Source organism: Papio anubis, chromosome 13 (genome assembly GCF_008728515.1).
Source record: "Papio anubis isolate 15944 chromosome 13, Panubis1.0, whole genome shotgun sequence".
NCBI classification, from domain to species: Eukaryota; Metazoa; Chordata; class Mammalia; order Primates; family Cercopithecidae; genus Papio; species Papio anubis.
Genome location: NC_044988.1, coordinates 52,608,540 through 52,680,628, shown reverse-complemented (window position 1 = coordinate 52,680,628; position 72,089 = coordinate 52,608,540). Strand labels below are relative to the sequence as shown.

The following is a 72,089-nucleotide window of genomic DNA, read 5'->3' as shown; positions in this document are numbered from 1 at the left end:
AGCCTGTCTCTACTAATAATACAAAAATTAGCTGGGGTGGTGGTACACACCTGTAATCCCAGCTACTCGGAAGGCTGAGGCAGGAGAATCACTCAAACCTGGAACACGGAGGTTGCAGTGAGTCAAGATTGTACCACTGCACTCCAGCCTGGGTGGCAGAGTGAAACTCTGTCTCAAATAACAACAACAACAACAACAACAAAATTCAAGAAAAGGGAACACTTCCAAACTCATTTTAAAAGGCCAGCATTATCCTGATATCAAAGCCAGGCAAAAATACAAGAAAAGAAAAATACAGGACAATACCCTTAATTAACATATATGCAAAACTTCTCAACAAAATGCTAGCAAACCAAGTTCAAAAGCATATTAAAAGTATCATTCACCATGATCAATGGAGATGTATTCCCTGGGATGTAAGGATGGATGAAAATATCCAATCCTATAAATGTAAGACACTATGTTGACAGAAGGAAAGATAAAAATCATATGATCATCTCAACAGATGCAGAAAAGGCATTTGATGAAATTCATCACGCTTTCATGATAAAAACTCTCAATAAAGTAGGTATAGAAAAAAATGTACCTGAACACAATAAAAGCCATATATGACCAACCCACAGCAAACATAATATTCAACATAGTCGAAATATTGTCCTCTAAGATCAGGAACAATACAATAATGACCGCTCTTGCCACTTTTATTCAATATAATACTAAAAGTTCTAGCCAGAGCAATTAGACAAAAGAAAATAAAAGATATTCAAATTGGAAAGAAAGAAGTTAAATTAGCTCTGTTTACAAACAGCATGATCTTACATATGGAAACTCTAAAGACTCCACCAAAAAACTGTTAGAACTATTAAACAAATTCAGGGAAGTTTCAACATACAAAATCCATATACAAAAATTAGTAGCATTTCTATATGCTAACAGAGAATCACCTGAAAAAGAAATTAAGAAAACATTGCCATTTATAATAGCTATAAAAAATACTTAGAAATAAGTTTAACCAAGGACATGAAAGATTTGTGTACTGGAAACTATAAAATACCAATGAAATAAATTGAAAACAAACACAAATAAATTGAAATCTGGGGTTTATAAATTGAAATAATATTGCTAAAATTTTTATTCTGGCCCAGAGTGACCTACAGATTTAATACAATCTTTATCAAAATTTCAGTGACATTTTCCACAGAAATAGAAAAAATCTATCTAAAATTCATATGGAACTACAAAAGATCCCAAATAGGCAAAGCAATGTTGAGCAGAAAGGAAAAAGCTGTAGACATCACACTACCTGACCTCAAATATAATACAAAGCTATTACAATCAAAAAAGCATAAAGAGTGCTGGAATCAGAACAGACACATAGACCAATGGAATGGAATAGAAAGTCCAGACATATTTACAGTCAATTGATTTTCAAAAAAAAGTACCAAGAATAAACAATGGAGAAAAGACAATCTCTTCAATAAATGGTGTGGGGACAACTGGATATTCACATGCATATACAAAAATCAACTCAAAATAGATTAAAGATTTTTAGACCTGAAACTATAACTACTAGAAGAAAATATAAGGGAAAACCTCCATGACATTGGTCTAACCATATACAAAATCTTATACAAAATGATATACACCACATACAAAATACACACCATATACAAAAATCACACCATATACAAAAATCAACTCAAAATAGATTAAAGATTTTAAGACCTGAAACTGGAACTACTAGAAGAAAATATAAGGGAAAATCTCCATGACATTGTTCTGAGCAATGATTTTTTGGCTATGACCCTAAAAGCACAGGCAACAAAAGCAAAACAGACAAACAGGATTGCATCAAACTTAAATGCTTCTGCACAGCAAAGGAAACAGAGTAAGGAGATGACCTAGAATGGGAGAAAAAAATTTTCAAACCATACATCTGATAAGGGGTTAATAACTAAGATACATAAGGAACTTAATTCAATAGCAAGAAAACAAATAACCTGATTTAACAATGGGTAAATAAATTTTATAGACATTTCTCAAAAGGAAACATATGACCAACCAGTATACGCTCAACATCACTAACCGTCAGGGAAACACAAATCAAAACCACAATGGGATATCATCTCACATCTGTTAGAATGGCTGTTATCAAAAAGACAAATAATAACAAGAGTTGGCAAGAATGTGTATAAAAGAGAACCCTTGCACACCGTTGGTGGGAATATATATTGGTAGAGACTTTATGGGAAATAGTATGATGGTTCCTCAAAAAATTAAAAATAAAACTATCATGTGATCCAACAATCAGCTTCTGGGTATACATCTAAAGAAAATGAAATCAATATGTCAAACAGATATCTGCATTACCTTGTTCATTGCAGCATCATTCACAATAGCCAAGACACAGAAGCAACCTAAATGTTCATTGATCGATGAGTAGATAAATAAAATGTGGTATGTACAGACAATGGAGTATTATTCAGCCATTAAAAAGAAGGAAATTCTGTCAGTTGTGACAACATAGATAACCTGGAAGGCATTATGTTAAGCCAAATAAGCCAGGCACAGAAAGACAAATACCACATGATCTCACTTATGTGGAATTTGTAAAAGTTGAATTAAAAAAAGCAAGAGTAGAATGATGGTTAACAGGGACAGAGGGTGAGGGTGGGGGTAGGGGGTTGGATAGATGATGGTCAAAGGGCACAAAATTTCAGCTAAATCAAAGGAATAATTTCAAGTGATCTACTGTACCCTATGGTGACTATCATTAATAACAATGTATTGTATTCTTAAAAATCATTAAGAGTAAATATGAAGTGTTTTCACCACAAAAAGTATAGAAAGTAATGAATGTTAATTACCTCAATTTACCATTTTACAATGTATACACATATTTCAAAACATCATATGGTACACAATAAATATATATATAATTTTTGTCAATTAATTTTCAAAACTAAAAATAAATATTTTAAAAACTAAGACAAACTAAATGTAGCTTGTAATTAAAACCTTTTTCACAGATGACCATTACCTACTCTATTAGTCTGTTTTCACACTGCTATAAAGAACTGCCCAAGACTGGGCAATTTATAAAGGAAAGAGGTTTAACTGACTCACAGTTCAGCATGGCTGGGTAGGAGCTGGCTCAGGAAACTTACAGTCATGATGGAAGGCGAAGGGGAATCAAGGCGCCTTCTTCACTAGGCTGCAGGAAGAATGAACACAGGAAGAACTACCAAACACTTATAAAATCATCAGATCCTGTGAGAATGCACTCACTATCACGAGAACAGCACGGGGGAAAACCACGCGGTGATTCAATTACCTCCACCTGATCTCTCTCAACACGTGGAGATTATAAAGATTACAACTCAAGATGAGATTTTCGGTGGGGACAGAGCCAAACCATATCACTTACCTTCCACTTTAATCAGCCAATTAAAGAACATAATATTTGGAACAAGTGTTTTTTTTTAGACAGAGCCTCGCTCTGTCGCCCAGGCTGGAGCGCGGTGGTGGCGCGATCTCGGCTCACTGCAAGCTCCGCCTCCCGGGTTCCCGCCATTCTCCGGCCTCAGCCTCCCGAGTAGTTGGGACTACAGGCGCCCGCTGCCACGCCCGGCTAATTTTTTGTATTTTTAGTAGGGACGGAGTTTCACCGTGTTAGCCAGGATGGTCTCGATCTCCTGACCTCGTGATCCACCCGCCTCGGCCTCCCAAAGTGCTGGGATTACAGGCGTGAGCCACCGTGCCCGGCTGGAACAAGTGTTTTTAAGACTATTCAAAAATGAAACTTGACAGGAGGCCTGACATCAAAACATTTGTTTTGTACGGGGAGATACAAAACAAATGGGATGAGCCCCACTCTTGCTCCAGCTTACTACCTTTAGAGAGCTTCCAGGCAGCAGTTCAGAGAGGGGAAATCCTGGCAGAGCCCAGGGGACTCCTGGAGTTGAGGAGACCGTGCTGAAAGTCTGGGAATACCAAGGCAACTGGAGTTTTCTAGTAAGAGTACCAGAGTGTAGAAAGCAACAGAGAAAGAAATTCAGAGAACTTCAGAGTACTCAGCTGAGTCTGATCAGCAAATTCATTGAGGAAATTGCCTGAGGCCAAGGAGAAAAGCTGAAAGGGTTAGAGATAACAATGTCAGATGCTTACATAGAACCAGGAATAGTGTCTCTTTTCTCCAAGAAAACTGGAAAAAATAATGATTCATGGGGCAGTGAGTAGAGTACACTCAAGTGTTTTATTTCAGTAGTGAGAAATAATTAACCCTGAATGAGTATGGTTCTGGTCCACACTAACAAATCTTGAAAGTAATAGCCAAAAGAACCAAACTGTTTCCAGGTAATTTAACTGCATCTGGGACAAAAGCTCAAGAGTATTTACAACAGCAACATAGTACCAATAAAGGAATAATTGCAATATATGACATCCAATGAAAGATAACCAGTTATGCTAAAAAGCAGGGTAATATAATCCATAACAAAGAACAAAGCAATCAATGGAAACCAAAAAACAATCAATTGAAACCAAACTAAAACTGTTAAAATTAACAGATGAAATTCAAACATTAAGGATAACTGTATTCCCTATGTTCAAAGAGTTAGAGATACAGAAATATAAAAAAGAACCAAATTGAAACTTCCAGAGATGAAAATCATCATTTTATAGAATTTTTAAAAATGCAATAGATGAAATTATGAGCAGGTTTTAAAATATAGCAATAGAAAATACCAAAAATGAAACAGAAAGAATAGAGGATTTTTAAGAAAATGAACAGAGAGAATCAGCAAACTCCTTTACAACTTTCAGCAGCATACTATATGTACAATGAGCAGAAAAGTCACAGACTAGCAGGAAAAAAAAACAGCAAATTAAATAGATACATACGTACGTACGTAAGTATGACAAAGGTTAAAGAGCACATGACAAGATTCTTAACATCATTAGACACTGGGGAAACACAAAATCAGGATGAGATATTATAACATAACTATTAGAAGGGCTAAAACTTAAAAGACTGATCATAACAGGTGTTGAGAAGGATGTGGAAGAACTGAAACTCTTATATACAGCTGGTAAGAATATAAAATGGCACATTTTCAGAAAACAGTGTAGACTTTCTTAAAGTTTATATATACATCAACCATTTGATCTAATCATTCTCACCCAAGAAAAAAATGAAAGCAAATGACCATACAAATACTTGTACATGAATATTCATAGCAGATTTATTTGTAATAGGCAAAAACTGGAGTCAACCCAAAAAGAGGTAAATAGGTAACAGTGTTTGAAGAAACAATGCAAAGGAGGTAAATAGATAATCTGTGTTATACCTATACAATGGAATACTACTCATTGGCAAAAACGAACAAACTACTGATATTGATACACATAACCTGAATGAACATTTAAATGGTTATGTTTGATGAAAGAAGCCAGGAATAAAGAGTATGTACTACTGTGTGATTTCACTTACAAAAAATTATAAAGATGCATACTAATATATAGTGACAGAATAAATGTCTTTACTGAAATCAGAGAAGCGGAGGGAGGAATTTCAAAGGGGATGGATATGTTCATTATCTGGATTGTAGTGATAGTTCCACGAGTATGTATGTATCTCAAAACTTACAAAATTGTTTTGTAATTTCTGTAATGTATTAAATGTCAATTATACCTCAATAAAGCTTTTTAAAAATTCTCACAAAGAATACTCCAAGCCCAGATGGCCTCCATAGTAAATTCTATCAAACATTTAAGGAAAAAAAATACAAATTTGACACACACTTTTCCAAAGAATACAAAAAGAGAAAATACTTCCCACTGCTCGTAATCTCAATATATCTCTGATATAAAAATCTGGAAACAACATTACATAAAAGGAAAATCACAAGCCAATACCTCTTAAAAACATAATGTAAAACCCTAAACAGATATTTATGAGTTGAATTCAACAACATATAAAGTATATATCATTACCAAGAAGGAGTGCAAGGTTGAATTAACATGTAAAAATCAATCAGTGTAATTCATTATTTTAACAGAATTTTTAAGTTTATCATCTCGATCTATGCACAAAATCATTTCATAAACTCTAAAATCTGTTCATGATAAAAGCTCTTAGCATACTAGTAATGGAAACGAACTATCTAAATCTGATAAAGTTTAGCCACAAAAATTTTACAATTAGCACCTTACTGATAAGAAGAAAATATTCTACTTTATCATAGAAAACATAGATTATCAAAAACATAATCTATGTTTTTAAGATGTATTGGCTTGTGATTTTCCTTTTAGGTTTGAAAATAGAAAAGAAAGAAATATGATGGTATACATAAAAAATCTTTAAAAACCTACAATAAGGATTAATAAGTAAGCTAATAGACACAGTGAATTAATGGATTATGAAAACTAAACATACAAAAATATTTGTATACACTAGCATGAAAAAAATGGAAACTATAATTTTAAAAAAGAATGGTAATTACCTAGCATCAAAAATATCAAATATAAGAGTACATCTAATAAAATCTATATGAAGCCTCTACAAATGAAAGCAATAAAATATTATTGAAAGAAATTTTAAGAGGCTTAAGTAAATGCAGATATATGCAATATTTGTGGACAAAAATATTGGATGTTATTAAAATGTCAATTCTCTTCAAGCTGATCCACAGTGTCAGTGCAATCCTAATCAAAATATAAGCATGTTTATTGTGTGAGAGCAAAATGACAAGTTGATTCTAAAATTGATATAAAAATTAAAAGGATTAAAATAGCCAAGGTAATCCTGAAAGAATAGAAACTGAGATCTTACATTAGCAGAATTCAAGACTTATAAGTGGCTGTAATTAAGATAATATGGTATTTTCAAAAGGATATACAAATACACCAATTAAACAGATTAAAGTCCAGAAACAGATTCACATATAATTGGTTATCTGATTTACTTTAAAGATACCTGTATGTTTTAATAAAGAAAGGACAGTCTTTTAAATAAATGATTTTGGAACAATTGGATATATAAATTAAAAAGCAAGAACCACTGCTACTTCATACCATACACAGAAATTAATTTTATATGGATCATAGACCTAAACGTTAAATAATAAATTTTCTAAAAGAAAACAGGAAACTATCTTCATGACCATGGGAATGATTAAGAGGCTGGTGTCGTGGCTCACACCTATAATCCCAGCACTTTGAGAGGCCAAGGCAGGTGAGTCACCTGAGCTCAAGAGTTTGAGACCAGCCTGGCTAACATGGCAAAACCCTATCTGTACTAAAAATACAATAATTAGCTAGGCATTGTCGCGGGTGCCTGTAATCCCAGCTACTCCGAAGACTGAGGCAGGAGAAGCTCTTGAGCCAGGGAGGCAGAGGCTGCAATGAGACAAGATCACACCATTGCACTCCAGCCTGCGCCTTGTCTCAAAAAAAAAAAAAAAAAAAAAGTATATATATATTTTTTTTAATGAGAAATTCAGTTTCATTAAAGTTAAGAAAGTTAAGGCATTCTGGCCATCCAAAACATAATTAAGAGTAAAAATGCAAGGCATGCAAAGAAAGAAAACTGATAAAAGAGTTCACATCAGGAGAACATAAAAAACTACTACAAATCATGAAAAGACAGGCACCCCAATTTTTTAATGAGCACAAGTTGTAAAGTGATACTGTGTGTGTGTATATTTGTGTGTGATATGGTTTGGCTCTGTGTCCCCACCCAAATCTCACCTCAAATTATAATCCCCACATGTCGAGGGAGGGACCTGTAATCTCCACGGGTGAATGGAGGAAGGTAATTGGATCATGGGAGCAGTTTCTCCCATGCTGTTCTCCTGATAGTGAGTGAATTCTTACTAGATCTAATGGTTTTAAAAGTGGCAGGTTTTGGAGTTTTGTTGTGTGTGTGTGTGTGTGTGTGTGTGTGTGTGTGTGTGTGTGTTTTTTCCTGTGCTCTACCTTCTCCCTCCTGCCACCTTGTGAGGAAGGTGCCTGCTTCCCCTTTGCCTTCCGCCATGAGTATAAGTTTCCTGAGGTCTTTCCAGCCATGCAGGACTGTGAGTCAAACCTCTTTCCTTTAAAATTACCCACTCTTGGGTATTTCTTTACAGCAGTGTGAAAATGGACTAATACAGTGTGATAAAAACATCAATGTTATCTAAAGAAATGAAGTTAAACAAGATCCTTCCTGCACATCAATCACAATAGCTAACATGAAAAATTATTTAACCTAATAAATGTTGGGAAAAATATAGAGCAACTGAAATTTTTATATATTGCAAATTGTAGTGTAGTTTGATAAAACTACCTTGTAAACCTACAGTACTGACTAAAGTTAAACATATGCTATTTTATGACCCAGGAATTCCAATTCTAGGTCCAGTCAAGAAAAACTAATGTATTTGTACACCAAAACAAACGGTCAGGAATGTTCAAAACTACTTTACTTATTACAACCAAAAGCTATAAACAACAAAAATAACTATGAGCAGTAAAATGAAAACATAAATTGTGATATGTTAAGACATGGGATAATACATATAAATAATTTTTAAAAGAACTGTCACTACATGCAACAAGCCAGACACAAAAGAGGTGATAATGCATGATTCTATAGAAAGTTCAAGAATAGAAAAATTAATTAATGGTGATAGATGCTAAAACAGTGGTTACCTCTGTTTTAGTAGGTATGAGTGGGGATGTTATTGACTAGAAAAATGTCCTAGGGAGCTATATGTGATGCTGTAAGTGTTCTATATCCTGGTATGGAAGACAGTTAGTTATATTTGTTTATACATATGCAAAACGTCATTGTTACATCCTTAAAGTTTATAACTTTATATGCGTTATACCTGAATAAAAATTAATTAACTAAAATAATAATTTTAATAATGTCAATAATTTTATTTTTTTAAGTTAAAAATTAAAACAAGGTTGAGAAGGTTCCATCTCTGTTAAGCTAAAAGGTGTACTAAGTAAAAGTCTGTAAAATCTTGGCACAGAAACAACCACATCAGCTCGAACCCTGATAATCTGAGAAGGCAATTTCTTCAGCAGCCAGATGGAGCTCCAAGAGCAGCTGACAAGTTCCCTACCCCTTTGCCAGCAAATACTAGATGAGAATAGGCTATCTCATCACCTAAAGATCAATAAACAAAAGAAAGTGGAAAAGAAAATTGCAAAAATACTGCACTATATAAAGGTAACCTCACCCAAGAATGTCAGAGGAAAGGCATGTTACTATTTGATTTATTATAGGAAACTTCCTTTGGGCCGCATGTAAGAAGATACAACTTTCATAAATATAAGAGAAAGCTATGAAATTAGAATAGGTTAAATGATTAAGCAGGATGAGATAAAGGAAGATTTGTTCTCGATTCAAAAATACGCCCTGGGCAGCGTGCAGTGGCTCACTCCTGTAATCCCGACACTTTCGGAGGCTGAGGTGGGAGGATCACTTGAGGCCAGGAGTTCAAGACCAGCCTGGGCAACACGAAAAGACTCTGTCTCTATAAAAGGATTTTAAAATGAGTTGGGCATGGTGGTTCATGCCTGTAGTCTCAGCTACTCAGGACGCTGAGGGAGAAGGATCTCTTGAGCCCAGGAGTTGGAGGCTGCAATGAGTTATGATGTCACCATGGTACTCCACACTACATGACAGAGTGAGAACCTCTTTCTATGTGTGTGTGTATATGTGTATCTCTGTGTGTGTGTGTGTGTGTGTGTGTGTGTGAGATAAGCATAGGAAGTTCCAAAATTATTTATACAAAAATAGTATCAACTGGGTTTTTATTGGGTTAGAAAGGATAGTTGAACTAGAGAAATAATAGATTATACGGAAGAGTGCAAATAATTGGAGACGTCTGAAAACAAAATTTTGAAAACTATGTAAGGTTATGAGCAAAGACAGGACATGATCAGAAAATATTAAAGTTAATTCAGTCACCAACCATTATTATCCCTCTAGTTTAAGTAACAATGGAAATGATTCTGGGTCCTGGAGACTGCCCAGGACTTCCAGGACAGGGGCAATTATTCCAGGAATTTTCCACTTAGTTGCTGCCCTTTTGTCAGCTTTACCAGGAAGATTGGGACAAGAGAATTCTAAATCTTGTGGGGAATCATCCCCTGTTCTCCCACTACCCTAAATATGTTGCCTGAAGCTTGCCCTCTTGACCTACAAACACCACCCCCACCCCTACCCCCATCTGGGAAGATATGACTTTGCCCCATACTCATTGATAGAGTAGGTGGAGGGCTGTGGGGAAGATGGTAGGCAATCAACAACTCTGTTACATCTGGATTTGCATTATAAAGGATGACATAAACCACTTAACTGTGCCTCTGTAGTACTTTAGGCCTAAACCAGTATTGTTTCTGTAGAAATAGCTTGGAAATAGATCATATGAAGGTTATAAGGAAAAGTATGTGAGTAGAGAAACAAGATAGCAAAAAGAATGGGAGAGAGAGCTAAATAGAAGAAAAATAAAGGCGGACTTAAGAGATTTAAGAAAAAAAGGGCATGTGTGAAAAGGGAAATGGTCTGAAAGAGATGAGAAAGAAAATTAAAAGGAAAAGTGAGGAAACAGGGAAGGAAGGAAGGAAGGAAGGCAGGAAGGCAGGCAGGCAAGCAAATATAAAGAGGGAGAGGAAAAGAAATATGGAGGGAGAGAGAAAGGAGGAAGGAAGAAAAAGGAAAGGAGATTAGGAGGGGAGGAGGGAGAGCGAAGGGAGGAAGAAGAAAAGGAGAAAGGAAGCAACAGAGAAAGGGAAGGAGGGGAAACTTTACAGCATTATTCTACATTCTACAGGAATTTTTACTGAATAAAAGAAGCAGACATCTTAATTTCATGTTAGAGCACTTACCAAATAATGTTTCTCAAGTATCTTCTTTTAAAATACTGTCCCCATTCTCCAACGTACTATGAGTAAAATCAGGAAAATACTAGGAGTGGTCTTTTCAAGTTTCCTTCTTTTCATTGTCTGATAATACAGAACAAAATATTCTCTCCTTCAGTAAAAAGAAAGTCATGGGATTTCATTGTGTCTTTTTTCCTCATTGGAAAAAATTGCCTGTGTCCTCAACAGGATCAGATAAAGAACCCGCTGAGTATTATAATATGAAGGTTCAGAGATATATACTCATAGCAAAAGGCAAAGATTAAGAGGTGAATACTGAGAGACTTAAAAAAATGCCAGATATCAAGCAAATGTTTAAGGTTAACAGGGTCCACAAGAGTACATTGAGATGACAATGTAAATAAACTTATCCTAAAAGCAATTTAAAATACATTTGGTTACATGAAAGATACTTATGGAAGAAACTGCCAATTGTTTACAATCTAAAATTTCTTGAAAATTATTCAAGTAGAACACTTGGATGGCAGAGAGTTGAAGGAAGAAAAACAAAGTGGTTTTCTTTTAAAAAGCATTAGTTTTTTTTATTTATAAAGCATTATTGGAAATAAAGCATAACCAGAAATTAGATGTTAGTGCCTAAGCAATATGTGGTGGACCATTAGCTATATTTGGCATTCACGAAGACAGGAGTCGCAGCAGAACGGAAAGAACCAATTTGTGAACATCTTTATCGTTCTTTTTTCTTTCCTAAGAAAACGATCCATGTTTCTTAACAGCAGTTAAAAACTTTATCATATCTGCTCCTAATGACGAATATTTTGTATCCAAAGGCAATTGTAGAAATATGCTAAACAAAATAATAATAATTTGCCACATAAGAAAATTGTTGATCCCTCTGGAGACCAAAGCAAGCTATGGCACTGAACATTTAACAATGTAAGGATGCAATCATAACTGCTATTTTTCTGGACACTATCCAAAGTATCCACAAGATTTCAAACACCCCAGGCACTGGATGTTCCACAGGGCAGCTGGTCATCTTACTCCAACTTCTACCTGTCACTATGAAGTCCCTATAAATTGGAGATTAATAAGAAAATGACATTGTGCAAGCTGATATAGTAGGAAAGAAAACATAAGATTTTTATGATGAAGTTATATATTTTTTAAGTAATAAAGTATTACAGAAACAAATGAACTCCTGTCTATCGTTTTCCATTGTTGCTGTAACGGATTATCTAAAACTTCATGGCCCAAAATAACACAGAGATCAAACAAGCATCTAACTAGCCTAAAATCAAGGTCTCAATGGGGCTGTGTTCCTTCTGGAGACTCTAGGGGATAATCTGTTTTCTTACCTTATCCAGCTTCCAGAGACTGCCTGCATTCCTTGGCTCAAGGCCCCTTTCCTTTTCAAAGCCAGCAATGGCTAGTCAAGTCTTTTTCACATTGTGTCACTCTGGTTGATGCTGACTCTTCTGCCTCCCCCTTTCACTTTTAAGGACCTTTGGAATTATGTTACGCCTACTCAAATACTCCAGGATAATCTCTTCATCTTATGGTCAGTTAATTAGCAAACTTAATTTCATTTGTCAACTTTATTTCCCTTTGCTGTGTAACATGACATCTACAGGTTCTGGGGGTTAGAATGGGGACACAGTTAATATTTGGGAGCCTATTTTTCTCCCTGCCACAACTGGGTGTTCATCCATGATTCAAATTCCCTCACCTCTTTCATCTCAGGATGTAAATAGTACCTTGATCTTAGTATTTGCAAAAGTATGCAGATTTTGAGCTATTCTACATACCTGTAGAAATAACAATAGAGAAAGTAATATATTTTTAATTTTTTTTTAATACAGTCTTGCTCTTGTCACCCAGGCTAGAGTGCAGTGGTGCAATCATGACTCACTGCAGTCTCAACCTCCCAGGCTCAAGCTATCCTCCAACCTCAGCCTCCCAGGTAGCCAGGGCTACAGGTGTACACCACCATGTCTGGCTAAATTTTTTTTTTTTTAATTTTTACTGCAGGCGAAGTCTTGCTATATTGCCCAGGCTGGTCTTGAACTCCTGGGCTCAAGCAACCCTCGTGCTTTGGCCTCCCAAAGTGCCAGCATTACAGGCATGAACCACTGTGCCTGGTCATGTTTTAAAATTTGCTATATGGATATTATAATATGTTTATAACATTGCAACTTACCTTTTCAGTTAGCATTATGTTTTTGTATAAAAGCTTTGTTTTTGTTGAGTGATGTAGTATATTCCTCCATCTTAATGAACATTCTTATACATATTAACTTGTGTCCATGTGCAAAACTTTTTATAAATATCTAAAACTAGAATTACTGGATGAAAGATAAATACATCATTAAATTTACATATTATTTTCAAATTGCTCTCCAACATTGCTTTGCCAGTTAGCATTTCTAATGACCCCTGTACTAAAAGTTCCCATTTCTCTGTATCCTCACAGCATTTTAAATATTTCCCAAGTTGTTATAGGCTGAATTGTGTCTCCCAAAAATTCATGTTAAAATCCATGTCCCTAGTACCTAAGAACTATATTTGGAGATAGGGAGAGTTTTTACAGTAGTAATGAAGTTAAAGCAAGGTCGTTAGGGTGACCCTAATCCAATATGACACGTGTTTGTACAGCATTTTTTCAAACTTTCCACTACTTGTTTTTCTCCTGAATTCTGAATGTTTTCCTCAGTACCACTTTGAATTCTATATATATATATACACACACACACACACATATATATACACGCATATATATACACACACATATATATACACATATATATACATATATATACACATATATATACACACACACACACTCAAGGCCATTCTTGAATTTATACCATCTATTAAATTTTTAATTAATATTTCACTGATTTTTTAATGTCCAAGATTTGTCATTTTTTAAAAAAAAATTCACTTATTTTTGTTTTATTTCTACATTTTACTTTATAATTTAGTGCCCTTTTAAAATGGGACATGTTTTTAGCTCATTGTTGTTTGAGGTCTATTTTAAAATTTTCCTCAGACTGTTCTATAAAATTAATTTCATGTAGAACAAATTCAACATTTAATTCTGATTGTGTGATAGCATTAGCCATCTTCATGTGATTTGGACTATTGTGGGAGACTTGTGAATGCATTCTCAATAATCTATCCATCTATCTCTTCCTTTGCCCTCTGTGTTCACCCCTTCCTCTCTAGTAACTTTGTGATTGCTTCTTCCGGGCCCCAACCTCATGTCTGAAACCAGGTCTTATAATGGCATTTAACAACATCTGTCCCTGGTGAGCTGAGAATATCACAGATTCAGTCATCCACCATTGCAATTGTTTTTAGTTTCTCATCTTGAAGTGATATGTACATAAATCCTCCCTACTGGAAAAACAGCTTGCTGAATGCTGTAGCTGCAAGCAACGATCTGACATGAGCTTTGCTTTGTTTTAGTTTCCTTTACCTGAAAGAAATTCCCATCCCAAGCCTTAATTTCAAGCAGTAAACTTATTTCTCATGTGCCTCTTTTCTTCCTTCCTTCCTGTGTAGAGAACTTTTAGTCCCCTTTACCAAATTATCACACTCCCGGCTGCCACTGTCTATATGGGATCAAGAGACCAGAATCTCTATGGCTTTAGCCCCATTCATGTCGTAACCCTTCTATTTTTTTTTTTTTTTCTTATTCTCAGCAATATTTATCTTATGCTTGAAATCTTCTAGGTCCACTTGGTTTTCCATTGTTATTCATTATTTTCATGGCTACAGTTTTGAGCTGGAAGGAATATATGATAACTTGAATTTATGCATCTATTTTATATTCACACACAAAAATTCTAATAAAAGTTCTCCATGTTCTCATTATATAAAAGCATTCAAGAATTAAATATAAAACATAAAAGATCTCATTATCCTGTGTAAAATGCAACGAGATTTTTTTCCTTAAGAAAAAATAATCCATTTAAATCAGTGGTTTTTAAAATTTCTGAGTTTTTTTTTTTTTTTTTTAAATAAACTCAGGATCATGTTAAAAATCCTGGGCCCTAATTTTCAAAGATTCTGATTTTGTAAGTCTAGCATTAAACCATTGAGGGAGGAAACAATTTAAGTGCACTTTAGCTGATATAGACTAAAAAGATGATTTCAAAATGACTGTAAGTTGAACTTCATCTGTAACAACTGTTTTTTAAAAGCCAACCTGTTCCAAACCTAAATGTCTTATGGCAACATGAGAGCAAAAGATCATTTCTATTGGAAGAATCTTTTTTTTTTAATTTCCTCTCAGAGTTTTTATTTTTCCTTTTAGTTTGCTTGACCATCTCCCCAAAAAGTTTGGTTTAATAATAAATTATATCTAACAAAATGCATAATAAATGAGTTTATTACTCTCACCTGGATCATAAATGGCACACTTGATTTCTTAAGTTAAACAAGGCACACATTTTGTCACAATGACTACTTCTTGACATTTCAGTAAAGTTAAAAACAGTCCCTCTTTCATGGATGGGTGTCTTCCACACTTTGAGTCACTTAATTTAAAAAAAAAAATTATGTATAATAATCATAGAACAGGTAGGGGTTATACCAGGCTCATGAAATGTATTTCATTTTAAAGGTCATTGATTTAGGTCAGAGCAATGAGAGAAACAGTAATAAATGCTAAACTATGTGAAAAAAAAAGTCAAAGTGACTAATTACTGCATACCCTTCTCATTCCAGCCTCACATTTAGTGAGGCTATGTAGTTTAGTATCTCAGTACCACAAAAGTCAATTACCAAAGCTAATTTCATGCATGGACAGCACTGAGTTTTACCCTCTTTTCTTCCTCCTCCCTGTTTAAGCCAGAGAAAATATATTCCTAATTTAAATTTATAAAGGAGTATAAATACTAGGCTCCATTTTTAGCATGTTTTGCTGTAACTGTGACTCATGTTTCACCAAGCCAACATGAATATTAGGTATGTTTGCTTACTGTGGGCATCTCACATTGAGGACAGAGAGATTTTATAAAGGAAATTTAAAATTTCCCCCTCCTAATAAAAAAGCCTGTATTAGGAAAAAGGATGAGATAATAATGCAAATGTCAAAAAGCATTTGCAACTAAGATAACTTTATAAAAAAGAAACTGGGAGAACCTCCTTTAATGTATTTATTACATCCTGATTACATATAACTATGCAGGATTAATAAGGCAGAAAATAATTATTTCTCTAGTCCCCAGCAAAATATATGATCATCTCTTAATAATACAGGAGACATTAAAAAATAGAGAGGTTCTCACTACAAAAATTTGACAGCTTTATGAATTTTTTTAATTACCTTTATTCCTTTCCAAGATTAAGGCAACTACTTGGCAATTTTTTACCACAGAAGATATATTATTGTCTTCTATAAAGAAGGTAATGATGTTTCTAGCTTTTCTAAACAGAAAGCAAGATGATTACTAAATCAAACTTAGATATAAAAGTTTTTACACTGTTTTTAAAAACACTATATGATACTCAGAGTTTATAGGTTCTTCCCTCTAAAGATTCTCATTGATTTTAGATGTAAAGAAATAATGTGGAACGATAGAATTAAATGATGGTGATTTAAGACGTGTTCCTAAAATCTGAGTCAAATAATGACTCCCAGCCAGTTAGTGACACCAAGACTTTGGCAAGGCATCTTTCTGATTCTGAAGTATATCCTTTATTATTCCACTATGCTGTCTAGAATATCCTGCCCTCCATCCCTCATATCCAATTTTTAAATTTTTCAACACCAGGTAAAATGCTGCTTTTCTGATAAAGTTGTCTCTTATGCATGTAGCTGGAAGTAATCTCTCCTTCATGTAAAAGACAATAGCAGCTTTTCTATATCTTTATGTCTTTTCATAGACTCAAAACTTATTAATCTGCTATTATCTGTATTTTGAGTGAGGTATAGTAGCTCTTGCTAGAAAGTAATTTTGTTTAGGATAGACTGTTTCTCATATCTTTAAAGCATTCAAGGACTTAAAGATTCTATTTTGTCCCTACCAGGTGCCTAATTAATATTTTTGAAAACCTGAAGAGATTAATGAGATTCAAATTTTCTATAAAACAGTGGAATGAATAATACACTGATCTAAACACTATAAAGTTTACTAGGTATATTGAGAAATAGACTCACAATTCTGGCCCTTACATTAAACAATTTTGTAGACTGATAAAATTTTTGTAATTTTTTAGTTACAATGTTGCCATGCTAGTTCTCATGAAAAATCAGGATTATGTTTATTGCCATTACATTTAAGGCTGTCATTTTCATCCAATCATGACAAACCATTGTTATATTTCTTTATCTTGATTCAATGATTCAGTGCATTAATTAACGTCCTTGTTTGAGCAATCTATATCTGGTAAAATTTTATATATAAGTGACCTTAAACACCCCTCCATGAGAAATGGATGGATCCGGCAGGAAGAAAATCAGTTACAACATAGTTGAAATTAACAACATTATAAATCAACTGCGTATAATGGACACGTATAGACTACTTTATACAACGATAGAATACATATTTTTCTCAAGCTTACATGGAACATTCACCAAAATAAACCATGTTCTGGGTCTTAAAACACACTTTAAGAAATTAAGAAGAATAGAAATCATAAATGCCTGCTCTCAGATTACAATGGAATTAACTAGAAATCAATAACAGAATGATAGCTGAAAAATCCCAAAATACTCAGAGATAAAACAACATGCTTCTAAGTAACATATGGACCAAAAAAGAAATAACAAGGGAGAATTTTCAATGCACCTAACTGAAAACAAAAAAACAAAACAAATACAGCTTATCGAAATTTCTAGTATACAAGAAAAGCAGTGATTAGATGGAATCTTTTTTTTTTTTTTTTTTTTCTTTTCTTGAGATGGTCTTACTCTGTCAGCCAAGGTAGGTTGCAGTGGCCTGATCATAGCTCACTGCAACATCAAACTCCTGGGCTCAAGAGATCCTCCCATCTCACCCTCCTGAGTAGCGGGAACACTACAGATGTGCACCACCATGCCATGACTGGATAATTTTTTTTTTTTTTTTTTTTTTGTAGAGGTAGTGTATTGCTTTGTTGCCAAGGCTGCTCTTGAATTCCTGTCTTCAAGTAATCCTCCTGCCTCAGCCTCTCAAAATGCTAGGATTACAGGCATGAGCCACCAGTGCCTGGTTAGAGAGAAATGTATAGCACTGAATGCATATAATAGGAAGAATATAAAACCAGTCATCTGAGCTTCCACTTTAGAAACTAGAAAGAGAAGAGCAAATTAAATCCAAAAAAAAAAAAAAAACACAGAATAAGAGAAATAATGAAAATTAGAACAGAAATAAATAGAATTAAAAACAGAAAATTTAAAAAATCAACAAAACTCAAAAGTTTTGTCTTTTTAAAAATTGATAAAATGGATAAGCCTCTACCTAGGCTAACTAACAAAAGAGAGGACAAAAAAAAGAGAGGACAAAAAGAGAGGACAAAAATTACTATTATAATAATGTCAGAAATGAAAGAGGAGACATCATTACACATCCCATGGACATCAAAAGGATAAAAAAGGAATACTATGAAAAATTCTACACCCACAGATTTGATAATCTAGATGAAATGAATCAATTTTTTGAAAGAGACAATCTGCCAAAACTCCCACAAGAAGAAATAGGCAATCTGAATAGGTCTATCTTTATAAAGAAAATTCGGCCAGGCACAGTGGCTCACACTTGTAATCCCAGAACTTTGGGAGGCCGAGGTGGGGAGATCACTTGAGGCCAGGAGTTCTAGACCAGCCTGGCCATCATAGCGAAACCCCATCTCTACTAAAAAAAAATAAAAATAAAAAAAAAAATACAAAAATTAGCTAGGCATGGTGGCGGGCACCTGTAGTCCCAGCTACTCTGGAGGCTAAGGCAGGAGAATCACTTAAACCTGGGAGGCAGAGGTTGCAGTGAGCAGAGATTGCGCCATTGCACTCCAGCCTGGGCTACAAGAGCGAAACTCCATCTCAAAAAAAAAAAAAAAAGAAAGAAAGAAAGAAGGAAATTAAATCAATAATTAATATCCTCCCAATAGATAGCCCCCAACCCAGATGGGTTCACTGGTGAATTCAGTCAAGCATTTAAGGAAAGAATTATGTCAATTCTCTACAATCTTTTCAGAAGCTAGAACCAGAGAGAATACTTTCTAACTCATACCATTAAGCCAATATTACCCTAATACCAGATGAAGACAGTACAAGAAAACTATAGACCACGATCTTTCATGAAAATAGATGCAAAAATTCTCAACAAAATATTACAAATGTAATCCAACAATGTACAAAAATAATTCATACTACTACCAATTTGCAGGTATTCAAGACTGCTTATGTTTGCAAATCAATTAATATAATCTGTCACATCAACAGGTTAAAAAAGAAAAATCACATGATCAAATTAACAGATACAGAAAAAGCATTTGACACCTATTTCTACATTACACACTAACATCACATTTAACAGTGAGAAACTCCTTTCTCACTAACATCAGAGATAAGGCAAGGATTTCCCCTCTCATCACCACTTTTCAGCAAGGTAATGGAAATCCTATCTAATGCAATAAGACAGGAAAAGGAAATAAAAGGTACACAGATTGAAAAAAAGAAATAAAACTGTCTTTGTTCATAGATAACATAACCATCTATGTAGAAAAATTGAAAGAATTCAGGAAAAAAAATACTGGAACTGATAAAGTGACTATAGCAAGGTTGCAGGATAAACAGATTAATACATAAAGGCCAAGCATTTTTCTATATACTAGCAATGAGCAAGTGGAATTTGAAATAAAAAACTGAATACTACTTACATTATCATCCCATAAAATAAAATACCTAGGAATAAATCGACAAGATATTTATAAGATCGATATGAGGAAAACTACAAATTCTCATTAAAGAAATCAAGGAATTAAATAAATGAAGAGAAATTCCATGTCCAGTGACAGAAAGACTCAATATTGTGAAGATATCAACTCGATCTTATCTATAGATTCAATACAATTCAAATCAAAATCACAGAAAGTCATTTTAGTATATTGACAAACTGGTTCTATAGTTTCTGTGGAAAGACAAAATGCCCAAAATAGCCAATAAGTTTAAAGACTAAGACTACCTGACTTCAAGATGCACTAGAAAGCTTCAATAATCAAAAAAGTATGATAATGGCAAAAGAACAGATAAACAGATTCACGGAATAGTATAGTGTCCAGAAGTGGACCCACATAAAGATAGTCAAATGATCTTTGACAAAGGAGGAAAGCCAATACAATGGATTATCATTCAACAAATGGTGCTGGAACAACTGGACGTCCACAAGTAAAAACAATAAAACTAGGCAGAAACTTTACACCTTTCATATAAATTAAGTCAAAATAGATCACAGACCTAAATGTAAATTGAAAAACTATAAAACTTCCAGAACATAGGAGAAAATGTAGATGACCTTGGGTTTGGCATTGATTTCTTTTAGTTGCAGCACTAAAGGCATGATCTATGAAAACAACTGATAAGCTGAACTTCATTAAAGTATAAATTTGTGAAAGACACTGTAAAGGGAATGGAAAGATAAGCCATTGACTGGGAGAAATATCTGCAAAACACTTATCAAAGGATTGTTATGCAAAATATACAAATAATCTTAACACTTAACAATAAGAACACAAACAACCTGATTTTAAAATGTGCCAAAAACCTTAGCAGACACCTCACTAAAATAAGATATACAGATGACAAATAAGCATATAAAAGGATGTTCCACATCATATGTCATCAGGAAAATGAAAATTAAAGCAACAATGATGGTCGGATTCTTTTAATTTCTCCATAGATGGGTGAACATTGCTATATTTCTTGATTATTATAGCTGAAGTAACACTTTTACTGGAAGCAGAGAGACAACTAGAGTTCTAAAAATTTGAATTAAATATATAGATAATCTGAAATTTTGTATACTTTAAATCAATTTGCAGAATCTACATTCTGAGGAATTTCTATAAGCATACATTTTTGAAAAGATTTGGTTTCATTTAAGACAGAAAAAGTGGACATTTGAAAATAATAAAGACCTATGACATGGAAAATAATTATGACTTTAGCGAAAAACCACGGCAAATGCTTTATTGCAATCTGAAGAAAAAGGTGAGGCAATTACATAAAGTAATGTGACTACACAGGATGCCCTCTCAGATAGCTCATATTATCGAAGGATATGAAGGAAAGCAGGACAAATAAGTGAGAATGAACTTGAGAGAATAGTACCATGGCCAAGTGGTATTTCATCATGGATAAAAAATGGTTTAATACCAAAATGTCTGTCAATACAATAAGCATTCCAGTATACCTAAAGTTCCACTTAGTTTTGTATATCTATTTGATTACATTAATGTAGAAACTGCATCAGTGTCATAATCGGATAGTTCAGTCATAACAATTAGAGAATACCCTACTTATAATTATTATATCAAGAAAAATGAAAAGAAACATGTATCTGATAACATATGGAATTCACTCATGGATTCAAATTAAATTATTTTTATAATTTCTAAAGTATAAATGCTAATTTTTATAATTATATAAAAAATTATTTATAGAATCTAGCTTAATCTTCTACTATCATGACCTTCCAGAGAGGACTAGTCTCCAATTAATCTTTCAAAGCACTACTCATAACTAGAATAAAGAATCATCCAACGTTTATACTGCACTGAAACTCACAGAATGACTCATACCTTTTCTCTCTGAATCCTTTCTCTTTTTTGTCCACCTGATGCACTATAAAGAATAATTCCACAAGACTCAAATATCCACTGGCCACAGATTTTCAGTCAACTTGAGCAAAGAGTAAGCTTTCGCATATTTTATAGAAAATAGACTCCATGGTTACACACTCTGGCACTAAATGACCTAATGTATTCTGTTGAAAAGCAATACTACTGAAAAAATGATCCACATGGCATTGAACACAAAATAGATACTCAAATATTTACTGTTTTATATTTATATTAGCACCTGTTCTTTTCGGTAATGAAATTTCAAAACCATCTTTCTCAGACATTGCTAAGAGCATTGCTTTTTTTATCTGAACTACTCAGATCCAAAGATAACAGCCATCATGTACCGTCAGGCATTTCTACTATATTAGGATAGTTTATGGGAAAATACAAGCCACTCCTGATAGGCCCAACATTACTTGCAAATGACTGGGCAATGTTCACTCTAACCAGTACTTTACCATAAATAAAGGAAAAGAAGCAAAACCTTATTAGCCCATCTTAGCATCTTGTTATCTGTGAAATTTGGTCGTAATTATAGATCTTGAATTGAGTCATAAAACCATCAGAGAGAAATTCCTAGGTGATAAAAATCTTAGAATGTAATATTGCAAAAAAGAAAACACATAAAATAAGTTCAGTAGTGGGGAGAAACCAGTAAATTGACCCCAGCAAGAAGGAAATGAGCTGAGTCAATTTTAGATGTGTGTTTATATCCAAGAGGCAGAATTTTAAGTAAGCCAAAGCTAGCATAGGATATTGTCAGTTGAGGTTAATGTAATACAATCGTAACTCAGGGCAAATGCATAGGTTTGCATAATTTTTCTAATCACTTGGATAAAAAAATAGTGATCTGGATAGAAATTCATATGTTTTCTTTTTATTATTTTTAATCACAGTCTCTTCTGAGGCCTCAATGTTAACAGAATTTTCTAAAGCTTTTTCACATATTTCCATGGGGAAAGCTAAATATTGTTTTCTTCTAAATGAAATCTAATTTTCTTCTCTGCTTTACTAGTTTATTAACTAGCCATATGCAATTTATTGAACCATCTCTATGAATATAAATTATTTTAATGCACATTACAGAGCAAAAAAAATGTGAGAGTACAGCAGTCCAACTTCTGACACCTTGGTGGCTCGGGAGAGTAAGCATTAATGAAGCATCTCACCCTAGGTCACTAATTTGCATCACAAGCAAGTTAGTTCATAACTTCAGAAGTTCTTTGCCATCTGGAGATGGTTTGATGACCTGGAAGAGGTGAATTTCTCTGGCCTGTTTCCAGGCACAGGTGCCCAATCAGCCCTGATTGACACTTGGCTGGTTCTTTAGGGCAGGCCAAAGGTTAAATGGACGCAGAAAGCAGAGTAGCCTTTCACACTTCAACAGTGGCTTCTTCCAACAGGGTAGAAATCTTTGATCCCTGAAGAGTTGAATGAAAGGGAGAAGAATGACTGTCAATTTGTAAATTCAACAGAGGGAAATTAGAGTTCATGTTAAATGGGCGTATAGGTCTCATCACTTTCACCACTTTTAAAGTAGCCTCTTTCAATTAGTCAATTTTGATCTTCATGTGAAATTGTAAAATGCTTATCTACTATAATTATGAGCTTACCGGAATTCTTCAAACAGTGCAGTTTGCTCTAGAGAAAGTAGAATGATGGTCACATACCATAACTCATCTAATCCTTTTATTTAGTCAAAGGTTATTATTATAAACCATAATTCCTTCTTCCAAACAACGCTTTACATAGGCTATCATTTCATTGTGTGACTAAACATACACAGGACACATAAATATATGGAAATTGAGATACACAGTCCAGGATATATATTTTTCCCAGAAAGTTCTAATGCTATTCCATAAACAAATGATGAAAATTTAATATGAGTATATAGTTCCTGTATAAACTGAGAGAGAACTATACGGCATCACTTTAAAAATGTACTTAATTTTTAAAAATTTTGTTCCAAGATAATCAGAATAGGCTTTTAAGAGCTTTCACTAAATAAACAGAAAGATCCACATCAAATGAAACTAACGTAATATTTTTTGCTGTCCAGAAAGAATATTTTTATTGTGTTTTGAAACTTAATTTTTAAATAACAAAAGATTTTAGGCTCTATTCCAGATATCCCTGAATTTCAGAAAGGCAGCAGGAGGAATCCTGTTGCTTACTTAAAGTATACAAACAGACTAGGACCTTTATTCTAATATTGATGTTACAAGACAAGGTAACAATTGTATTATAGAGTTTCTAGCTTAGAAACATGCATTAAAAATCACAGTACATAAGGTGAATGTAACTGGTCCTCAAAACATCCAATTCATTCATACAATAGGGTGTATTACCAGACGATTTTATTTTACAGATATAGATCCACAATAGGAATCCAAAATCACTGATTTTTTTTTTTTTTTTTTTTTTTATGTTTTACAAAATTTCCACTGTCTAATCAAAAGGCGATTTTATAAAATTCTGCTAAGAGTACCCTTGTCCAATCTGGATTCATATGGATTGAATCTTCTCTTTAGTTTTACATTTTTCTCCATAAAATATATAAACCCGATTACAAATCACTGCTGAGTGACATTCAGAAGATATTGCAAGGGCGTCTAGTCTACCTCTCTTGTCAAGTGTGTTTCAGTGGAAGGATTATTGATGGAAGCCTGAGACACAGATGAAGAAAAATTAAAGCTGTGAGGTATAGAATTGCAGAAATTGCATCTATACAAACAGCTGAAAGCAAGATGATATTCTGTTCAAATGTTTCCTATTTCAAAGAACTCTCTAGAGTCCCATTTACTCCTGACAAGTACTAACAGTGCTTACAAGTTTTCTTCAACCTGGCGAATTGCTCAAATTAAGAAAATAGTTTTAGTTAAGAAGAAAGCTGCATCAGGACTTGGAAACTGTAGAACAAAACTTGAAAAGGATTTCGTCAGACAGTAAGATTTATCTCCTGTGCCTTAATGTGCAAAATAAAACTATGAAATAACTGGTTCTTGCTTAATGTGATAGTAAAAAAACTTTTTTTCAGCTAGTTGTAAGCTAGAACCGAAAGCTTCCACTAGATCCTTCAAAGCATAAGGTGTACATTTTAGGAGATATAAAATTATAAATGTTCATCTCCCCAAAACAGCTCACTGTATATTACCATATGTTTAATTTTATATTTTTTTCCTGGCTGCCAAATTCAGGATTTTTCAAATTTTACTTTCTAGGTCACTAGCTCAAAAGGATGTTTGTAAAACTTTCTTGACAAAGGGATACACTGTTACAATTAGGAAATCATCAAACTTTTATAAAAGGCCAGGCCCGATGGCTCACACTTATAATACCAGCATTTTGGGAGGCTAAGGTGGAAGGATTCTTCAGGGCCAGGAGTTCAAGACCAGCCGACCTGGGCAATATGGTAAGATCCCCATCTCTACAATTAAAAAATTATCCATGCATGGTGGTGTGCACCTGTAATCTTGACTACTCAGGAGGCTAAGGTGGGAGGATTACATTAGACCGGGAGGTCAAGACTGCAGTGAGCCATGATTGTGCCACTATTCACCAGCCAGGGCAACAGAGCTAGACCCTGTCTCAGAAGAAAAAAAAAATGAAAAACTATTCGCTAATTAGTTCCTTTCTATGGCAGGACTTCTCAGAGTGTTTAATATGGCAACATGTAGTGTGATGAGACATAATATTCAGCATTTCCAAACTTATTGGCAATGGGAGCCCCTTTTATTCATGGAATGACTTTGACTGCTGTTCCAAGGACTACATACAATTTTGTAAGCCTGAGGTTGGGACTGTTGGCTTAGAAAGTCACTGGTTCTTTTTCCAGAGTCCAATATCACCGGTTATTTGCCTTTGTGGAAACGTACAGCATGATAAAAACATATTGTCTCAGAGGCTGCATTTTCATCCCCCACTTTTCCACACCAGCACTCTCCACTTCCGTCAACTGTATTATCAGGCTTACTATCAGTCAGGTAATCACAGTATACTCATATAATCACAGATATTCATGCTGAACACTCATACCAACATGTTCCCCTAAAAACATGCTCTAGACATGAAAAGTAACATCCGTTTCCATTTTTGTAATGGCTTATCTTATTTGTGTTTGTAACATACTATTACTCTTCTGAAAGATTGCTATTTATGTCTCCTAAATCTCCCTGCCTTCTCTTAGTAGTTACCTTTCATATAACAACCGAAAACTTTTGCCACATTCTGTTTTACTGAAAAAAAAAATCCTTTCACAGATTTTTTTTTCTAAAAAAGTCAAGTTTTGCTCTATTTTTACTGTCAATTTAACAAACAGGATTGAGAGTTGAAATGCCACCCATTTGGAAATGAGAATTTGACTCCCCAGAAAGTATGCTACACTCATTTGCTCGGGAAACAGAACCTTCACTGATGTTACTGGAACTTTGTGTGTGACATTTTGCTCCAACTTTTTTATTTTTTTGATAGCTTCCATTTAATGAGCACCTACTTTGTGTAAGAGATACTGTTGAGCTGTTTACACACACATATTATCTCAATGTATCTTCACAACATCCTGCCCTGAGGTTATTATTAGTCTCATCATATTGACGGGAAAACCAAGTATGAGAGAAAGTAATCTTATCACCCAAAGTCACAGCTATTGAGTGACAAGCTGAGCTTTAAACCTAAATCTGTCCAATTTTTAATTTCCCAATCTTCCTAGGATATCAATCAGACATCTATATCATCATTTCTAACAATCCCTTAATAAAGTAAGAATCATATGTCATCAAATAAAATGGAAGGGTCCTTCCCCATGCCAGCCAGAGGTGTCCTTTCTTGTATCTGTTACTGAAGAGTGAAGGATTTTAAGCTTTTGTGAAACTGAGCCTGAATTGATGGATAAAGAGAATGAAACAAAAGCAGAAAAGCCCTAGGATGTATTGAGTGTGGTGGAGCGACATATACCTTAGATCATACAGACTCTGCACTCCGCTTGTTTAGAGCCACCTGAGCTGTACTGCCTCTTGTAATATTATTTATAGTACTATATTTTATAAATGTAGTACAGTATGTCCTTATAAAAGCATTGAAGTCTTCATATGAGACTCATCCCTACAGACCCTGGTTAATAAATCTTGGGCTGTGAAGTGAAATGCAAAAAAAAAAAAAAAAAAAAAAAAAGTGTAAGAAATGCCCCTTTATCAGCAAATGTGCTGACTAGTCAGGTAGCACTGTGTCAGTGCTAATAATTAGGCAGAATTGAAAGGTCATGAAAGAGAGAAAAGCAGCTGAGGCTAAAACATGAGATTTTTAAATGACTCCCACTTTGAAAAAAATACACTGCTATATCAAATATCAAGTATATTGGCTACGTGATGCCTTAATCCACTTCTCTACTTCATTTGAGCTAGTATGCATTTGCTGTGGTATGAGCGCAACAATGTGTGCACCTGAAAATAATCAGTGAAAAAGTAATTGTGTTAAAATAGCCCGGATTAGTATCATATGCATATGAGTCTATTCATCACCATGGAAGAGTGTATTCATTGCTCTTCCCTCTGTCTAAACTTGACCACACCCTAAAACTCATCACATTTTTGATCATCTTTCAAAATCCTATTTGTGTATAATTTCTAATCCCTTTCAGGAAACATGTGTTGAGACGCACTTCACCACAGCGCCCTGTGTGGTAGACACACCTGATAGCAATAACTTAATTTAAGCATACCCTGAGAATGACCCTGTATGGGAGACATACCTGAATGTGTGTTCAGAGTTCCTAGCTAAGGAGTTCAGGAGTGGCCAACCCAAAACCTATTCCTTATCTATGAGGAACACCTGAACCCCTGAACCATCCCATGGAATACAGGCTGTACAAGGCAGTGAGGCCCTTTGTTTTGGGTTAAATGAAGGTTGCTAAATGGAGGTTGTTAGAAGGAGGATGCTAAGTGAAAACGCTGTATAAACTGCATGCCTTTTGCAAGCAGCTGTGGTTCTCCTGCCCAGCCCACTGCCACTGGACCATTTCTGGATGCAATGCAGTTCTTCTGTCTAGCCTGCCATCACTGGTTACCACTTTGTATGTAATTTCACTTCAACTCTTTGTCCCATTTGCTGGCTCTGGGTCTCTTCTTCAGCCTCTTGAACCTGTTGCAATCCCTACTGAAGTTAATAGAGGTCCACCATGACATTTTTCCCCCTTAAAAAAATTAATCACTTCATACACTGGTTACTTCAGCATTGTGTTTATAATTCTATTATTCTACTTATTAAACCACATTCAATTTATTTTGTTTGCTTACACTGATTGTTAGATTGCAGACATGAAATGTATTTTATTCATCTCCATATACTGAGAACATAACACAGTATTTGGCCATGTAGGTGCTCAATAGGTGTGTATTGAATTGAGTTTAATTGAATCAAATTGGCCTGACTTGAACTGAACTGCATTTATTTAAATTTAACTGGCAACTGGTACCCTCTGATCAACCAGGTTACATGGCCAGCATTCCAGGCACTTCAAGTCTTGCTGAGTTAATACAACACTTAGAATTAAGTTTTCAGAATTACTTTACTGAGAAAACATTTATTGACTTCTGTTTACAATGTCAGGAATGCATGGGTGAACGGTAGGATGACGGTGACTGGCACAGAGAGTCCTCATACAGCTGCAAGTTGGCTTATTCAGGACAGAATGTTTTCTCCACACTTGGGCCTGACACTTTAGCTGGATTGCAAGAAGCACTAGAAGAAGTGAGGCACGGAAGCAGAAAATTAGACATGCCACACATCTAAATATAGCACAGGAGAGAAAACCTCAGGTTCCCAAGAAAGTAATGTGGAAGAATTCTTTACTTTGGTCTCTCCCGAAGTATACTGTCAAACATTCTTGTCAAATATCTTCATGAAACTCTTCTAAAATCTCTTTTAATAAATTATAATGGTTTCTATTTCAATATATAGTACTTTTAAAAGATATCTTTTATAATAAAAATATATACATTGTTCAGCTAAACCACAGGCAAGTGTTGTCAGTTTCTGGTGAAACTCTATGGCAAAAGGGACTCATTTTATGTAGATGAAAAGCAAGTACCTCAAGGAGAGATACCCGTGTGACATACTACATAAGGAAATAGAACACATAATCAACCATATTGAGGTAGAGAGGAACCATGCAATTAGGCAAAAATAAGTCCAGGGTCTTGAATGCTTATAGTATAGAAATGGTGATGGAGATGATCTCCTTTCTATAGCTGTAGAAGAAGAAATGCACATCTAGATTATCTAAGGCTAAAAAGACAAACTCAGCTCCTCCCTTTGCACCATTACTACCATGGTAAAGAGGGACTGATAGCTGTGGTGGAGAAAAGCACCCTGTGAACGTGAAAGGTCTCCAGAAGGACATTATTCCCTGCAGAAGTAAAGTTTCAACACCATGGACCATATACCTTTCAAATATTTTTCTAATATGGATGGGTGTAAAATAAATATATATATTTCAAACTCATTTCAAATCTATGATTTGGGCAGGTAAAGGAAATATCTCAGTAAGACTTGATATAAAACCGGAATGACTAAGTTGTAGTTTATAAAAGTTAAGAATTTCTGAGACATATATACATAAATATTTAAGAATTTCTGAAACATAAAAATAGTGCCTAGATATACTTGATCAAAAACATGCTCCTTGGATATAAACTTCAAGTGGATTATGGAAAAGTCTTAGTAAATAACTACTCTTTCACATTTTAAAATAACTTTTTCAGTTGCAATAACCTCTCTGTCTTAAATCCGACTGTAGGAACCATATGATTACGAAGATGAGGATGCAAAGTTCCTGATGTTAGTACAAGTTATTTTCAGAGTCGAATTCAAGGAGAGAATAAATCTCTTCAATTTGACTCTGCAGTCTCAACATCAAAGTGATGTACATGTCACACTTACACAGTGCTTTTATTTAGGAAATAAAAAAGAAAGCCAGCAAATCGCTCTGACACTCCCTACTTCTAAAAAAAAAAAACATGCTCAGTATTTTGCAACACATCTGCTAAGAAGAAAAATATAAAAGTCCAGTTAATAAAGTTTAATAATTTACTTTTTGAGAAAAAAATGAGATATTGTATATAATTTTGACTCTTTTAAAATCTGCACCTATACATCAAAACAGGCAATATATAAAAATAAAAACTGTTTAGTTGGAATGCAGGACAGTGATGACAAGGGCTGAGGAAGATGTGACTTGAAATACAGATTTGGGGAGATACCTGCATAGAGGTAATAGTTCAAGGCATGAGTGAGGATGAGAGCTCCAAGGGTGAGACCAAACAGAAATGTCCTTTGATTCCCAAACCAAGGTAGGGTAAGAAACGAAGCAAACAGATTCATTATGAAATACTGTAGCCTCTATTTTTCACCAGGGCAGGGGGTAAAGAAAGAGCCCCATTAGGCAGCTGATTTCCTCTGTATCCCCCTTGAGTCAGAATGCTGGGCTGGTTCCCATTCTGATGATTGTACTTGCATAGCTTTTCAGCTACCTCAGGCTCCTAAGTTACAGAAAGAGTGCACCAAACTCAGACATGCACAGAAATGTTGTGATAATTACGTGGGGGAAAGGTCATTGCTAAGCCACCCTCTAGAAGAATCATGTCTGAGGCAAACCATACTGAGGATAATTCTGTTGTCTTCAATTCTTATTTTCCATATGGCTGAAATTTACAATTTATTCTTTTGAAATCAATCAAGCTTTTTAACAGAATGGCTAGAAATTTGAGCATTTTAAATTTTGGACTTTTTTTCTCGTAAACATTCTCACTATAACTTGACCAAGAAGATAATGAGACACACAGAATTCTTATTTTTGGGAAAAAAATGGAAATTATAGTATATCTCTCTTGATGTATTATAAACATATATACATACATCACTCCCTTCCTTCCAGGCCACCCTTCCCCATGACTAGTAAAAAGTGAGCCAGACATTATTTTATCTTTCTGTGGTTATAAATGTTACCATTCATTCATTAAACAAATATCTTTTAGTATCATTATTGTTAGGCAACGTTCTAGGTGTATTCAAAAGACAATGTCTCTGCCCTCATAGAGTTTACATTCAGAGAATACATATTTTCCCTAGTGACAGGAGAGTTGGGTAAAAATAAGAGAAGAGAACAGAAGATATGAAGGAAGAAATGGAAAGCCAAGACAAAGTTTTCTGGTTTTCTATATGAGAGGAACACCACAAGAGATTCTTTAAAATGTTGCTGATGTTTCAGATCATTTAGTTTAGTTTAGCAGCAACACGTGATCACATTTCTCTAATTGTCTAGCTCTCTAGTCAAATATAATTGACTAGACATATGTAAACATGACCCTTAAAGATATGGGAAATTATATCACAATAGATCATAACAATCTGAAAAGCACTGGAAATATTAATCTGTTCCTTAATCCAACAAATGTATTGGATGTCTTCTGTGTTGCAAGCGCTCTTCTAGTCCTGAAGATTCAGCAGGAAATAGAACTCCCACTCTTTGAAGAATAGGTTTGGTGTTCAAACAGTTAGTCATTGCCCTTTCTGCAGAGATTGTCATTAGGGGGCTAGCAGAACCTGTGTGACACGCAGCCTGCCTAAGTAACACTGCATCTGCTGTCCTTTTTTATTCACAACCCCAGGTACAATAAAACTATAGAATACTAGAGTTAGAAAGTATGTTGAAGATAACTTATTTTAATATCTTTTATTTATAGATGTGTGAATGAGACTCAGAGGTTTTAATTAACATTCAAAGGTTATTCAGCAAGTTATGATAATGAGACATTAGAAAAATATTCCTTGTATATATTCATGTATGTGTACCTGCATTGCTGAAAGGATATATAAACAACATTTCTGCTCACAAAGAAGTAGCCCTCTCACTTATTTAAGCACTATTTTCTGCATTTTTCTCAGTAATAAACTTGATAACCTACTGTTCAGAGCATTTCTCATTTACGCTAACTTTGCCTTTGAGATTCAGGCTTGGCAAATGTTGAAAACCTTGCAAAATTTTTTCATCTCTTGATGTCCCTTCCATAAATTAATTAAGATAACTCAGTTTTTCCCACATTTCCCACAAATCAAAAAATGAGAATTAAATACAATTTTAAAAACTCAGTAAAAAATCTCCTTTGACTTTGTCTTTTATGATTGCCTATTTTTGATCCTCTGAAAAATACAAGGCAAACTTCCAAAACAGACAAGTTAATCTTGTATCCTGACTACATTTAAAATAACTCAATCATAGTCATTAATACAAAGATATTGAGAAGCCCCCACATGTAGTCACAGACAACATGAGATCATCAGCATATGAAGGAATTATACATTCCTGGTCATTAATCTTAATTTTAGAAATTACATTTACAGATTTAATTCTCTCTACCTATGTCTGTACAGGCAATAAGGAATAATCTTTTCAGCTCTAAATGAATTTACTCCTATGACTTCATAAAAAGCACAACTCTACTCACTTTTTGCAAAAGGAAAAAAAAAAGATTACTGATAATCCTCATTATCACATTATAGTTGCCAATAACCTCAATAGCTAGGTCTCCATGGGAGGACTCAAAGAAATATAAAACAAAGTTTCCATACTTAATAAAAATCACAGTTTTTTTCAGGAAATTATTGATCACTTGCTATCATTACAAATGAGTATAATGCAGTATTTTCCTTTAAGCAGTTTAACTTCTATTTAAAGATTAAAGGTGTGTTCATTTGCCTGGGCTGCCATTACAAAAATACCATGAACTGGGTGGCTTAAACAAAAAACCCTTTATTTTTCAGTTCTGAAGGCTGGAAGTTCAAGATAAGGGTGTCAGTAGATCTAGTTTCTCCTGAGACATCTCTCTTTGGACCCCTTCGCACTGTGTTTTCCTATAGTCTCTGCTCTGTGCATACTACCTGGTATCTCTCTCCATGTGACTGAATTTTCTCTTTTTATAAGGATACCAGTCAGAATGCATTAGTGCCCACCCTAATGTCTTCATTTTAACCTAATCACCTTTTATTTTATTTTTTAATGTTTTGTTTTATTTTATTTTATTTTATTTTTGCGATGGAGTCTCACTCTGGAGTGCAGTGGTACAATCTCAGTTCACTGCAACCTCCGCCTCCCCAGTTCAAGGGATTTGTGCCTCAGCCTCCGGGTAGCTGGGACTACAGATGTGCACCACCATGCCTGGCTAATTTCACATTTTTAGTAGAGACAGGACTTCACCATGTTGGCAAGCTTGGTCTCAAACTCTTACTTCAAGAGATCCGCCCACCTCGGCCTCCCAAAGTACAGGGATTACAGGCATGAGCCATCATGCCAGGCCCCGCATTGCCTTTTAAAGGCCTTATCTCCAGTGTCACATTCTGAGGTACTGGGGGTTAGGGCTTGAATATATAAATTTTGGGGGGATACAATTTAGTCCATAGCAGAAGACACTGTATATAAGTTTAAAAAAGCAGACTAATTACAGTGACTCAAGAGGGGATTCTTGCTGGTATACTGGTAAGGCTCTGCACCAGGAATCAATACAACCAGGAAGGAAGGGAAATAGCATGTATCCATTACTCATTATGTGACAGAATCGGTGCTAAACACTTTACATGTGCTATATCATGGGTAAAACACACAGAAACCACAGCCTCACCAGTTAGCCTCATTTGGTAAATGAGAAAACTGAGAGGCAGAAAGGAAAAAAGATTTCTCTATGTAATAAAGCTAGAAAACGGTGAAACTGTTTTAAGAATTCAGGTTTGTCATCAACACTTACCTTGGATACTTCATTTAATTGACCTGGAATTCAACTTCCTTATCAATAAAAAAAGTTTTTTCATTCTCTAAGTTTTCATAATTTCCTATTGCACGTTTTTCTTTGACACAAAAGTAATATAAAACGTAAATACACTTTGGAAATTAGGGAAAAATGGAAAAATCAAATGCAATTTGCTACTCTAATAAAAGTACTATAAATATTCTGGTAAGATTCCTTTCTGATCCCACCCCCTACTAAACAGGGGAAGATGAGGCTTCCTTCTTATCTTGTTAGTGTTTGGAGAAATGCAAATGTCCTTAAAGACCCCAACCACGTTAGCAAAATAGAAGCGAAACAAAGAGAACAATTACATTCTAAGAAGTTGATTATCTTAGTATTTAAAAGTGTGTTTGTTTTATGGATGCTTGTCCATAAGACAGAACTGAGATGTGTCTTTTAGATACACACACACACACACACACACACACACACACGTGCACCAGCTTTTAGAAAAATGGCAAACTAAATGGCACTTCAGCGAGCCAAGAGGAACAAGAAGTTTAATCCCAAATAGCCAAAGAGTAAAGATAATGGGACATTAAGGGAACAGGGAAACAGAGCAGCCCAAGACAGAAAAGACTTCTTGATCTCCATCCAAACGGACTCATAATGGACCTAAATGTGATTTGAGGTGAAAAGCCAGGAACTACATTGCACCATTCTCTAGATTTTGTGTGTGCATTTGATCAATCCAGCACTTTCCAGTAATGGACTTCCCAAAATTAAAAATATGTCAAAGTGGTTACACTATGTATCTTGGAATAGATAGTGAAATATATACAGATTTGTGACTTAACTTCTGCTTCTATCACTTAGTAACTCATAGCATTTTTAATATCATTATAAAGTCTTCATAACCTTAATTTTCTTGATTGCATAATATCAAATTGAGTAAGTGTACCAGCCACTTTACATGCTTAAGATCCTATTTTTGAACCTCTGAATTGTTTCCATTTTGTATAGTAGTGTAGCAATGTCCCCAGTGAGGCTACCTATAACATTTAAGTGAGGAAAATATGGTGTAAAAGTTGTTAGCAGTTTCCTGGTAAAGATATCTGTTACCTTGGAATGAACCTTGGTTTGGAGAGAGTAAAATGAATGATGCTTCAGTTTACAACATAAAGTAGCATGCATCCATCTAAGACTATTGCAGATTTGTTTTTAATATATAAGTGTCTAGGACCTAAAATACAGGTAGTTGATGGAATTAAGCAACACTCCTCTCTCACAAAGCCAGCTGCTCTAAAAAGTTATGTACAGTCAAGAAAATTTCTAAAAGTAGAAGAGCCTTTTCCTTAGGATGCTTAACTGTATCAAAATCTATGTGAAGCCAGATCATGGGAAAGAAACAGGCACCCCTAAGAGAAAACTCATTTGAAAAACTATGTAAACTTTGGACCAACCTCAAGCTCTAGAATGTTGTAAGAAAGAGCTATTTATGCAACATTTGGCTGAGGCTGAAGCCCCTCAGTATGCAGCCACTATGATGTGCCTTGGGAAAAATAGCCAGGTGCATGCCCTGAATGAGCTAGTCAGTAACAACTGTAACATTCGGGAGCCCATGTATATTTTGGTGTCAAGCAAACATACAATAATGTCACCTGGGAAGGAAAAGTATCTTCTGTCCCTGCACACAAAGAAACAATTGCCAAGTTGGTAACAGCTGGGTTCCTTGTTTACCATGGTGATTCCAGCAATGGCCAAGGCCTTAATTTTGAACTTCATATGTTCAGAAGTAACTCCATATTATGGTGACAACACTAACAGCTACAGAGAACAAGTCTTTTGATGAAGTGAATAGATTTTACAGATCTTTTTCCATGAAGTTATAATAACAAATTTTATAGGCTCAATAAATATGCCTGGACACCTTGTCCTCAACTTAGAAGAGGAACTCTGGGAAGAGAAAGCAGGATAGCAGCTCAGATGCATTGAATGTGAAGTTAAAAGGTTTTATCTAACTTTGCACTCTTAAGCTATTGAAGCAAGGTATAGCAGCTTCACTCTTAAAAATAACAATGCAATAAACATTTTCAAAAGAGCTTCTCCAGTATTTTAAAATTTGCCTTAATGATAAATTCCCAGAAGCAGAAAAGGTAAAGCACTGTCATTTCTAGATGTCAATAAAAAATGTAAAAAACAGAGTTTACACCAAGGTCCGAGGGAAGGAGAACCACTGTGCTAAAGAATGAGATGAGGTGAGCCTTCACAGAAAATAAGGGACTTAAATATAAATAAGAAGTCAGGATTTAGAGTGTAGGGAATGGAAATGATGAAAGTGTCCACTCTCACCAGAGCATTCATTCATTTATGCAAGCAATTAGCACTACTATATGCCAGCAATTGTTCAAGATACTAAGAGGACGAGGAGTCATACTGATTTCAATTAATTAAAAAGTTGGCAAACAAAGAGAACTTCAATTAGTGATTGTATTCGTTGGTCTTTTCTCCTGCAGTGGGTAAAAAAAAAGCTAATCTTATTTATATATGGAATTTAGAGGGGCTTAGATCACATCAGGCTTCATTCATTCATTCATTTATTCTTTCATTCATTCTTTTATCATACATTTACTGAGCACTGCTATGGGCCAGGCACTCTGCCAAGTGCTGGAGATAAAGAGAGATATGACAAAGTTCCCATCCTTCTCATTTTCTCTGTTTGTTTGTTTGTTTGTTTGTTTTGAAACAGAGTATCACTCTGTTGCCCAGGCTGGAGTGCAGTAGCACAATCTCGGCTCACCGCAACCTCCACCTCCCAGGTTCAAGCAATTCTCCTGCCTCAGCCTCCCAAGAAGCTGGGATTACAGGCACTCGCCACCATGCCCAACTAATTTTTGTATTTTTAGTAGAGATGAGATTTCACCATGTTGGCTAAGCTGGTCTCGAACTCCTGACCTTAGGAGACCCACCTGCCTAGGCCTCCCAAAGTGCTGGGATTATAGGTGTGAGCCACTGCACCCAGCCCCTTCTCATTTTCACACTCAGGTGGTTAGAGATGTTTAACCTTGTTTAATGTAGTTATCTAAAGCATAAAAAGAACAAAATTCAAAAGATTAACTAAGCAAATTGGGTAGTTTCAGATGATCAGTTGACTTCTTCCTCTAGAAACTGTGAAAGCAAATACCTTTGCATCTGGGTTTTCTACGAAGCATTTCTCTATCTCCATGTTCAGGCACAGTGGCAGGATTTAGCATGCTGTTTCCTGTCACCAGGCTATGTTGGCCCCAGAGAAAAGTTGACAATGGTTTAAAAAAGATGAAATCATCACATCAAGCCAAAGGACCTCTCTGCGTAACGTTGCTGTATATTGGACTGATCAGAATGTGCTACCCAGTATTTTGGAGGTAGCCTGACTTCATATGTTAGCCCACTCAAACCTAACTAACCTATCATGGGAACATTGAGCCAAATCTCCATTTACTATCCTCCTCTCTGGCAGCCAGAAAGCCATCTATACTCCATTTTTTGGGGGGGGGGGGGGAAAAAGGATTTCCTAGAATCCTCTCCTTGAGGTAAGATTTATCCAGCTTGTTTACTTAAATAATAATGCCTAAGATCAGACACCAACTTTTCTCTATTTTGATTACCTTCAATATGCCTGGTACACAGCAATGCTCAATTATTATTCTTTGAACTGATTTATATAGCTAAAAATATCTGTTATGAGTGATTAAATTTTCCCATTATATGCACATTTTTTTTAATCACAGCAAGGTAGAAATGTGATTTAAACTGATTGATTTCTGAAGGTCACCTGAACTAATTCAGATTTTAATACAAGTTGCTTCATTTTTTAATGTTTTTTAGCACATTTTAAATAATCTATGAGTGACAGCAATGAAAATGTCCCAGAATTGCTTGTAACATATCTTTTACTCTAAATTAATAAGCTGCTCATCTAAGACAAATTCATTTATGCATTCCACTTTCTTCCCACTGGAAAGGTTGACCAATACTACAATCCTTACTAAACATGTTAATTGCGGAATAGGAAGGTCATTAGGCCAAGAATTCACTGAGATAAACACGACTTAGATACAAGATCAAAACAATTGGGATCTCCTGATGCATAAATTATTGCTTTTCAATAATAAACCCAAATTTTTTCCCTACTGCCCACATCACTCTCGAGGAGTATTTTCTTTTTTTATTTTTTATCTTTAACTTTTATTTTAGGTTCAGGGGTACATGTGCAGGTTTGTTACATAGGTAAGTTGCATGTCGCAGGGGCTTGAGGTAAAGATTATTTCATCACCCAGGTAATAAACCCAGTAACTGATAAGGCAGCTTTTCAGTCCTTATCCTCCTCCCACCCCCCACCATCAGGTAGGCCTTGATGTCTCTTGTCCACTTCTTTGCACACATATGTACTCAGTGTTTAGCTCCCACATACAAGTGAGGACATGCAGTATTTGGTTTTCTTTTTCAGTGTTAGTTCACTTAGGATAATGATTTCAAGCTCCATTTACATTCCTGCAAAGAACATGATCTTGTTTATTTTTTATGGCTGCATAGTGTTCCATGGTGTATGTGTACCGTATTTTCTTTATCCAGCCTATCAAGTATGGTCATTTAAGTTGATTCCATGTCTTTGCTATTGTGGATAGTGCTGCAGTGAACACATGCATGCATGTGTCTTTAAGGTAGAATGTTTTATATTTCTTTGGGTATATACTTAGTAATGGGATAACCAGATCAAATGGTAATTCTGTCTTAAGTTCTTTCAAAAATTGCCAAACTGCCTTCCACAAGGGCTGAACTAACTTACATTCCTACCAGCAGTGTATAAGCATTCCCTTTTCTCTGTAACTGCACCAGCATCTGCTATTTTTTGACTTTTCAGTAATAGCCATTTTGACTGGTGTGAAATGATAATCTCATTGTGGCTTTAGTTTGCATTTCTCTAATGGTTAGTGATGTTGAGCATTATTGCATATGCTTATTGGCCATGTGTATGTCTTCTTCTGAAAAGTGTCTGTTCATGTCATTTGCCCAGTTTTTGATTGGGTTGTTTACATTTTGCTTGTGAATTTGTTTAAATTCCTTATAGATTCTGGATATTAGATGCTTGTTGTATGCATAATTTGCAAATATTTTCTCCCATTTGGTAGACTGTCTGTCTGCTCTGTTGTTAGTTTCTTTTGCCATGCAGAAGTCCCTTAGTTTAATTAGGTCCCATTGTCAAGTTTTGTTTTTTGTCTTTGTCATGAAATTTTTGTCCAGTCCTACAGCTAAGGCAGTGTTAAGAGGCAAGTTTACAACACTAAACCCCCATATCAAAAAGTTAGAAAGATCTCCAATTACCACCCTAACATCACAACTACAGGAATTAGAGAAACAAGAGCAAACCAACCCCAAAACTAGCAGAAGACAAGAAGTAAAAATCAAAGCTGAACTGAAGGAAATTGAGAAGTGAAAACCATATAAAAGATCAACAAATCCTGGAGTTTGTTTTCCGAAAAAAAATCAGTAAGATAGATAGACCACTAGCTATACTAATAAAGAAAACAGAAGATCCAAAATAAACACAATCACAAATGACAAAGGGGATGTTACCACTGACCCCACAGGAAAAAAAAAACCCTCAGAAACTACTATGAACACCACTATGCACACAAGCTAGGAAACCTAGAAGAAATTGATTAATTCCTGGACACATATAACCTCCCAAGGCTGAACCAAGAAGCAACTGAATCCCTGAACAGGCCAATAATGAGTTCTGAAATTGAATCAGTAATAAAAAGCCTGCCAACCAAAAAAAAAATCCTGGGACCAGATGGATTCAGAACGCAATTTTATCAAATGTATAAAGAAGAGCTAGTACCATTCCTACTGAAACCACTGTAAAAAATTGAGGAGGAACTCCTCCTTAACTCATTCTGTGAGGCCAGCATCATCTTGATACCAAAACTTGGCAGAGACACAACAACAACAGCAACAACAACAACAAAAAAAAAAAAAAGAAAGAAAGAAAAGAAAAGAAAGAAAGAAAGAAAGAAAGAAAGAAAAAGAAAAAGAAAAATTCAGGGAGTATTTTACAACTTAGGGATTCACCACAAGTATAGTGTTAAGAGGATTGCCACTGGGTTCTGGAGAACAGTACTCTGTTACTCCCTAAACACATTTTCACTGCCATAATAGAATGAAATAAGAAGGAAACCCTCTGGAAGAATTACAATTATTAACTACATTTTTGTTCTCCTATTGTTGTAAATTAATATCACTACTGGAAGCTTTATTACATGTTAATTTATCTGTATTGCATTAAATAACAGGCATTCTGAAATGCTGCAGAATAGTGAAACAGCCTTGTATATATGCCTTGGAGGCTCCTGTCACTCTGCTTAGGAAAATTACTGACTCAAATCTTCAAATACATTATTTAGCATGAAAGCAGAACGATAAGTATTAGAGAAAAAATTGTTTATAATCATATTATAAACAGTTCCATGGCTTGTGCTTCCTTTTATGACAGTATCTTTGATTCTAAAAGCACTGACATTCTCAAAGCTATAACTAAAGAAAGTGAAAGAAAGTGACTTATGAAGATACACTTTTAGATATTCACAGTGAAAGAAGAATAGTCATAATAGGAAGGTCTTATTCTGCTGTCCAGTCATCTCCCATCTCACATGCTGTTTCCATGGCTTCAAAGAAGTTTCCAATATTTTGAGAGTATATAATTTCAACTTTGAGACACAATGTGATGAAAACTGTGTAAAAACTTCTAAAAGGTCACTGCTAGGTTTTACTTTAGGGTACCATCCAATCCTTTTCACCCCAGTACACACAGATGTATGAAAAATTTGTTTACTTATGTTCCTGATACTTTAGAATAAGTTAGCTGAGGAATTTACAACCCAAAAGTGGTAGATCCTCAGGGATCCAAGCCCAGATGATTGCCTCCTTTTAGAATGCATCTAATTTCAATGTGAGGGTAAATTAATTATCTTCCCCCTCCACATTCTTCCTCCACTTGACACAGGCCAATTTGTACTGGAAGGTGAAAGTGGCAAAGCAGAAGGGGAGATCAATAGCATGTTATATTGGGCTACGGGAAATCTGATCCCCGTGGGACTCAGATAGTCAAAGAGGGCAAGAAGTTAATGGGGGCAAGATAGCAAATCTACACTATAATTTAATTTGCAAGTTAAAAAACTGACTATTTTGCCAAGAAGTCTTTTATTCCATTTTCTTCAATAGCAGAAATCCATGGTTATCAGTTTTTCATCCAATTTGAATTAAATACACACACAGAACAGAGAACTAAAACCCAAGAGGGATTTTATTTTAATTTGACAAATATTTTAGTGGATTTAATAAAATAAATTATTGTTCCAGAAATGTTGTGGCTTTGAATGATAAGAATAAAAAAGTGTCACTTTATTTTAAAGTGATCACATAAAACCTATGTCTAGAAATTAGATCAAGATAGACTAAACCAACATTCATTCAGATATTTGGAGTATAACTACATGTACTGATAACTATTCTTAAGGCCAGGGATATAAAGATACAAGATAAAAGATGTATCGAAGGCCTAGATGAACTTACTGTTGAGAGAGGAAGATGAGTCAAAAAGATTACAAATAGTATGCAATGTGTATCTCTAAATCAGGAATACTTATAATATCTACTTCATTGTAAAAATTAAATGACATAACTCATAAAAATTATTTAGCCAAATACCTGGTACAAAGTAATTTGAATAAATATCAGCCTCAGATGGTGATCACAACTGTGATGATGACGATGATGATGATGATATGGTGATGCCACCAGTCCAAGAATTCATAGGAACACTGAGGACAGAGACTGGAGATTGAGAAAGAATTTGTAAAAGATTAAGTGGTATAAACATAAGTTAAAACTTTAAAGATGGCCAGGCGCGGTGGCTCAAGCCTGTAATCCCAGCACTTTGGGAGGCCGAGGCAGGTGGATCACGAGGTCAGGAGATCGAGACCATCCTGGCTAACATGGTGAAACCCCGTCTCTACTAAAAATACAAAAAACTAGCCGGGCGTGGTGGCGGGCGCCTGTAGTCCCAGCTACTCGGGAGGCTGAGGCAGGAGAATGGCGTGAACCTGGGAGGCGGAGCTTGCAGTGAGCCTAGATCGCGCCACTGCACTCCAGCCTGGGTGACACAGCGCAAGACTCCGTCTTAAAAAAAAAAAAAAAAAAAAAAAAAAAAAAAATTTAAAGATTAATAAGAGAGATAATTCAACAAGATAAGGAGTTGAGGGGAGTGATATAAATGACCTAGACAGATAAAACAGAAGTTTTGAAGGCATCCCCCTTCCTCTGAGAAGTTTAGAATCCCTTCTGCATCTTGGAGCAGCTCTGTACTAGACACCTAGTACCCGAATCCTCACTGGAGCTGATACTGGGGGAAGTGCCCAGACACCTTGAGGAACCCTTGTATCTGGACATGAAATCCAATTTACACATGTCCCCTTTTACATTCTGGTGAGAATCCTTTACATGATGTATTTAATAATATCAAGTGAATCAATAAACGCTTTATTTGGTCTTTCCTATTTACATGAGAACCATTCATCCTGTTATTTGAGTGTATAAATCTGTCTTTATTTAAGTAAATGTCATGTAATGTCTTCAAATCTTAACTCTAGTATACATTGCTTTATTCTACTATTTTTGAACATATATACGTCAATATATTCTTAAATAAATTTATATTCATTTATTTGGCCATACTTTACATATGCCTATAACACACAAGATACAATGCTCCACATATTTGTAAAAGTATAACACACAGTAGAGAAACAAGTTTTTTTTCCATATAGTTTGAAAACACTTAATCATCTAGATCTATACTAAATGCTAAGAGAAACTCTTAAATCAGGAAAAAATATATAGGAAAGTCTTATCAAATCAAATAAGCATTTTATAAAACTACTATGAAACAGTGAAAAGCATATCCCAGACCACATACTCCAGAACATACTCTAGTATGCATAATAATTTAGAAGGGTGTTCAGAAAGTAATATGGAAAGTCAAGGCTCAACTGATAGTGTTGGAAGTACTGGTTTGGAACTTGGGAATATGTGAAATTAATCTTCATCCTATAAATACCCTAAAAAAGAAATTCAAGATACATCAGCGTGTGCAGGATATTTTCTTTTCTCCCTCCAAATTTTCTCTATCCTTATTACCCAGCTTTGAACTTCAAGAGCTTAACAGCCCTTATGAATGCGGCTACCTTCCCCTTTAGCTTCCAGTTGGGTTTGACCAACAGAAGACTCCAGCAGAAGACCACAGAGTAGAAAGACAACAGGAGCAAGGATTGATTCCCATGGCTCTCTCTGCCATGTCACTGCAGGTTAGTTAAGCTCCTATTTTAAAGGGATGGTCCCTGTCAGGTGACCTGGTCTTCAACTTCCAGTAACTTCTCTCTCTCCTGATTCTCTCAGGTTTGGGGCTGGTAACAGGACCCCATTAGTACCAACTCTGGAGCACTGCACCACCTCTTATTTGTTTCTTTTTCTCCACCCCACACCATTGTCTGTCATCTCCTATAAAACACTCTTCAGTTACACTATTTGCAGTGCTATTTGCTGCCAGAACCTTGACTTATACAGCAATATATAGGAGCTTGAGACAGAGAGTACCCCTAGGTGGAAAAGATCTATAATTTTATATAAACCTTGCATACAGTGTTATTTTTGCTCTTGAACAGGCCTATAGTTAATGCAATAAGATTAGACATTGAAATATTTATTTGTAAGCCATACACTTAAAAGTTCCATTAAATTTCATACTTGTACAATACACAACATAGGGTACAATCAATGTCTCTGGGGTTACTAAAGAAAACTTTGATATTCATCATTTTTTATTTACATGATAAGAAACATGTGATGCCAGTGGAAAACTGATTCATCTATGGGTAAGATATGGAAAAAAACTCAAAATTCTCCAAGTCAAGTTCTTCCTTTCCATGTGACCTCACATGTCCTTAAGTTATTTATACTTAAGAATGTCTTCATGACTAAATGGAATCAGTAATGACTTCTCTCTCTTTACATAACAGATCAAAGTCACATGGGAGCAAGAGTTTATCTGAATACACTCAACTCTTTCGGGCAAATGGAAAAATATTTGTGAAACTTCCATTTGTGAAGGTCCAGAGGTCCTAAGATACTTTACATTTTCAGAAAATTAAAGCAGCTGAGAAGCAGAGAAGGAGGGATACATCTGGAAAGACAGACAGTGACTAAATCATGCAGGGCTTTATAGATCATGTTAGAGATTTTCTATTGTATTCTAAGAGTCACAGAAATACTTCAAAGGAACAAGACAGACCTCAATTTTAAAAGCTAATTCTGCTACCAGATACCAGGAAAAATTACAAACTGTAGTAGTTAAAATACGATGGTACTGTTGCAGGAATAAGTGAGTAGCTCAATAAAACAAAAGAGAATCTAGAATCACTTCTAAAATTATGGAAATATAGGATATGCTAAAAGTAGAATTTCAAATTACAGAGTACATGGCAAGCTATTAAATAAAGTGTGTTAGGACCATTGACCTTACAGTTGGAAAAAGTTAAGTCACAATCTTACTCTGTGCATTGATTATGTAACTGCTATGAAAGATAAACCCTAAAATCTCAGTGGCTTAAAGCTATTGAAAGAAGTTTCTCTCTTGTTCACACAGAGTCAAAAATAGATATTCCTAATTGGTGTATGACTCTCCTCTAAGCAATAATTCTGGGATTTAAACTCTTTCAAATTTGACTCTACCATCTTCAACACCTGGCCTCCAAGTTCATTTGGGAAGAGGGTAGACATAGAGGATCTCTCTTGGAAGATTTTTATGAACCAAGACTGGAAGTGGCATACATTACTTCTATTATCATTCTATGCTACAGTTTAGTCACAGGGCCTCACCCAAATGCACAGAAGACTGAGAAATAAAATCTAACTATATAAAGAAAACCTAGGTAACACCATTCAGGACATAGGCATGGGCAAGGACTTCATGTCTAAAACACCAAAAGCAACGGCAACAAAAGCCAATATTCACAAATGGGATCTAATTAAACTAAAGAGCTTCTGCACAGCAAAAGAAACTACCATCAGAGGGAACAGGCAACCTACAGAATGGGAGAAAATTTTTGCAATCTACTCATCTGACAAAGGGCTAATATCCAGAACCTACAAAGAACTCAAACAAATTTACAAGAAAAAAACAAACAACCCCATTGAAAAGTGGGCAAAGGATATGAACAGACAGTTCTCAAAAGAAGACATTCATATAGCCAACAGGCACATGAAAAAATGCTCATCATCTGGCCATCAGAGAAATGCAAATCAAAACCACAATGAGATACCATCTCACACCAGTTAGAATGGCAATCATTAAAAAGGCAGTAAACAACAGGTGCTGGAGAGGATGTGGAGAAATAGGAACACTTTTACACTGTTGGTGGGATTGTAAACTAGTTCAACCGTTATGGAAAACAGTGTGGCGATTCCTCAAGGATCTAGAACTAGAAGTACCATATGACCCAGCCATCCCATTACTGGGTATATACCCAAAGGATTATAAATCATGCTGCTATAAAGATACATGCATACGTATGTTTATTGCGGCACTATTCACAATAGCAAAGACTTGGAATCAATCCAAATGTCCATCAGTGACAGACTGGATTAAGAAAATGTGGCACATATACACCATGGAATACTATGCAGCCATAAAAAAGGATGAGTTTGTGTCCTTTGTAGGGACATGGATGCAGCTGGAAACCATCATTCTCAGCAAACTATCACAAGAACAGAAAACCAAACACCGCATGTTCTCACTCATAGGTGGGAACTGAACAATGAGATCACTTGGACTCGGGAAGGGGAACATCACACACCGGGGCCTATCACGGGGAGGGGAGTGGGGGGAGGGATTGCGTTGGGAGTTACACCTGATGTAAATGACGAGTTGATGGGTGCTGACGAGTTGATGGGTGCAGCACGCCAACATGGCACAGGTATACATATGTAACAAACCTGCACGTTATCCACATGTACCCTAGAACTTAAAGTATAATAAAAATAAAATAAAATAAAATAAAATAAAAAGAAAATGAGATAGATGTGATTACCTAGATCTCAGCCATACCCTATGTCATATACAAATTTAAATTAAATTCCCTGTGTATTAAAACCTAAAGTTAAAAAAAAAAAAACTATGAAAATACAAAAAAAAAATTAAGAATGTTTTTATAATCTTGATCTGAAAAAGTCCTTCTTAGGCAAGAGATATAAAAGAAATAATACAGAAACAAGGAAAAAACTGACAGATTTGACTACATCAAAATTTAAAATTTCTCTACCACAAAAGACAAATTTAGAAAATAAACCTTTCTTAAAGGACGTATTTGCAAAACATATAGCAGAAAAAATTATAATAGCCAAACTGAATAAAGATGTTCTAAAAAATCTTTTTAAAATAATGTAGTACAAAAATCAACAAGAAAAAATTAAGGAAATTCACTGGGCCAAAATATGTGTGAAGAGATGTTCAAATTCAAATTCACCATTTTAGGCAAAACAACAAAAAGATTTGAAGACTATCTATCACTTTTTCCCATTAAATAGGCAAAGAAATCCATGATTAATGATGAAATAAACCCAACTAAATTTTGATGGAAGTGTAAGCTGGTACAGAGTTTTTGGAAGGGAAATTCAGGAATATACATCAATATTTTAATTGTTCTAGCAATTCCACTTCCAAGATCTATTCTACAGAAACACAAATGTGCACAAAGGTATTGTTTAGATAAATGTGAGAGGAGATGGAGAGAGTGAGTGAAGATAGGGAAGGAAAAAAGAGGGAAAGGAAAGAAAACTAGAGGAATAAATTAGGAGATAATTATGGATATGGAAGTTCATTGCAGAATTATTTGTAATATAGAAAAATAGTTGTCTTATTTCATTCAAGCTGCTATAACAAAAAACCATAAATGATACAGTTTATAAACAGCATAAATTTATTTCTCACAGTATGGAAAGCTAATTCCAGGATCAAGGCACCTGCAGATTCACTATCTGGTGAGGGCCCCCTTCCTGGTTCATAGATAGCCTTCTTTTCGCTATGTCCTCACATGACAGAAGGGGCAAATGACTTCCTTGGGCCTCTTTGATGAGGCCACTAATCCCATTCAGCAGGGCTCCACCTTCATGACCTGATCTCCTCCCAAAGGTCCCACGTCCTAATACTATCACCCTGGGGGTTAAGATTTTAACATAAAAATTACAGAGGGGGTGATTTTCAGTCCATAGCAATTGTAAACACCCTATATATGGCAATGGTTAAATAAATTATGATATATTTATACTATGCTGATAAGTAGTTCTTAAAATGTATAGAGTAGACTGAAATGCACTAACAGGAAAGGGTTGATAAGGCATATTGAATGATGCAAGTTACATAACAATGAAACTAATTACATACACACATGCATGCACACACAGACATGTAAATGAGTAAACTCAGGAGAAGCTCTCAGAGAATTGACATTAAATATGTGGAGAGAGGCATGAATAGAGGCTGGGGATAGGGAGGACAACAACATAAAGTGGATATTTCCTCTTTACATTACATATGTCTGTATTGTTTCAGTTTGTTACAGTGTGTGGATTTCTTTTAGAACTAAAATTAAAATTTACTCTAATTAAAAAAATTATCATATGAATTAATGCCTCTAAATTTTTGCTCCAGCCTTTTTCCATGTTCTGTGGTAGGTAAATTCCTATTTATCTTTCAGGGCTCAATTCATTTATCACAATATTTCTTGATGTTTAAGTCATAGCTGCTCCAAAATTCAAATGTGAATATTAAGCTTCCTTAAATATAGGGCACCTGGACACCTGGAAACCTCCCACCCATTCTACAAATACCCAGTACCAGCATCTCATATCTGCTTCTATACTACTATAACATCACAGCACCTAACATTGTATTGCAGTCATTCCTTAGACCCATCAACGAACTTATTTATCTAGTCGTCTTAATAAAGAGAAATTTTCCTGCAGAAATGCAACTAAGAATAAAATGCAACTAAGAGAAGTCATCTCTGGCTTTCACACTCTCTTTACCCAATCAGTGCCCCGGGAATGTGAGCCATTTCCATAATTCATAGGTACCTTGTGACATGTAAGGTTATTTTTAAATTTGTTTTCTCCTGTTAAGAAAAGATTTTCTTCCTAAAATTAGATTATGAATCTACTTCTAAAACTACTAATCAAACATAAGTTAAAGCTGCTTAAATAAGGGAGAGAAAATGTTAGAGCTCTAAAATTGCTAGAAATAGGTCACCCAGAGCTTCAATAAAACTTCAGAAAAGGTTTCAGTAAAAAAAAAAGGTATTCTCATTAAGAAGCTGTAAAGTAATCCTGCTATCAAACAGTGGAAAAGATCACATGTGCAAAAGCAGCAAAATATAGTCCATAAAGTCATTTAATGAAGCAGAAATTTGTATCTATGCCATATCTAATGCATTTCTTGAAAAAGCTCAGCATATTCGCTAATTATGAGTCATATATTATACACAGTTATTATGGGTATTATTCAGCAACAGAAGATTTAAAGTTGGTTGTCTTCTCTACCATAGTTAGCAAAGAAATATTGGTACATATATGATCTGCTTAAATAGGTTAGAAAATAGGAGGGAATTTATTAACTAGCCTTTTAATTATGCAAACAGAGTTTCCATAATTTTAAACTGAATTCCATGACACCCACAGATTTCCCTATAATCTAGCTGTAAATAGTAATTACAGTCTTCACAGTAGAAAATACTATATTTTAGGTTGCAAAACAGTCTCTATTATTATCTCCTATATTAAGGCATTTGATGACGGTCTAAAACTTTCCTAGTGGGGAGATTTTTATATTCGTTGGTAGTCATATCTTACTTCACTTTCATAAAAACTGTAAGAAAAATTTGTCAGCCATTTTAAAATTAAAGGACAGTGGAGAAGGAAATTTGCTGCTGAACTTTAAAACATTATATTTAGCAGGTCCTCCGTGGGTTGCATAATCAGTTCAAGACTATGGATTAACAATCAAAGGGAGCTCAGACACTGGCCTACATTAGAGAAACCCTACACATACAACCAAAAATTCATCCTCCCCAGAGAACTAAAAGCCTTCAGGGTAACCTGCTAGCTAAGCAGCACATGTCCCAGTATTATAGTGCAACAGACCAGGAAAAAAAAATCATCCCGAAAGGCACCACAGTAAGGGTTAGAAAAACAGTAAAAGTCCTACATAATCCAGCATTAGTTTTCAGACCTAGGCAATAGGGCTTCAAGGCAATAATCATTTAACTATGGATTATGCAAATTTAAATCTACACCTACTCAGGATGTTGAACACCCCAGTTGACAAAATTAATTGAGCCTCATCAGAAGTGGGAAAATTTCACTATCTTGAGCTTCACACCTGAATATTTCATAATCACTTCGACTTTGCATGGGTGCAAAACTTCACTTCCCGTATTGTCACCAAAATCTACTCCCCCCTCCTGTGTTTCCTGTCTCAATGAACAGACCCTTCATCTAGCCAATTGATTGCACAAGCCAGAAAACTAAGCATGGTCCTTGATAGTTCTCATCTTGCACATCCAATCACCAAGTTCCTTTTCAAATTTCCTCATTCATTCATCTTTTTTCATTCCTACTGCCCCACCATAGTTCAGACCACCAAAACTACTTCACTGGATCTAAAGGTGGATCTAGAATAAAACTCATGAGTCTTAAGGCCCCTTCTAGAGCTTCACATCTAATTTTGCATTCAAAATTCTGTATTTTTCTAAAGGACCCCAAAATATGTAACCTATGAAACATACAAAATCTGTAGCCTTTGCTGTCTAAATTATTGCAATGGCCCCTATCTCCCAGCTTCCAATCTTGTCTGATTTTTATCTCTGTTCTGTACTGTAGATTAAGCACTCCGTCTAAAACACAAATATGACCATATCCTCCTCTTGCTTAAAAATTTCTAATAGGCCGAGCACGGTGGCTCAAGCCTGTAATCTCAGCACTTTGGGAGGCCGAGACGGGCGGATCACGAGGTCAGGAGATCGAGACCATCCTGGCTAACACGGTGAAACCCCGTGTCTACTAAAAATACAAAAAATTAGCGGGGCGAGGTGGCGGGCGCCTGTAGTCCCAGCCACTCGGGAGGCTGAGGCAGGAGAATGGCGTAAACCTGGGAGGCGGAGCTGGCAGTGAGCTGAGATCCGGCCACTGCACTCCAGCCTGGGCGACAGAGCGAGACTCCGTCTCAAAAAAAAAAAAAAAAAAAAAGTAAAAGAAAAAGAAAATTTCTAATAGCGCCATGTTTCTCCTAGGATTTGGTCTCAACTCTTTATTATCGTTTACTTTTCATGTAGTCAACACACACTTTGTGATCTACACACAACTTGAAACCGCCACTGCAAAATTATAACTGACACAGTGAAAGAGATCTGACCCAACCAATTCCATCTTGCCTCTAACCTCCAACCTGCCCTGGGTGTAGGCTGAACTAACTTTGGGAGAAACTTAGTTTATACTTTATAGTATAAAACAAAGATGATAATTGCCCTTTCCTAAAACAAACCTCCGTCTTGCCTGGGGATTAGACTGTCTTTGCAGGACTAGCAAATTCTCTACAAGATTAGAAATTATGGTGTAGGAGTCATGCAGCTGGAAGCTACAAGATTTTTACACTCCCTAAACTGCTCCTAAGATAAGTGCGTGAGACATTTTGCAGACCCGCACTTGAGGGATCAGCTGGTGCCACCCAGATCCATGAACTGGCTCATCCGATTTTAGGAACTGACTCCGCACAGAAAGACAGCTTAGACTCCCTGTGATTTCATCTCTGACCTGACCAATCAGCACTCCTGGCACTCCAGCACTCACTGGGACTTTCTGCCCACCAAGTTGTCCTTAAAAACTGATCCGTTCGGACCAGATGGCTCAGGCCTGTAATGCTAGTACTGTGGGAGGCAGAGGCGGGCGGATTGCCTGAGCTCAGGAGTTCGAGGCCAGCCTGGGCAATATGGTGAAACCCCGTCTCTACTAAAACACAAAAAATTAGCCGGGTGTGGCAGTGTGCGCCTGTAGTCCCACCTACTCCGGAGGATGAGGCAGGAGAATTGCTTGAACCCAGGAGGCAGAGGTTGCAGTGAGCCGAGATTGCATCACTGCACTCCAGTGTGTGCAACAGAGCAAGACTCCATCTCCCTCCCACCCCCCCAAAAAAAACACTCTGATCCCCGAATGTTCAGGAGACTAATTAGTAATAATAAAACTCTGGTCTCCTGCATAGCCAGTTCTGTGTGAATTACTCTTTATTGTATTTCCCCTGTCTTGATAACGTGTCTCTGTCTAGGCAGCAGGTAAGGTGAACCCATTTGGGCAGTTACAAATTTAGCCAGCTACTCTACAGACCCTACATATTCTTTGGACAAACAGATTTGTGTCCCCTGCCTTCCCCAATACTTCCCATTCTCTTTAGTCAAGAGACTAGAAGCCATGTGCTGATTCCTATTAAATCGGCAGCCATACCACCACCATGTTGTCACTGAGTAGGCATTTCACAAATATTTATTGAAGGAATAAGTGAATGAATAATGAATGCACTCTGCATCACTGGTCCAAATCCAGGAATAGTGATCAGCAGCCCACAAGGGATCGATCTAGCAAGAAAAGGAACTGATTGATTCCTGGGAGTACATTGCAGTTGATTTCCCATATTTATGAGTAATTATACTGGAAAGAATTTTAATAAATCATATATCAGAGAGAACAGTCATTAAGTCTCACTCTAAGTTTCTCTCTTCCTTAGAAATATGCATGTCTTCCCAATATCCTATTGCTTTGAATATAATACCTGATATGCCAGATGTTTCCAAGCTGACATTGCCCTGTCTATCAAACAAAGAGTATCTAATTCAGGGCCTAAATATAGGCGATTGCTTCTCTTTCTCCAACACACTATTTTCGGGTAAGTATTTTTCTACTTATCCTGTTTCACCATGTAATCTGGCAAACTTTGGAGTTTTTTTCTGTTCCTGTTTTCCTATTGTGGTTAATTTTATGTGTCAATTTGACTGTGACACAGGGTGCCCAGAATAAACATTACTTCTGGATGTGTCTGTAAGGGTGTTTCCACACGAGATTAGCATTTGAATTGGTGGACTCTGTAAGGCTTGCCCTCAATCATCCAATCTACTGAGGGCCAAACAGAATAAAAAGGTGGAGGAGGGTGGAATTCAGTCTCTGCCTGACTGAGTCTTCTCCTGCCCTCAACTGAGACTTACACTACAAGCACTCTGATTCTCAGAACTACCTCCCCAGCTCTCCTGGGTCTTCCGCTTGCAGACACCCAATTATGGGACTTCTCAGCCTCCATAATCACATGAGCCAGTTCTTTATGATAAATCATATATTGCGCGCGCGCGTGCACACACACACACATACACACACACACACACACACACACACACACACACACACACACCCCCGTATTGATTCTGTTTCTCCAGAAACTCCTGACTAATATACCTACCTCCTTCATACATATTCTTATCAGGTACCTAGGACACTATGTTTTATCAAAATTATCCTGATAATTATTTTCTATGTATCAATACTTACTTAGATTTTATTCCATACTGAAATAAGCCTTCCAATAATTACAAAACAACACAAACTTTTTTATACTCATTCATTTAAGAAATAGTCATTGAATACTTTATGTACTGAACAGTATACTACAGGGTACATAAGATAATTTATATTGTACATTTATATTATCCTACATGCTTTTCTAATCTAGGGACATAATAAAATAATTTTATATCACTCAATAAATGCTGTAGATCTCTTTATATGGTTCTTGCATATTTCCTTGTTAAATGTTCTAAATATACATAGATGACAGATAGATAGACTTTCAGATAGATACTTGAATACTAGGATTTAGTTAAATTTGAATATTTTTTCATATACATGTTATTGAGATTTCACATATCTATACATACATTAAATTGACAGTTAAAATACAGTTTTTGATCACTGAATTGTTCTAGTTTTTAAGAGTTCATAGGACAAGCCTTCCATCCGTAACTTTTTTGTCAATATTTTCTTAGCTCTTCTTGCTTTTTCCCTCTTCTAGGTGAATTTTAATAAGATTTCCTCAAGTTCCAGATAATCACATAAGGGTTTTGTGCAGAATTGCATCAAGCCCATAAGTTGATTTGTGAAGAACTGACATCTTGACCTTATAGAGTAATCCATGATGATTATATTAATAATGATGATCTGGGACAATCTGCTGTTGTCTATGCTTATTCTTAGTTTATAGAAATATCCAGATATTACAAAATATTAACATGAGTAATCTATCCATTTGATCATTGCTCAGTCAAAAACAAAGAAAAAAATTGTACTTTGTCAAAATTATTAATTATTAATTACATATTCCTACCTCAAAAAACCATACAGATATGCAATGGTGTCAAAATTTAATACAGTTCACTAGCTGGACAAAGCCATATTTATACAAAATTCAACAGAAACAAGAACTTTCTGCTTTGCATTCTTTTCATGAAAGAGTGACTATCTTTTAGTACTCCACTCCCTAACCTAATAAAGGTCATCTACTTCCTCAATATCAGAATATAAAATATTTAAAGTTATGGATACAATAGTGTTTCAACTCAGATAAATTATGAAAGAAAAGCTTTGGACACAGAGAGGGGAACAACACACATGGGGGGCCTGTCCAGGGATGGGGGTCAAGGGGAGGGAGAGCATTAGGACAAATACCTAATGCATATGGGGCTTAAAACCTAGATGATGGCTGGGCGTGGTGGCTCATGCCTGTAATCCCAGCACTTTGGGAGGCCGAGGCAGGTGGATCACCTGAGGTCAGAAGTTCAAGACCAGCCTGATTAACATGGTGAAACGCCGTCTCTACTAAATATAGAAAAATTAGCTGGGCGTGGTGGCAGGCGCCTGTAATCCCATCTACTCGGGAGGCTGAGGCAGGAGAATCACTTGAACCTGGGAGGCAGAGGTTGCAGTGAGCTGAGATCACACCATTGCACTCCAGCTTGGGCAACAAGACTGAAACTTCGTCTTAAAAAAACAAAAACAAAAAACCTAGATGATGGGTTGATAGGTGCAGCAAACAACCATGGCTCATGTATACCTATGTAACAAATCTGCATGTTCTGCACATAGATCCTGGAACTTAAAATAAAATAAAACAAAATAAAAAAAGAATAAGCCATCCGGTGAGATTAAGCAAAACCAGATAACAATAAAAATTGCACTGCTGTAGTAGCTTCATGATTTTGAATCTATGCAAAGTGAGAAAGTGTAGCATATTGGTATGTAAGTACCTTCACAGCAGAGATCTTCTCTTTATTTACATCGAGCACATGGCCAGCAATCAGAACTGGGAAAATTTTCAAAATACGCTAACTATAATTTTTAGGTCCTAAGTGGTATTTTTCTGAATAATCAGAATGAAAATATTGTAGTCCATAGCTTAACTTTTGATCAGTATACATATTCTACCCTAAGAATCTCTTTATGGTCAGAATCTGTATCTTACTTATCTTTTTACCATCAACATTTAATACTGACCAAGCTTGCACATAGTAAATTAAAATAGTGAGAACAATGGCATCATCTCTGGGAATGAAAGTAATAAGTAAATGTGTGTGTGTGTGTGTGTGTGTTTTATTGTATCCCAATATAGAGATACATATGACCAGTGTGATTTCATGCTTTGAAAAGTGTGAAAATAATTGGCTTGGAATTAACAAAGTTACTGACATTTTAAAAGGCCATGTACTAGAGAAAAAGCACAGAATTTTTTACTAAGTTGTACGATAAGCCCTTAACAATTATATCTACGCATATCATCACATAGCTGTAGAAGCCAGAAGTTCTTTAAAACTAGTTGAGAAGCACTAGTTGGCCTTTCCTATCTTTCTTAGAAGTGTGCCTTTATTAGTGTGCCCTTCAAAAACTGCAAACTGCACAGAGACAGGAAAACAGTGCTCTCCCAAGGAGTTAGAAAGGAAAGTAAATCATAGATGAGTCTAGCCTCTGACACACTCACATAGGCCTTGTCTCTTGGAAACCTCTTCATTTTTTGCAGTCAACTCTGGAAAGCAGACAAAGAAAAAGACATTTGTAATTTTGACCTACACTTAAAAAAAAAATAAATTTAACAAACAGAAAGATGCTACAGTTTAGAGAAACATAAAAATATTAGCTTTGCAATCACCATAGTAGAGGCACATGAGATGGCAGAAATGCCAATTTTGTCCATGAGAAACGTGTGCAAGGCCTTGCTGCAAGCCACCATTTGTACGTTCCTTACTGCAACCTTTTCATGCTAAACCAATGGTTTGTGTTTGTAACAGTGTTTGGTGTGGAAAGTAAAATAGCAGGACAAAAGAAACATGAAGGATGCCTGTTCCATGATGGAGCACCTCTACAACTTTAGTCATGGTTATATGTTAGCTAGCGATGTACAAGCTTTTCACAAAACAAATTATGCCAACAGACACTGAAGTAGCCATGCTCTTCCATACAGTCTAGAATCATTCTTTTGTTTTCGCAATGCCCATCAAACCCTGCTGTAAAATGCAGGAAGCCTCTTTTCTGGGAAGCCTCCTTTCTTCATTCATATTGCTGACTATCAAATGAAAGAGATGTCATTGTTGATTAAATGCAGGTATTGAGAGTGATCCTAGGATAGAACCTTCTAGTCCATGGCATGGCAGAGAACAGTGGGAAGAACTTCGAAAAGTAAGAATGACCTGCATCTCTCTGAATAAACTGTTTGATATATCTGCATTAACTTCTTTGTTTTCATCAAGGGTGTTTCATAATGTTTTCGTCCTAATCTCCTTAAGAAACAAGAGTACTAAAATACTATTTAAGAAATTCATTCTATGTCTCAAATATGCTTAATAAACTGGGGGAGAGTGAGTTATGTTCAGGAAATGTGACAATGTGTAAAAAGACAGTCATAAAGAGCACAGATATATAGAAAAAGAGTCACATCTTCCTCAGGCCATAGTCTCATTTTTTTCCTTAAAGCAAAGAGGACACAGGTGAATGAAAACATGGAGAAAAATGTAGTAGCCAGACTCCTATCACCTATCCAAGAGGATTGTAGCTCTAAATGTGAAAATAAAAACAATAAAGCTTCTGAAAGACCGTGCAAGTGAGCATCTTCTAAATGACTTTGAGGTTAAGAAATATTTCCCAGAGAACAAAAAGCACTAATCAAAGGAGAAATTAATAAGTTAGACTACATTAAAATTAAGAAGTTTCCTTTCATTAAAAAAACACTTAAGACAGTGAAAAGGCAAGCCACAGTATTTGCAACACATATAATCAACAAAGGACTAATATAGAATAAAGTACTTCAAACTACCAATAAGAAAAATCCAGAACTCATTTGCAAAAAGTGGCAAGAGACTGAACAAGGATTTTATGAAACAGGATATCCAAATTTCCAACAAATATATTAAAAGGGTTTGTTAAACTGGCTGGGCACAGTACCTCATATCTGTAATCCCAGCACTTTGGGAGGTCAAGGCGAGTTAATCACTTGAGGCCAGGAGTTCGAGACCAGCTTGGCCAAAATGGCAAAATCCCGTCTCTACTAAAAATACAAAAATTAACCAGGCATGGTTGCTCACACCTGTAATCCCAGCTATTCAGGAGGCTGAGGCAGGAGAATTGCTTAAACCCGGGAGGTGGAGGTTGCCGTGAGCTGAGATTATACTACTGCACTTCAGCCTTGGTGAAAAAGCAAGGCTTCATCTAAAAAAAAAAAAAAAAAAAAAAGTGGTGTGATTAAACCTCAATAGTAGCCGAGGAAAGATAAAGACATACCTCTGCAAACCCCTCAGAATTCAAATAACTGGAAATACCAAGATTTGGTTAGTCTTAAGAACAACAAGCAGTCACACACTATTGACAGAACGGAGAATTATTTGGGATATCTGCTTTGTATTGTCTCCTCAAGTTAAAGATACCACATCTAGTGACCCAGCAACTTCATACCTACATATAGACTAAAGATGTATACATATTAACCAAAAGATGTGGTCAAGAATATTCATAGAAACATTATTAGTAATAGGCAAAAACTGGAAACAATTCAAACATCCACCAACTGTAAAATAAATAAATTGTGGTACATTCATCTAATGAAACACACTACTGCCATTAATATGAACAAACTACACCCACGTGCAATAACATCAATGAATCTCACAAACATAATTTCGCAAAAGAAGCCAGGCACAAGGGAATACATTTCATATAACACTATTTACATAAAGCTTTAAAAAGTAGGCAAAACCGATCTATAGCGTTAGAAACCAAAACAGTGTTTACTTCTGGGGAGAAAGGAGGGTTCCGTGATTAGGAGGGGACATAAATGGCTTCCAGGGTGCTGTCCCCATGTTCTATTTCTTGAGTAAGAAAGTGATTTCACAAGTGAGTTGATTTTGAGATAGTTCATTCAGTTGAACACTTTTTTCTGCACTTTTCTGTGTGTGTTACACTTCAATGAAGAGGTTTTTTCCTTTTTTAAGCAGCCAGACATAGTCTTTCTTTGGAGAATTAAAAACAAAACAAAACAAAAAACAAACAAAATTGCCTCTAGTGTACTCAATTTATATCAAATGCCAAGCCCTTTATCAAAACAAGCTAATCTTTTTTAAAAAGATTAAGTCCATGTGATTGTCCTTTTAAAAATTACGACTGACCCAGTTATTAAGATGAGTAAAGTAAGAAATTGAGTGATGTGTCCAAAATTTAAAGGTTAATAAATTCCAGGCCTAGGGTACAAGTACCAGGTCCTATTATTACAAGCTCAGTACCATTTCTGTCATTATACAAGTACTTTGAAGTTTAAAGCATAGTTTTGCTTCACATCTTCAATCCACCAAGAAATTGTGTGTAATAGGATAGATATGCTAGCCTCATTGTGCTGCCAGGAAATTATATGTGCTAGAAGGCGTCTGTTGCTGAAATCGTCCCTCCTGAAAAGCCTCGGGGCATCTACTGTGCCTACAGGCCCCTTCTGAGGGCAACCATGTTCAAAGCACTCTGGGCTTTGCATAACATGACCCTGTGACCTGGCCTCTGCCATATTACAGTGGTTAAAGGCATGGGATTTGAAGTTAAACAGAGCTGAGTGAGTCCCAGCTCCGTCAGTATTTAGCTTCTCTGAGTCTTTGTTTCCGTATCTGTAAAACAGGGATAAGAATAATACCTGCTTCCCAGTGCTGAGATGAGCAGTAATCTGGTTCTTGACATTGAGTTAAATGACAAATAACGTTCTTGGTAGAGTTTTTGGTTTCTGTCATTGTTCTAATGCACATAGACAACAGTGGCCTCTGAGGTAAGCCTGACCTGAGATTGCAGTGGCACTCTCTGCTACATGAAGACCCATCAGTGCAACCACACATTCTCTGTGGCAGAGGTGACTGTGAGATGTGGAGAGAGCTGAAAGTCAGTGGGAGTATAAATTGAAAATCCACATTAAGGAGGATGAGTCCCTAAAGTGATAGGAGCCAGGAGGCAGAGGCCAAGGTCAATAGAGGACACTTTGCTGGCAGCATGAGTAAGAAACTGAGAGAGACTTAGGTAACAGGCAAGATGCAAAAACAGTGAGCAATGGACACTGTTTCTGAAGGAGACATTTTCAGACTCACTGTAATCAGAGCTGCTAGGTGGAAAGTGTAGCTTAATAAGGGACAGGGAATGAAGGGGAAGTTCTCTTTGAAGCCTCTTCTGTAGCTACGGAAAGCAACCTCAGCCCTCTTCCCATAACATGACAAGCTGAGCACATCACTGTTCCCTGTGCCCAAAAGCTCTTTAACTCCATTAGGAGAGAAAGTTAAAGGGTCTGTCCCAAAACCAAATAAATGGACCAGCGCTAGATTAAGCCAGTGGATAAAGGTTCAAGTTGATTCAAGAAAACACTTAACTTTTACTTAATGAGTGCTATTTGTAATCTTCTTAAACTTGTCCATCACAGACTGATTGTTCAGTGAACAAATTATTTCTAAATCTAAAGGATAGTTAATAGAATCTTCTTAGTGATTCATACAGAGAAAACGTCTGGAATTGATCCACTCCACCAGAAACCAAGGCATTGCTAACAAGTTCCCAAATGGAAAACGCAACCACAAGAAGAAAATAGTCTTCAAAGTTTACTCAAAGACAAACCAATTTGAAAAGTGGCAAAATGTATCCCACATGCTAAAAGATCTAGACTTAGACCAAGAATTTGGCTTCAAGCATAATACAATTACAAATACATAAAGAATTAATGTCGATTAATTATGTTTTGTTTATGCTAGAAAAACTCATGAAAAATAGAGATAAACAGTTTTATACATAAGGAAAACACCAGAATATCTAGAAGCCATTACTACCACATAATGTAATGCTTGACTCTTAGGGGCTAAAGTTTTGAATAGATATTTCCTTAGGTTCTTATTTAAATTAATATTTAAACTATTTGAGTTCCTTTGGCTTTCTTCCTCATCAAATAGAAGCTGAGGACATCTAGTAGGTAGACATCCAGAAAAAGATGATCTGCAAGGTTATTGGAATAACTGGAGGTTAAATGTATATTGTGTCACTATTTTCAAAGTGAATATTATAAATTCCTTTCTACGTGTTTTCTTAGAAGCATTTTACCATTATGAACACTATTTGACTACTAATAATTTGAAGGTCACATGAAAAAAATTATATCTGCTATGATTCAAAAAGAAATAGCAACTAGGTTGTGAACAAGAGCCATGTTCATCTTGCCGCATTTAGAATAATGTAGCAGTGCCTATAACAAGTAAACAGTGGACAGGCTTGGTTCTGCTGGATTTAGATTAACCTTTACAAGCAATACAGAATTAGATTATGAAAATAAATTGAAAATGGCATCTCCTTAGACTCACTTTGTACTCTGCATTTTCTTAAGCTTTTATGTGACTGTCAAATATTAGTTCAGGGCTCCATTCATATTTATAGCATTTTATCTTTTTTTTTTTTTTCCTGAAAAGATAAGCACCAGTCTTCAGAAAAATATTCTGACTACTGGATACAAAAAACAACTCTTTCTTGAATGGTTAATGTTTCAAATATGAGCACAGATACCAGATGGCAAAAGGGGGAAAAAAGAATTCAAGTTGTTTCATTGTTCAATGATAAGGATTTTTCCATCTGCTGACTCAATACTAACTTGGTTTGCACTCTCTTAGAGCCAATACAATTAAAATTCTATTTGAAGTGAAAAGTTTCAGAAAAAAATTAGAAACCTGAGAAACCTTTTTACAGGTTATACCCATCCCTTAAATAGCTACACTTTTACGTGTACAAATGTAAGTGCAGGATAACGTTAAGATAGATAATACCTTTTGAAAAATTCTAAAGACACATGTATTTAAGTAATAATGAAGACTGTTTTGTGTGATTAAAATGTAAGTGAACATCTGCAAGAATTTAGAGCCATGGTGAAATAAAATGCATCTAAAGTAATAATATACTGGGGTAACCATCACAAAGGATGAAATGGAAGACTACTGGTAAGTGAACAATGTGGCAGCCATTGACAAAGGAAAAAGTTTAAATGGCTGATACACCGAGATCAAATGGCAAGTAATGAGGAGAATGGAATAGCAATGACTAGCAACCACATCTTAGAGGATAGCAGAAGGCTTATCCACTAAAGTAGGCCTAAAGAGGAGAAATAGCTATAAACAAATAGAATTCATGAGAACAAGACTCAAGTAAGAATCATGAACAGGAGAGTCCTAGGATCCCTCCAAGCAAGTTGATGCCTAATACAACATTTTCCCCATGATCCTTTCATAGAAAGAGTTCCTACTCAAAATAAAATATTCATAATATTAAGAAGGAATTTTCCAGGGTTACCTTCCCTTTTGTTTTTGAAAACACTACCCAGTTGAGGGCATCTCTTTAATATTTAAAAGTTCCTCTAAAGATCATGACTTCTGTATTCCTGATGCCTACTACCTAGTATATGATTAATGTTCTACAAATATTTCTAGGTTTTTTTCCCCAGCTTTATTGAAGTATAATTGGCAAATTAAAATTATCTCTCTCTATATATATTTAAGGTATATATGATGTTTTGATAGACATATGTAACTTGTGATATGCATTGCAACAATCAAGCTAAAGAACATATCCGCCACCTCACATAATTACTTGTGTGTGTGTGTGTGTGTGTGTGTGTGTGTGTGTGTGTGTATGGTGGGAATATTTAAGACCTACTCTCTTAACAGGTTAAAAGATAAAGGCAGCCAGGAGCGGTGGCTCACGCCTGTAATCTCAGCACTTTGGGTGGCCGAGGTGGGTGGATCACCTGAGGTCAGGCCGAGGCGGGTGGATCACCTGCGGTCAGGGGTTTGAGACCAGCCTGGCCAATATGGTGAAACCCCATCTCTACTAAAATACAAAAATTAGCCGGGCATGGTGGCAGGCGCCTGAAATCCCAGCTATTCCAGAAGCTGAAGCATGAGAATCACTTGAACCAGGCAGGGCAGAGGTTGCAGTGAGCCAAGATCGCACCACAGCACTCCAGCCTTGGCGACAGAGCAAGACTCTGTCTCAAAAAAAAAAAAAAAAAAGATGAAGACAGGGTAAAGGGATAAAGGGATATTTACAGGGTACTTTTTAGGTGGTCAGGAAAGTGGAAAGTTGACTGTGAAAGCTGAAATATGATGGAAAGCAAGCAGCAAGTCACTATGTGTGGACAAACATCTCACAGGGTCCAGCAAGGGAAGAGGCTCTGAAGCTAAAACATGAAGATCCTCTACAGGAGTCTTTTGATTAGGGGAAGATAAAAAGATTTTAAATAAGATGAATTTTTAAAGTCTATTCATTATTCTTCATTAACAGGAAAAATATACACATTTATATATTCATACTTTAAAAGTGTCTGTCCCAAAATAAACCAAAGTAAAACAGGAGTTCTCTCTTTCAATCTCCCTCCCTCTCTCTCCCTCTGAGAGACATTTTGATTTTCAGTCTGGATGATCTGTTTATTGTTGAATGTGTGTGTGTGTGTGTGTGTGTCTGTGTGTGTATTTATATAATTTAGGTTAATCACATTTGTTTTTTAATAGAGGTTTACCTCCCACCACACTTGGGATCTCTAATATATGCCTTAACAACATTATTTCTAGTCAAGTAAAATAAGCTTTTGATACATTTTATATATTACATTATATTCCAACAATACAACAAAGTAATATTATCTTCATTCATAGATGAGAAAAACTGAAACTCAGAGGAAATTTGTAACTTGCTTAAGAACACATGATGGGAAATGATAGAATTCGGGTCTGAACCTGGGTGTCTTGACCCAAAATCTTAGGCTTTTCCCCATTGACACACTTAATACTAAAATGGTACTATCTTTGATGTTTAGGGTATTGCCACCCAAAATTATTTTCTATATTTAAATAAATCAATTAAAGTTATTAAAATAATTTTATATATTTAAAATATATAGGTTTTTAATGTTCTTTTGATTTTATCTTTGACCCATTGATTGTTCAGGAATGTATTATTTGATTTATACATATCTGTGAATTTTTCCATTTTCCTCCCACTATTGATTTTAAATTACACACTATTGTGGTCAGAAAAGATACTTGCTATGATTTCAATCTTCTTAAATTTATTAAGACTTGTTTTATAGCCTCACATATGATCTATCCTGGAAAATGATGTGTGCACTTGAAAAAAATGTGTATTCTGCTGCTATTGGATGGTATGTTCTGTAAATACTTGTTAGGTCCGTTTGGTCTAGAGTGTTGTTCAAGTCTGTTGTTTCCTTACTGCTTTTCAGTCTAGGCAACCTGTACATTGTTGAATGTGGTATATTAAAGTCCCCTACTATTATTTTATTGTCTATCTCTCCCTTCAGATTTATTAATATTTGTTTTATATATTTAGGTGCTCTGATGTTGGGTGAATATATATTTACAATTGCTATATCCTCTTGATTAACTGACGCTTTTATTATTAAATAATAACCTTCTTTGTCTATTATGACAGTTTTGACTTACAGTCTATTTTGTTCAACATAAGTATAGCCACTCCTGCTCTCTTTTGGTTACCATTTGCCTAGAATATCTTTTCTCATCTCTTCACTTTAATTGTGTGTGTGTCCCTAATGTAAAACTGACTCCACTCTAGGCAGTATAGAATTATATCAAGGTTTATTTTTTTAAGCTATTCGACCACTTTATGTCATTTATTGGAAAATTTAATGCATTTACATTTTAAATGATTATTGATAATAAGGACTTATTATTGCCATTTTATTCATTGTTTCCTGACTGTTCTGTAGTTTCTTTGTTCCTTTCTTCCTTTCATAGTCTTGTTTTGTAACTTGATGATTTTTTTGGTAGTGGTATGCTTTGATTCCTTTTTCTGTATCTTTTCTGGACCTATAACAGGTTCTTTGTGGTTACCACAGGGCTTACATAAAATATATTTTTTAGTTATAATAGTCTATTTAAATCTAACAATTTAATTTCAATTTCATACAAACATTCTACACTTTTACTTTTCCTCTCCTCACTTTTTATGTTATTAAGATCACAGGTTATATTTTTTTATATTGTGCTTTCTTTAACAAATTGTTATGGCTAAAGTTATTTTTGATAATTTTGTATTTTAACTTTTATGCTAGTGTTAAAAGTAATTTATATGCCACCATAACAGTACTAGGATCTTCTGACTTTGATGATATTCTTACCTTTACAGTGAGTTCTATACTTTCATATGTTTTTATGTTTTTAGCTAGTGTACTGTTTTTCAATTGAAGGAACTCCCTTTACCATTTCTCGTAAGGCTCATCTAGTGATGATGAACTCTCTCAGCTTTTGTTTGTCTGGGAAGATCTTTATAATTCCCACATTTCTGAAGGATAGCTTTGCCAGGTATAATATTCTTGGTTAAACGTTTTTTGTTGTTTTTTTCCAACACTTTTTATATTATGTCCCACTCCCTCTTGGTCTGCAAGGTTTCTGCAAAAAAAAAAAAGTCTGCTGATAGTCTTATAAGGGAAGGTAGTTTCCCTTGCATGTGATAAATGGCTTTTCTCTTGCTGCTTTCAAAATTCTCTTTGACTTTTTTCTTTTTTTATTTTATTTAATATTGATATCTTACAATTGTAGGTATTTATGGGTTCCAATGTGATGCTATGATATATGTATGGAATGTGGAATGATTAAATCAAGCTAATTAACATATCCAACACCTTAAATATTTATCATTTATTCATCCTGTCTAACTGAAACATTATGCCTTTTGACCAATATCTCCCCAAACCCCCTTCCTCAGCCTCTGAAAACCACAATTCTGCTTCTTCCATGAGTCTGGTTGTTTTAGATTTCACAGAAAAGTGAGAATATGTGGTATTTGTTTTTCTGTGCCCAGCTTGTTTCACTTAGATGAATGTCCTCCAGGTTTATCCATGTTGTTGCAAACATACATACAAATGGCCAAAAGATACATGAAAATATATTCAACATCACTAATCATTACAGTAGTGCAAATTAAAATCAGAATTAGATATCACTGCATACCTTGTAGAATGACTATTATAAAAAAGATGAAAGAAAACCAGTGTTCGCAAAGATAGAGAGAAAAAGGAATCCCTTGTATATTGTTGGTGGAAATGTAAATTAGTACAGCCATTATGGAAAACTGTATGAAGGCTCCTCAAAAACTAAAAATAGAATTACCATATGATCCAGCAATCCGACTTCTGGGATTTCCAAAGGGTCTCAAATCAGTATGTCACAGAGATATCTGCACTCTCAAATTGCAGCTATCTCATATTACAGTGGTATTCACAACAGTCAAGTTATGGAATTGATATAAACGTCCATCAACAAATAAAGAAAATGTGGTGTATATATACACAATATAAACTATTCCTCCTTTTAAAAAAGAGAGATTCTGTCTTTAATTTAATAATTTGATTATAATGTGTTTAAGTGAAGATCTTTTTATGTCTAATCTAAATATATGTTTATGTTCTATGTTTAATTTTGGGCTTCAATGACCTAGATGTTCATTTTCCTCTCCAGATTTGGGAAGTTTTCTATCATTATTTCCTTAAATAAGCTTTCCTCTCTTTCATTCTTGTCTGCTCCTTCTGAAAATTTTGTAATATATACATTTGTTTGCTTAATCGTGTCCCGTAAGTCCCATAGTCTTTCTTGTTTTAAATTGTTCCTCCGACCAGATATTCTCAAATGACCTATCTTCAAGCTCACCAATTCTTTCTTCTGCTTGATCAAGTCTGCTATTTAGGCTCTCTGTAGAAATTTGCAGCTCAATTATGTGTTCTTTAACCCCAGTATTCCTGTTTGGTTCTTTTCTATGGTTTCTATTTTTCTATTGAACTTCCCATTTTGTTCATATATTTTATTATTATTATTATTATACTTTAAGTTCTAGGGTACATGTGCATAATGTGCAGGTTTGTTACATATGTATACTTGTGCCATGTTGGCGTGCTGCACCCATCAACTTGTCAGCACCCATCAACTCGTCATTTACATCAGGTATAACTCCCAATGCAATCCCTCCCCATGATAGGCCCCGGTGTATGATGTTCCCCTTCCCGAGTCCAAGTGATCTCATTGTTCAGTTCCCACCTATGAGTGAGAACATGCGGTGTTTGGTTTTCTGTTCTTGCGATAGTTTGCTGAGAATGATGGTTTCCAGCTGCATCCATGTCCCTACAAAGGACACAAACTCATCCTTTTTTATGGCTGCATAGTATTCCATGGTGTATATGTGCCACATTTTCTTAATCCAGTCTGTCTCTGATGGACATTTGGGTTGATTCCAAGTCTTTGCTATTGTGAATAGTGCCACAATAAACATACGTGTGCATGTGTCTTTATAGCAGCATGACTTATAATCCTTTGGGTATATACCCAGTAATGGGATGGCTGGGTCATATGGTACTTCTAGTTCTAGATCCTTGAGGGATTGCCGTACTGTTTTCCATAATGGTTGAACTAGTTTACAATCCCACCAACAGTGTAAAAGTGTTCCTATTTCTCCACATCCTCTCCAGCACCTGTTGTTTCCTGACTTTTTAAAGATTGCCATTCTAACTGGTGTGAGATGGTATCTCATTGTGGTTTTGATTTGCATTTCTCTGATGGCCAGTGATGATGAGCATTTTTTCATGTGTCTGTTGGCTGTATGACTGTCTTCTTTTGAGAACTGTCTGTTCATATCCTTTGCCCACTTTTTGATGGGGTTGTTTGTTTTTTTCTTGTAAATTTGTTTGAGTTCTTTGTAGGTTCTGGATATTAGCACTTTGTCAGATGAGTAGATTGCAAAAATTTTCTCCCATTCTGTAGGATGCCTGTTCACTCTGATGGTAGTTTCTTTTGCTGTGCAGAAGCTCTTTAGTTTAATTAGATCCCATTTGTCAATTTTGGCTTTTGTTGCCATTGCTTTTGTTGTTTTAGACATGAAGTCCTTGCCCATGCCTATGTCCTGAATGGTATTACCTAGGTTTTCTTCTAGGGTTTTTTATGGTTTTAGGTCTAACATTTAAGTCTGTAATCCATCTTGAATTAATTTTCGTATAAGGAGTAAGGAAAGGATCCAGTTTCAGCTTTCTACTTATGGCTAGCCAATTTTCCCAGCACCATTTATTAAATAGGGAATCTTTTCCCCATTTCTTGTTTCTCTCAGGTTTGTCAAAGATCAGATGGCTGTAGATGTGTGGTATTATTTCTGAGGACTCTGTTCTGTTCCATTGGTCTATATCTCTGTATTTTTAATCTGATTTTTGTTTAGTTGCCTATCTGTGTTCTCTTGTAGTTCACTGAGCTTCTCCAAGATAATTATTTTGAATTCTTTATCTAGCAGTTCATCTAATTCTATTTCTTTAGGGTCAGTTACTGGCAATTTATTTTGTTCCTTTGGTGGTGTCGTTTCCCTGATTATTCATGATCTTTTTGGCCTTGTGTTGGTGCCTACACAGTTAAAGAAATAGGCACTTTTTCTGGTCTTTACAGACTGGCTTTAAAAGGAAAAACACTTCACCAGTTGGCTCAACCAGTAATTTTGGGCAGCTCTGCTCTTAGGGTCCATAGATAGGTTGGCTACTGAAGTCACCAGAACAGCTGGCTTGATGCTTCAGTCAGAGGGCAGACAAGTGTGGCACCTGGGTTTATGATGCTTGGCCTGGAATCAGGGATGATGGGGGCTGGTCTGGCGCTGGGGCAGGGCTGGCGCTTAGATTTGCAGGAGCCAGCCTGAAGCCTAGGTCCATGGGTACTGGTCCAGTGCCTGGAGCCATGGTGGCTATCATACAGCATGAGTCCATAGGGGCAGGCCTGAAGACTGAGGTTTGAGAGCCAGCTTAGCACTGGGACAAGTCTAAAACCTAGGTCTGTGGGGGCAAGTCTGGTGCTGAAGTTCACTAGGGCAGACCTGGTGCTGTAGCCTATGAAGTCTTGTGCTTATGTAACTCTCTTTTCCCAACCTGAAGATTATCTCTCTCTCTCTCTCTCTACATATATATATATGTGTGTGTGTGTGTGTGTGTGTGTGTGTATATACACTCTATATATATGTGTGTGTATATATATATACTCTCTATATATGTGTGTGTATATATATATATACTCTCTATATATGTGTGTATATATATATATACTGTGCTGTGTGGGCTTGGGAGAGGAGTGATGCAAGCAATATGCAGCAATCCTTTCTACCTTCTTCAATGTGCCTTTTCTTATTTCTGTGTTCCACCCAGGTACTATACTTCTCACTTTGATTTCTTAGCTCTTGCAAAGGTATTTGTGCATGAATGGTTATTAAAATTGATGTTTCTGTGAATGAGCAAGCACTAGAGACTCCTATCCCACCATTCTCAATGAGTCTCTTCATAAATCAATATTTCTCTGTTATTATGTATTTCCTTCAATCAGGATAAGCTTATGAAGATCAAAAAATTGTTTCTTTATCCTTTTCTGTGAACAGCTTACAATAGTGTCAAACCTCAATTTTCTCCCTAATAAGTCATGGCAAATATGATGAATGAAAGACAATATTTCCTCCAAGTATATTGCAGTTATGTCTGTTTCCTTCTTTGCTTCTTTACTACTAGTACAATGGTCTCCAAAGAGAGAAGTAGAGAAGTATGTGTCCCAGAGGTTGGCAAGGTGAGTCATCAAAGCCCAGGAAGAAAATATTAGAATTTCTATTTCTATTTATTTTTTCACCTAATCCCTTTGAACATCTAAATTTTTCACATGCTTACATTATATATTAACCCATTAATATACAAATACAATTTATAAATAAATAAGTATATTTGCTCTGTGAAGAATTGAGGGCACAATTTAGAAAGTTTGGAAACCATTGCACTAAACAGCTAACATACTAAATTCTTGCCACAAAATAAGCATGAAAAAATCATTTACTGAATTTACATGTTACTATACTTTTTAAGTTCAAATTACTTTCCATATATTAAACTATCATGTGTTAAATAATATGGTTTGAAGTGCCACTTAGACACAAAGCAGTCAATCAAAGCCAATAATATGTTTTTTAAATAAATGAATGAACATTCTATCAAGATGGGAAAACACTGTGGTAAACTGAGCTATCAATAATTTGGTATGCTGAGGAGCTCCATGGCAAAAGGGATCCAAGTTCAATTAGTTATTTTGTAAATGCTGCATACTATATTACACTCTTTCAGATTCACAGCAAAGATGAGTATGATAAAGGCTCTGGGAAATCCTGCAAGTTACAACTACCTTTAACTTTGTTTATTCCAACATTTCCCATTTCCACATTTTTTTTCGTCCATAGCACTTCTTCCCCATTCATAATGTCCACTAACTACCTACAGGGAATAGTGTTCCTAAGAATGCACTTGGTGAAATTCTGTTTTAATGAGATTTCACCTAAAAACTGAAGGCTCAGCTGAACATAGAAGCATTCTTATTGGTTGCATATGAAGCTAAGGGATAACTCAAGCCATTGTACATAGAATTCTGTACTATGCAATGTCATTAGTAATGACCTAGACTATGGGTATAGCAAGGATGCACCTTAAGCTTCCTACGGAAATCCAAGTCTGAACTTTACAAGCATGTTATTTGGTTGGGTATTTTTTATCTCAGATATTTAGCTAATTTATATATACAGAGTCTACCTGATTTGAAGGGAGGAATTATCATTTTTATAGAAAGGGGACAAGAAAAGAGGAAGCGGCCTATTTAACTAAAGTCTTTGCTTTGTGTCAGGCTTCATGCTAAACACTTTAACTTTTCAAAATATTTAAATCTCCCAACAATTGTACTGACTATATGTGTTGTCCCCTCTTACCAAGGAGGAAGCTGAGATTCAGAGAAGCACAAACTCATAATTGTAAGAGCCTAAAGTGACAATGCAGGTTATCATCCAAATTAGGATACTTTTGGAAATGTCCCATAATTATTCTGGGACTTTTTTAGTTTAAATTGCCCTCTTCCAACCTTTCTAAAAGAGACATGGTTTGAACTCGGGTCTCCCCAGCATCTCCTCATTTCATTACATCTTGTTGCTTGAGATATGAATGGAATTTAAGATGTCAAGAGAAATCATCCATCAATGATAAGAAATAACTTTGCAAGACTGCTTTTAAAATGTTTTTAACTGCACAAATAGAAAATAAAAAAAGAATGGTCAAAACATAAATTGTATCTTTCACCAATGCAGAGCTGCCTTTAAAAAATTCTAACATAATACTAGGTATATCCTAATAGGTGTATGATAAGAAATGGCTGGGAATAATCCTTTATATTAGGTCTAACATCATCCAGAATCTTTTTAAAATACTATATTGCTTGGTGCTTATTTTCTCACTTACAAGGAATATATCAAGAAACTGGGGGAAAAATCCAGAAAATAGCAACTGAAATGGTTTAAAGCATTGTAACATAGCAGTTATGACAAAAAATGAGATAGGATTATTTAGTCCAAAAAGAAAATTCAAAGAAGTAACTTTAAAATTGCCTTCAAGTGAATTAAAAATTGCCAAAAGAGGTCTTCATGTCCATAAGGATAAAACAAGAGTCTAAGATTTAATTACAAACTGTGAGATTCAGCATGTGGAATTAAGTCTTGTTGATAAAAACTATTCAATAACACAACAAGTAACAAGGGGGCATCCCCCAGACTCTTTTACATAAAACAAGTCACCTGCAAACATACCTTGACAATTGCTTTTCTTGAAGGCAGAGAAATAGAAACAGTAATCACCTCATGTCATGCAAGTCCTATGATTCGTTGCTCTGATTTTCCTGTTCTTAATATTTATGCCTGATATAAATAATTGATCATTCAACATTCCCCACTAATAGTGTAAAGTTCAAACTTCTTATGATGTCATAGAAATGTTTTATCATATCTCTATCTACTCTACCAGCATAATAACTTACCACTTCCTCAGCATATCGTGCCTTCTGTCACACTAGAGAAAAAAACCACAAGGAGCACTCCAAAACCACAATGTCCTAACAGTTCTTTGCCTTTACACATGCTATTTCCTCTGAAAAGGAGGCACTTCTTTCCTCCTGACCACTCAGTCCATCTTCCCACCTCTTCCCAAGCCCTCAATTCATTCTACAAACCATTATCATTCTTGAAAATAAAACTCAAGTGTCTTCTCAGCTGTTTAAACAGGTGAGTCTTTCCTGTCTGTCTGTAGCCTCAACAGACAAATTTAGCTGCCTTCTGTGCTTTCAAAGTACATTTTTCCCACTTTCATTATGGCACATATCACATTATTATTAAAACTCTTTATTTGCCCGGCATCCTGAGTAGACTGTGAACTCTCTACTGGCTGCAGGATGGGAGAGAAGGGGCAAAAACAAGATACTGTTTGGTTTGATTATTGTTGCTTCTCAGTTACCTAGCACATAGTAGGTTGCAAAATTCTTGAATTGAATTAATGAAGCAATTAACTACCCTTTGAGTGCAAGGAAATATTAAACATTCAAATTGTTGCTGTGGAAACCATATCTAGGGATTTCTATTGGTCTTTAAATTCAATTGATTTAGACTTGTTTTCCAAGTTTCTTCTGAAAGCATTTTTACCTTCAAACGATAGAATCAATAATGTATGTTTAAACTCTCTGGAGCAAACATGTGTGTCTGATCTACTCTATCAAACCCAGAAAAACACCCAGGACTCCAAAGGTAAAAATAGTGAAGAACATATCTGTTTAAAACGGTGGTTAGAAAGTATAAATCAGCTCATCAAATCAGTTCCAGAAAAAGCTTCTGATCCCCCTTCAGCTTGATTTGTATATGAATAAGGACAGCAGGGTTTTCCATGAGGAAAAATAGTACATTGAAATATTTTATTATTAATATAGACATAAAGCAATATCAGACATCTTAAATACAACTGCTCTCTTGTTGCCATGTGTGAGATGTTTACTCTTTGATGTAAAGTTAATTTATCTACATTTGCAACCTTTGTTAAAGCATTTACATCTTGAAGAAAATGAATAAATATGTCAAATGCAAGGATGCATATTTTAAATATACTATTTACTTTCATAAGACAATATACTTCCAAAATATTTCCTCTTAATTTAAACATTTTTACTTCTAAATGGATTCATTTTAGATTAAATCATTCTTAATTGGGTACTTCAAAAAGCAAGGTGAAATTACATATTTATGCATTTTAATGGATTTTACTCCTTTTGATTCCATGTAAATTGTCTTTTTAGAAAACTAAAATGAATGAAAAATAATAGCTTAAAGTAACAAAATCTTGTTCTGTACAGTTAAACTGACTTTAATTTCTGCTAAACCAAGAAACTAGAACTCAGTTCCTTAATATTTGTTTCTCAAATGCCTTCAACCTTTTCCTTTTTGTCTCCACCTTCCTCTCAGCATTTTGACTGGTCCAAATTCCTCCTGTATATAAAATCTTAGAAACTAAAATAGAAACATGTCAAATTCTGGCTATTTCCCCAGTTCTCTCTGCCCTTTTACAGGCAACCTTCTCTCTCCCTGTGCTTCCTTCCTTCAACCTTCTGCAATCTGGCTTCAGCTCCTTCTGCTCCACTGAATCTCTTCCTGTCGAAGTCACCAATAACTGCTTGTTATTAAATCTGAAGATATGTTTCATTATTGTGTTCTTACTTTTCGCTCTGTTTTTCTAGAAGTGGAATCTTTAATTGCTGTGATACCATTCTTACTTGCTTTTTCTCCTGTATCTCTGGCCACCCTTCAGTCACATAATGGGCTTCTTTTTTTACACTCATTCTTTAGATGTTGTGCTATTCAGAGCATTAGATTATTCTCATTTCCACATCCTTTGTGACTGATTGTTACATAACAGCCTTAGTGAATCACTGAATTCACATTCAATTC

General features: G+C 35.6%; 1 long non-coding RNA gene across 2 annotated transcripts; it reads right to left on the bottom strand.

Moving 5' to 3' along the window:
• Positions 1–22,569: 22,569 nt before the first annotated feature.
• LOC110741405 lies at positions 22,570–56,169 on the bottom strand. 2 transcript variants are annotated; one of them, XR_002517550.2, is made up of 3 exons: positions 54,706–56,169; positions 41,241–41,366; positions 22,570–23,135 (listed from the first exon to the last, which is right to left on the bottom strand). It is a non-coding gene; the product is annotated as an uncharacterized LOC110741405 (long non-coding RNA). The 2 variants fall into 2 exon arrangements; XR_002517551.2 differs by lacking the exon at positions 41,241–41,366 and having other exon boundaries at positions 54,706–56,166.
• Between the last annotated feature and the right edge of the window lie 15,920 nt (positions 56,170–72,089).